The sequence below is a fragment of the Ursus americanus genome, chromosome 14, assembly GCF_024610735.1.
Source record: "Ursus americanus isolate L20-20 chromosome 14, mUrsAme1.1.p, whole genome shotgun sequence".
Lineage (NCBI taxonomy): Eukaryota > Metazoa > Chordata > Mammalia > Carnivora > Ursidae > Ursus > Ursus americanus.
This window is the reverse complement of record NC_142140.1, coordinates 11,462,620-11,534,708: the sequence shown is the minus strand read 5'-3', so window position 1 is coordinate 11,534,708 and position 72,089 is coordinate 11,462,620. Positions and strand designations below refer to the sequence as shown.

At 37.4% G+C, this 72,089-nt stretch overlaps 2 pseudogenes; one reads left to right on the top strand and one right to left on the bottom strand.

Moving 5' to 3' along the window:
- Nucleotides 1-33,415: 33,415 nt before the first annotated feature.
- LOC123799141 (cytochrome b-c1 complex subunit 7-like) lies at nt 33,416-33,936 on the bottom strand (annotated as a pseudogene).
- Nucleotides 33,937-36,903: 2,967 nt separating this feature from the next.
- LOC123799236 (small ribosomal subunit protein eS26 pseudogene) lies at nt 36,904-37,314 on the top strand (annotated as a pseudogene).
- The last annotated feature ends 34,775 nt before the right edge of the window (nt 37,315-72,089 follow it).

Sequence of the window (72,089 nt, the reverse complement as noted above, 5' to 3'; positions counted from 1 at the left end):
CAGTATACAGTGGGAATCCAGTTGGAGAAGGAGGTTGAGCAATATTAGGGATTGGAGGTTTTTTAGGTGTTTAAAGGAAGGTCAACTAGTGGAAAGAAATAGATGAGAGCACGTATTGCCTGGTGCACTGGGTGTTATACACAACTAATGAATCATCGAACTTTACATCAAAAACCAGGGATGTACTGTATGGTGACAAACATAATAAAAAATATTATTATGAAAAAAATAAAATAAAAATTTTTTCCCCAGAGTTAAAAAAAAAAAAAGAAAAAGAAATAGATGAGAGCTACTCATAGCCACATGCAATTCCCCAATGCGGAAGGATTTCAGGATTTTACATACGACTGATCACATAGTTCTTTAAAAAAGAATGCCCTCGGGCCAAATGAATTCAGAGGGTGCTATGGGGTGTACATGGTGATGGGTGTCTGTTATAATGAAAGGTTAACAGGAAGTAAAACTCTTCATTTGTATGATTTATGATAGATGAAAAGTCCATACCATCATTCAGATATCTGAATCCAATTAAGAACACCTGGATGTTTGGAAACATCTGGTGACAGCATATTTTACTATTTTCCTGGATATGTAATTTACATACATAAACACCTGTGTTACCTTAGATCTGTTTCCTGTGTAAGAGGACATTCTTGGAAGTATCCAAGTTCCTAGTTCATTTCAGAGATCCCATCAGATCCCAGTGGTTCACACTCTTTGGTGTGCATTGGTATTATCAGGAGGAGTTTGACACCACCCATTACTGAGCATCAATACCACAACTTCTGATTTAGTAGGTTTGGGGTTAGGGCTAAGGATTTGCATTTTTAACAAGTTCTCAGGTAATTTACTGGTCTGAGGACCACACTTAAAATACCACTCCCCTTGAAAACCCTTTACATTTTCAGTTGGGGAGAATATAAGGTCTAGGCAGAAGCAAGTAGATAAAATCAGAGGGTTTCCATCACATGGTCTTATTAGCTTTAATTCTAAAATTCAGGGAGGTTATTCAGCACAGAAATGATTCACATTCTAGAGCAAATTCTCCATTCAAATATAATAAAACTTATTTTACCAATTACATTTGCTCTAAAAGTGCTACATTTTAAAAATGGAGAGGAACTGAAGTGAAATTTATTTTGAAAATTTCATGGAACATTACAGAGGTGTTACAACCCGAAGTCTGGGAATCACTGTGACAGTGACTCAGCTTCCTGTTAAAGGAAATGAAATGCAAAAACATTTGTCACACATGTCCAAATTTGGGTGATTTTTTTTAATCCCAAAGCCAGCATTTTTATTTAGAAGCATTTGGATTACTTTTGTTCTGAGGCATTGGACAGACAGCCCAGACAACATAGTTTTGGTTTATTCGTTAACTTGACACATAAGATGTCTAAGTTAAGATGTATGAAGATGGACTGAAATAAATTATGTGTCCACAAGCAATATTGATTTCTTTTCCTCTGCAAAGCTCTATTCCAACATCATTTTAGACAACAGAGCAAATGAGGGAGGCTAGGAAAATACAGTGGCTTTGGAACTATAAATATACATCACTCTGCTTTTGCTATAGATTACAGAGTATTCGTTTTTCTTTTTTCTTCTCCTTTTTTTTTTTAACAGCTTCCACCATTTATTGAGCACTGACTGTGCTATGCCAAAAACTTGACATATGTTATCTTATTTAATCTTCACAAAGAAGAGCCATTACCTATGGGGGGGTGACGGTATTACCATATGTCATAGACTCTAAGGCCACAATTTTTATAGTCTGAACATCTCTGAAATAAGGATATTTTTGGCCATCCCAGTTGGCCATTTTTTCACATTTTTAAAAACCTCTGTAATGAGGATGAGTCTTAAAATTGACATAGTCTAGATTCTGTGAAGCATGGTATTATGCTTTTGCAGATGAAAAGAAAAAGGAGTTTCAGTGAGGTTGCCTACTAAGTGGCCAAACTGTAATTAAAATCCATTTCTGTCCAACTCTAAAACTTTTAGATTTACCACACGATCTCCATAAATTCAGATTTATCTGACTGACATTTTCTTCTGAGTTTACGATTTCTCTCAATTGTTAGTTTTCCTGAGTGCTTGGCTGTGATCCGATGTGCCCAATGGAAGGCTCAGACTACCCCTAGCTCATGCACATATAGCCCAGATTAAGAAGGTCTTTGTAACATGATTAATGATAGGTCGTCTTTTGAATAATGGGGCTTAGTTGCACAGGCCAGTGGAATCTGAAACACAGCCTGCCCTTACCCTCCATTCCACATGCACCTGCCTTTGGAAAGGCACAACTTTTTCCAGTTTGTAGGAAGGTACACTATGGGCTTTGCAGCAGCCTTGGTAGGGTTCAGTGTCCCGAATGGGTTTCAACTACCATCATTTTCTTTATCTTTTTTCCTTAAAATGTGTGTGTGTGTGTGTGTAGTTGACAGACAATGCTGCGTTAGCTTCAGGTGTACAACATAGTGATTCAATATCTCTATACAGTATACTATGCTCACCACAGTGTAGCTGCTCATTTTGTTTTTCTTAAGTAAGCTCTGTTTTCACTAGTATTTGACTGTTTGAGCATGAGCAAATCTGGGGCTTAGTTTTCATTTGTACAATGTTGACCCTGAATTAGATTGATTTTCAAGTGTTACTCTATTCTTAGCATTCCATATTTCTTCTTTCTTCCTTTTAAAAATGTTTGATTGGAGTTAACTCCCACGTACTGTATTGCTCTGACCACACTTTGTAAAGAAAAGTTAAACATTATTGTTACCCTTAGAGAATTTGCATCCTAGCCTGATATTATAACTATGTCCTTTCTGAATATATTTTCTGTAAATTCTCAAGTCAAACATGTGTGCTCTATATGAGTGCAGATAAGTGGTGTGCTTGCAAATGTTCGGCAAGTGGCTTTCTGAAATAAAGAGGTTATAAAAACGAACAATTACAGCATATTTTGATATCCATGTCATAAATACCCCTACTATATAGCCAGTTTCAAGCTACCAATGGGATACCACTGCCCACAAAGAGATCCATAGTAAAACATCTTAAAAAAGAAACACAGGTCCAAAATGGAGAAACGTTAAGCCCAACCAGAACTCAATACCTAACCTAATGGCAGTTTCAGCCTCTCCCAGGAATGGAATTTTAAGTCAATCAGTCTGGAATATCCTGATCAGGGCTAGTGAGGTTCTCTGAATGGTAAGACCCTGTGTGCCCTGACCCCTAAGGGGTAGGGATCTTGTCTGAAACAATCCTTTCTTTTATTTTGCTAATAACTTACTTGCTCATTCAGTTTCTGCCTATGAAAAGCCTTCCGTTTTGCAGTTTCTCAGAAGCCCATCTATTCATTAGATGGGATGTTGCCCAATTCATGAGTCGCTGAATAAAGCCAATTAAATTTTTAAATTTATTCAGCTGGGTTTTTGTTCTTGAATGTATTTGGTGGCAGTGTCAGGATCTGAAGAACACTTCTGATGGCTTTGGAGACGATGAGAAACATAGCACAGTACCCATGAATCCCTGAGTTGTCTGTCTTGCCATTTCTGAGGGCTGTGGTAAGTTCCTCTTGGTTCTGAGCGTCACTCTGTTTACCTTGAGCTCCCTATCTAGCTGATTTTGCACAGTTCCCTATTTGATTGGAAACCCCAGCCCTTGGTTCTATCCCCAGATTCCATGTTGGAAACTGCTGGTGGCAGCTGTAGTTCCTAATTTGTTTGGAATCAGTTCACAGTCCCCATTCTTTGTGGTCTGCTGGTTCAATCCCTTCCCTAACTGCGTATTCCACATAGGGAATTGTTGGTAGTTACCCACTAGAATTCAACTTCATCCAACTTAAAAACTGGATTGGGTCTGGTCGTATTGGATCTGATATTGGCCAGATTGGGCCTGGTGGGAGGTCTCAGGTGAAAATTAAATGCGGGCTGATTGCTAGTGGAAGTTTCAGGAGTTCAAAAAACCACAAACATTGGTGGGCACAGGTTGAGCATTTAAATGCTGTTAGAGCACTCACCACCTCAAGAAGATTCCCATGATAGGCCCTCTTAGGTATTAATTTGACTCCCAAAAACCAAAAGGCCTAACTAAAAGAAGTGGACTCCTTTATATCCAGAGATGAGCGTGCTACCTTCCAGGACACCTGCTTATTTTATGTTTAAGAGCTATAGTCCTGGAAGCTGCAGATATCTAGCAAAATGGCAAAATTTTACTAAAAATAGCCTAGAATTACAGTGGCCATTGTAGGGAACATTCCAATTAGACAAGATTGCTCATTTAAGAAATGTACTTGAGAGCAAGGGATCCCAAGTTGAACAAACAGAATGGGATGCTTACTTTAATTGGTATGCAGAAGTTTCCAAAAGTCATCATGATTCCGAAATAACTTCATTAAAAGACTCATTTACAAAAGGCTAATGAAAAATTAAAGACACAGAGGTATCTAAACAAAAGATGATGGGACTGATAGGACTCCTGCATGCCACCTTCCTTTTTCATTGGAGGACTCATGTTTAACTAATTCTCCATTTGAACAGCCTTTCCACTCTGAAGAGACTAATAGTTACTTTTTAAAATAAAACTAGTCAAGGTTGCAAACAAACCTCCTCAGATTATCTTTCACCTTTTGTTCAAAGACTGAACTAAGGGCCATAGTTAAAGAATTTCCTAACCCAAGGAAACCCCGATTTTTTTTTTTTTTTTAAGAATTTAGAGTCATTACTGGCAGTTATGACCCTTGTCTGCCAGTTCTTTATCAGCTTGTACACATGTTGGCAGGACCTGACGAAACCCAATAAGAGGTGGAAGAAGCAAGATGGCAAAACCCCAAGAATGATATTTGAGATCTTTAGTCTTCAGCACCTTGGGAGCCAGCAAAAGCTCACAAAATAGCAGCTGGATTTATTAAAGGTATTCCTACAGTCTCCCCCACATGCACTGATTGGTCTATTTTACAAACTTAAGCAAACAAGAACAAAAAAATAATCTGCAGCAGACTTTAAAGCCCAGTTGGAAGCCTTTTTTCTATGGTGTTTGAGGTTCCATACAATAAATAAGGTCACCCAGCCTGCCCTCTTTGTACATGGATTATCTCCTGAGACTGGTGGATTGATAAAAAGGTAGAAAATAGGATGGAACACTGCTGGCTTGACTCAATCCATGACCATAGCTGAGCATTTTGAAAGAACTTTGGAGCAAGATCTTGCTGGAGCAAGATTGCAAAAACAAAACAAAACAAAACAAACAAACAAACAAAAAACAAAAGAAAAGAAAAAAAAAAAAGAAAAAAAATCCACCAAGCTATTAACTTTATAGCTATAGCAGCTTCAAGACCAGAGACCTAAAACAACCTGGGCTGACCGCAATCACCCTCCTAGGGGTCTCCATTAAAATGCTAAAGATCAATGTCTCAGCTGTAATCAACTGGGACACTGGAAAAGAGATTATCCTTAAAGGTCCCATGCAAATTCTTCTTCAAGGCTCTCCTGTGTACCTCCAAAGGAGTGTGTGCTATAGACCCCTCCCACAGGTGACGGAACTCCGAAGGATTCTCTGGTAAACTATTATCAATAATTCCCCTAAACAGCCCTGAGGAAACTGAAATTAAAATTAATAGGAGACCCTGCCAGATTTTAGTTGATTCTGGAGCTACACTTTATACTTTAAACCCCACCATCATCAGACAACAAATTCCTGAGTAAAAAGGTTTCCACAGTGGGGGTATCGAATAACGTTCAGAGAGAATTTCTCTCATCCAGTACAGATGACTATGGGACCTTTTACTGGAAAACATTCTTTTTTGCTGTATGATATAGCCCCCATCAATCTATTAGGTAGAGATCTCCTTTCTAAATTCAAAAGGCTAATAATACATTTTGCTTCCAATGGAGAGTTCCCCTTCAAGTTTCCTGACCTACCTGAACCTGATCTTTTATGTTCCTTAGAGACTTATCCTTGACATAGAAGAGGAAGGATTCCAGCAAAAGTCCCCTAATTTAATCAAGGTGCTTCAGAATCTGTGGGCTACCTCTAATACTGACATTGGAAGAATAAAAAATACAGAACCTATAAAGATTCAGATAGATATAACTAATCCTCTCCCTAAATTACCTCAATATCCGTTAAGCCTGAGGCTATATAAGGCCTCACAGCTTCCAGAAGAACTAATAGCCCAGGGGCTAATCATTCCTTGTGCTAGTCTCCAAAACACACAAATCTGGCCAGTCCAGAAACGTAATAGGAGGGCATGATGATTTGTCCAGGATTTGAGAGCTGTTAATAAGATAGTTATTCCCTGTTTTCCAGTCATTCCAAACTAGAAAACCCTATTGTCACAGTTCCTCCTGGCTCAAAATGTTTCACTGTTACAGACCCTTGTTAACCATTTTTCAGCATCCTTGTAGACCCGAATAGCCATATTTTTTTGTTCTTCCTTGGAACAATAGACAAAACACCTGGACAGTCATGCCTCCAGAGTTCACTGAGTCCCCTTCTTATTTCTCTCAAGTATTTCACTGAGATTTAAGCACCCTCCAGTTCCCTGGGAAAGCAACCCTTTTATAATATGTAGATGACCTCTTGCTGTGCTCAGCTAAGAAAGAAGCTTTCATAAAGATTCCATTTATTTGCTACAAGGGTTAGCTGAAAAGGGACACAAAATCTCTAGGGATATTTCCTAGGTCACGATCTAAGCACTGAAGGAATTCAGCTGTCTCCAAGAAGAAATAAGCTAATCTAGGAATTTCCTAGACCCATAACTAAGCCACAGCTTTGTAGATTTCTAGGCTTGACTGGTTATTGTAGACTATGGCTTCCTAATTTTTCTCTATTACTTTCCCACTGTATGAACTAAACTTTTGGTTTGAACACTTTACTTGGGAAGACAAACATGAGTAGGCTTCTGTAAGACTAGAACAAGCACTGGAAGAACTGCCTGCCTGCCATAAGGCCACCTAACTATTCAAAACCTTTCACTTCGTGTGTGAAAGGATGATCAAGCCCTGGGAATGCTCATGTAAGAAAGAGCATGGTAATAAACATTGGCCTGTTGCCTGTTAGAGCATACAACCTGATTGACTTGCTCATGCCTATCCCAGCTGTCTTAGAGGCTAGAACACAGCTGCACAAGTTACTGGAAGCTTCAGCAGATTCAACCCAAGGAAATGACACTTATTTGCAAACTTCTCATGCCGTCCGAAGCCCTCCTAACTCTGAATTGACTCAACATTTCTCTGCAAGTAGGCAACCTTCCTATGAGATCCTTCTGCTTGCACCACCTAATCTACATCTGACATGTTGCAACGCCCTTAATCCTGCTACATTACTACTTCTACCTGATAAAGGCGAGCCCCATGACTGACAGGTAATAATGTTTTGTTTTGTCATCCTGCATCATGATTTATGAAATCCCCCTTTAATCCTGATATAATCTTTGTTTACGAGTCATACTATAAAAATGAAAAAAAGGAATTTTCAAATAGGCTATGCTATTGCTACCCAATATGTCCTACTCAAAAGGGGAAACCTCCCACAAGTTAAATCCACCCAAGTAGATCTCCATGTCCTTACCCTAGGATGCCAGTTATCTGAAGGGCAAATTGTTAATATTTATACTGGTAACTAGTATGCCTTTGGGGTTGTCTCTGATTTTGATATGTTATGGAAACAAAAGGGTTTCTTACATGTTCTTGGACCACAAACAAAACTGGGCAACATGTGAATGATCTTCTTACTGCTGTTCTCTTACTTTGTGCAATTGTTATCAAAATTGAGGCTCAAACTAAAAGGACTGAACCTGAGTGTTAGGGAAATGACCCAGTTGGCTTTCATGCAAAGGCAGCAGCAACAGAATCTATAAAGATTGTGGCTTATGTGGATGAAGTCCATTCTGCTTCTGCAAAAAATGTCCCCTCATTGCCAGATCGTTGCCACCCCGATGATGTCCTTGTAACATGGCAACAGTCTGCTCCTGAATCAAAGAGATTAAGATGGATAAACAATGGTTGTAAGTTAAACAAATAGTTGTCACTATGGGAAACCCAAGACGGGTGTTTGGTTCTTCCCAGCTCCCATACCCTGTTTTTCAGTTTTTTGCATTCTTTTATTCACCACAGTACATTTAAGATGACCCAAATTATGAATAGATGTTGGTAGGGAGATGTCTATAAAATTGTGAAAATCGTCTACCAGCTATGTCTGACCTGCCAGTTCCATAATCCTAGAAAAACTATTTTTGTCCCCAGAGACCTCAGATCTCTTCCATCTGGATGCTTTGAACACCTGCTCGACTTTATTTATAAACTGCTACCTAGTATGTGTTATCATGCTTTTGTTATCTTATGTGTGTCTTCTGGATGGATTGAAGCCTTCCTATGCTGCAAAGCTGATGCCCTCACAGTGGCAAAGAAACTGATAGAGAATGTGTTTCTCACTTGGGGCATACTTTCCACAGTCTCCAGTGATGAAGGCACACACTTCACAGGGAAAATCAGATGAGCCTTAATGAAAACCTTGCAAACTTCTTGGAATTATCATTGTCTTTATCACCCTCAGTCATCAAGCAGGGTTGAGGGAACTAATGGTATCCTCAAATTTAAAATTTCTAAACTTTTCAAAACCATTGGACTCTTTTGACCTAAGGTGTTGTGTCTGGTCTTGCTGACTACTTGAAGTATCCCATTTGGAAATGTGAATTCACTCCACATGAGATAGTCATTGGCAGACCAACATCTATTGGTATACAGCCATCTGCTGATCCCTTGTTGTCTCATGCTAGTATGACGAGCTACTGTAAGTCTTGCGTGTCTGATGCTCAAGCATATCATCAACAGATTAGAGAAGCTTTCCTGGATCCTGTTGGTCACAGTCTAGAGTCCAGTGAGTGGCTATTCCGAAAGCATCATTGGAGGAAGACAGCCCTTGAGCCCTGCTGGAAGGGACATTACCAAATGGTCCTGACCACTGACATTGCTGCAAAATTAGAAGGCATTGAAGCTGGGATGCACATGTCACTGCTAAAGAAGGATCCACCTGTTATCTGCTCCTGTACAGATGCTACAGGCCTCTGAATCAAATTGATGAGGAAGAGAATTAGCTGATATCAAGGTGAACTGCTTCTACCCAAGATTCCAGATCAAGATTTCATGCTTTAAACATGAAACACTTTTTCCTTTTCTTTACTCTGGCATTGGAAAGGTAATGTCCTCAGTTGTATCTCCCAGGCCACTGCCAAGGGTGGCGTAAGCTTTTAGATGGCTGAATTTGTCATAAGGGAAACCCCCAGCCCCACTCTGACCAACTTCTCTTCTGTTCCCCATGTCCCTACAAACTGCAGTCAACACTTCTTAGAAGTATATACCCAATTAGACACATTTACTTGCAGGAATTTTAGTATATTTGCACCCCCACGTTTCCACAGTTACCCAGATCAGACTTAGCTTCTACTTGCTGAGGTATCACCAGCAGCACCCATCTTTTTAAGGCATTTAGGGTGGCTTTTTATTTCAAGCGAAGAGATTCTCTTCCCATTTGCACTAAAAACCTGACTGACCCCTGAATTAGGAGTAAATACAAATGAGAATATGATCAGAAGCCTCTCCTTAATCTTTCGAGACATTGAAGATTCCATTGCTAAGGCAGGAACTGCCCAGCAGAGATCCTTAGATTCTCTGGCCAAAGTTGTTCTTGGTAACAGGATTATCTTTTAGCTGAGCCTTGCAAAATCTGTGCTGTAGTCAACACCACCTCCTGTATCTGGATTAACACTGCTGGGGTAGCCGAAACTCAGTTACATTAGATCACTTGGCTTAAAAGCGTAACTTCTTCAGTGAGGTCTTCTTTGATTAGTTTGGGTGTTGGGAATGCTCCAAATATTAGGAATTATCCTGGTTATAGTTATCATGATAATCTTTCTAGTGCATTGCATTCTCTCAAAAGCTTTTTTTTTTTTTTTAAGGTATTTTATTTATTTTAGAAAGAGCGAGAGAAATAGGGGAGGGAGAAGGAGCAGGGGAGGGGAACAGAAGGAGAGGGAGAAGCAGACTCCCCACCGAGCAAGGAGCTGACATGGGGCTTGATCCCAGGACCCTGAGATCATGACCTGAGCTGAAGGCAGACTGAGCCACCCAGGCGCCCCTCTCAAAAGCTTTAAACACATATTCACAGCTGCTAACTTCCAAACAAATGATTTTCCTAAGACCGAAATGTCAGAAAGGTAAGAACAGAATGACTGACTAAAAAATTGTGAGTCTAAATTCATGGCCCATGAATACCACTGAGATTCAGCAAAAAACAAGATCAATAAAAGCTGGGAAAACTACTGAGTGATAACTAAGAATGGTGCTAATGCCTTAGATTTTGATCACATCTTTTAGTTAGGCTGAGTTTTGATCAAAAGAAGAAAATTGTTAAAAAGTAACAACAGGACCAAAATGGAGTAATTTATGTTAAGCCCCAACAAGACTTAATACCTAACCTAATTGCAGTTTCAGCCTCTCCCAGGAGTAGAATTTTAAACTAGTCAGTCTGGAATTTTCTGATCAGTAATTGTGAGGTAATGTGAATGATAAGATCCCCTGCCCTGCCCTCTAAAGGAAGGTGTCCTTGCCTGAAGCTATCCTTTCTTTTCTTTTGCTAATAACTTCCTTGTCCCACTGTGTTTTTAACAGACATCATTGTATAGGATAGGCATCCTTAGAAAGAAGTAACTCCAAGAGCTTAAGAGAAAAATAAAGTAAAATATTTAGAAAATGAGTGTTGAGTATTTGTTACTTTTATTTTTAATATAATTTATTTAATTGTAATTTTATATAATTTAATGTTTGATAATGGAGTGTTTCAAAACTGGCTTGCAAAATTCCTAAAAATTTAGTTATTGGTTCTCATGAGCTTGTTTGAGTTGGGTCCAGCACACCACTGGTCCTACTAGTGCATGCCAAGACAAGATGGAATGTGCAAGAAGTTTATTAGAAGACATGCCTACGAAAGGAAATGGGGAGGGAGCCAGGTAAGGCTGGGAGAATCATCAGATCATGATGCAGATTTGATTGATACTGAGTGAAAGAGAGAGAGCCTAGAGGTTGTCCAGAAGTGTCCTAGTCAGCGCAGAATCTAAAGTTAGTTCAACGTGGCCATCAGGGAGTCTGAGGTAAAGTCAGCCATCAGAGTTGTTCCTGCTTCCCAAAACAGGCTAGCTTGATATTCCTGCCCAGCCATTCCTTGAGCAGCCTGTGGAAAGTGTGGATTCAGAGGAATCTGGATCCTTATCAGTTCAGCTTCCTGTTATTGGAGGTGTGCCAAGCACAGTCCTATGGCGGCCATACCCTTGATACCACTGTGTCTTATGTCTTCCTCACCTGGTTTCTTTTTAATACCCCTGTGTAATCATATTATTCCTCTCCTCAAATTATTGAGTGACTCCCAATTACTTTGACAATAACCTTTAAACTCTCCAACACAACAGACACAAACCCTGCACTTTGGCCTAAGCTTTCCTTACCATCTTCAACTCTCCACACTTTCCATGTTCTAACTTCACCAGATTTCCCATTTTCCATTATACCATTCCTACCTTGTCCACCCATACACCCGTCCATCCAAAGACTATTTTGTCAGCGTTGCATATGTAAAAACCTTGCTAATCACCGTATTAAATTAGCAGCTTAGAGTTTCATGGGAGATAGATACAAGTAAGCAGATAAATTTGAGAAATGTAGAAACATTGATAGCCAACAACCAACGTGATTAGGATGGATGCCTATCATTTAAGTAAATTTTGGTTAGAGTGGATTAATAAAAATTATATATATATACATATATACACACATATGCATATATATGTATATATAAAATGCATATGAGTTTATTAATTGGGATTCCATATCATTTCTAGTTGTCTCACTCTAACTCATATTTTCAGCATTCATGTTAAATTATATTATTATGAATTTGGCATTTTTCTTTTCGTATTCTTGTGTGTGTGTGTGTGTGTGTGTGTGTGTGTGTGTGTGTGATTTGTTTCTTTGTGTTTTTTGTTTTGTTTTTTTCAGTTTATCCTTTGAGTCAGTTAGGTAGAGGCTGGCTAAGAGAGAAGTGTTAGAAGAGACAATATTGAAAAGTGGCCAGGAGCAGACACTGGAGACAGTCTGTATTTGAAGCGTGACTCTTAACTTATTAGCTGTGTGATCTTGGGAAAGTTATGTAATTGTTCTATGTGCAGTTTCTCTTCCATAAAATAAGAATATGATATTAGGTGTAGTTACCTCACAGGTTTGTAAGGATTAAATGAGTTAAGGCATGTAGAGTTGTTTAAATAAGTAATTGGCACATAATAAACCCTTTATAAATTTAGTCATCATCATCATCATAATCACAAAACAGAAACAACTACAGATTGCTAAGGAAATACTGAGGCTGGACAATTTTCTAGTGTGAGGGAGAGCTTATGGAAAAAGAGACATGAGAACTAAGATCCTGAAATATCACAGCAAAAATGAATGTGGATTGCATCTGCGGCTGCCCCAGTGCCTAACACAGAGCATGGCACAAAACAAAAGGGGGGTGAGTGCCAATCCATTGTGAATTGACCAAAGTTGGAAACCCAGCGAAGGCTACTGGATAAGACAGGCCCAGAAGAAAATACAAGTCCTAAACAGCAAGACAAAAAAAATAAAATAATGAAGGAGCAAGAGACAAACACCATGATTATTCTGTAGTACCAAAGCATGGCATTTTACTCAGTTTTTTCAATAATTTTTTTTTCTTTCGCTAGCTGCATTGTTAGACATTAATTGGTGCCATACACCAATTAGAAGCCAAATTGCACAATGCCACCTCCTAAGAAAACTAATTTTTCACATGGATAATTGCCATCAGGCTGGATTTGTTCTTTTTAGCACAATTAGTTGGCCTGTATTAGCAATTCAAATAATATTTCATTATTTCTTTGCCTATGCAAGCATATGAAAAGAGAGAAGAGGTTTAATGCTTGATTGAAAAAATACGCTTTTAATGGATTTGGACTATACTTTTATTATTTAATGGTACCTGTTTGATCAAAAACTTTATTTTTCATCTCAAAATAAATCCAGTAACTAACAGTAAAAGTTATTTATTTAATTTATTTTTCCCACTGCCTTTTTTGTGGACACACCAAATGGGAAAAGTTGTCTGTTCTAAATTTAGGCAACATAAGTGTAAAGGATGATTTCCTTGAACTTCAAAATAAAATCTTTCACACATGTTAGATCTTAATTAATTTCCTTTTTATAGTCAATCTTCCATAGCTTTATCTCTTGTTCTCAGTTAAAGGGGCTTAGGGTGGAATTAAATGGAAAGAAAAAGTTGATAGAATATAAGTAGCTGACTAATGATTCTAACTAATCTTACTAATAGAACAATACCAAGAAAAAATAGATTGCAAAAATTATAGCGGACCATTGTCACAACTTACTTTAAAGGTTTAAAATTTTATTCCGGATACAACAATTGTATTCATCTTTACATCACTAAAACCATAGAGCCTCACTCCCATCTGTTGTGGTCCGGATGTATATTAAAAGTAAAGTTATGCCCTTGCCTTTGAAAAATCTTGCATCTAAAGATGGTTTAGATAGATGCTGTTTAAGAGTGAGTTCTCTAGTCTGATGTTCTGAGTTTTTACCACAGCTGTATCATTTCTTTTAGCTGACTGACCCTATTAAACACTGTGTAAATAAAAGCTTGTATTATAAATTAATATCATTATGATTCTTATTGTTTTAGATCAAATACATAAATGTCTTAAGGAAAAATGTGCATTTAAAACATATTGAAGTAATCATGGTAAAATAACATCTACTCAGAATGAGAGCTTTAATTTTTACAGTATTTAATGGTTTAGAGCGTGATTTCTATTTTGAACCTTGCTGCAACTTTGGAGGATATGTGGGGCACTCATTGTCAAGACTGCCATATCAGGGGCGCCTGGGCGGCTCAGTCGTTAAGCTTCTGCCTTCAGCTCAGGGTGTGATCCCAGTGTTCTGGGATCGAGCCCCACATCAGGCTGCTCCGCTAGGAGCCTGCTTCTTCCTCTCCCACACCCCCTGCTTGTGTTCCCTCTCTCGCTGGCTGTCTCTGTCAAATGAATACATAAAATCTTTAAAAAAAAAAAAAAAAGACTGCCATGTCATAATTGAGGAAACTGGCATCAGAGAGTTTATACATTAATGGAACTCTTTTGGTTTCAAGTGACGAAAATGAAACTCCAGGATCCATAAGGAAATTTATCGGTTATGTAGCCAAGAATGGTTTTGAGGCAGCTCTAATATCAGGGAAGAGCTTTAGGCATGAGTGCCTTAAGGACTGGAATTGAGAGCTCAATTCATTTCAAACTCTCTCCTGCCTCTGTGCCTCTTCCTACTGCAGAAGGAACTTTTCCACATGGAGAGAAATTCTTCCAGCACAATGTATAAATCTCCAAGAAGGGTGATGACTGACCCTGCTTGGGTCACATGAGCACTGAAGCCAAGTCGATATGGTCCTGTGATTGGCCAGGCCTGGGTCTGTGCTTCCTGTGTGGTCAGGATTGGAGATCTGGAGCCATTAGAAGTGAGATGTAAAATGGCTGGAAAGAGGGAAAACTGCTGAGTGCCCAGTCGGGCTGACCAGTTTATGAATTGTGGTGAAGGCATAACTGAGATCCTTATCTGACTCACACCTACTGCCATGTCCTCTTCATCCTTGCCCATCCTCTCAGGGTCTTTTAAACCCATCATTTCTTTTTTCTCTTTCCTACTTCCATGTCTCTTACTTAGATTTCAATTATTTTCCCCATAGTTTAGTCTCTAGTTAAATAGGCAAGGCTTTTTTCACAGTAATCCTTTGTAAGCACTGCTGCCAGATTGTTCTTTCTAAATTGCAATTTCCTCCTTGAAAATCCTTCAGTGACTATGAAACTAAGCACAGTCTTGTCACCCTTGCATTCAGGGACCTCCAGAATATGACTGTATTAACTTTCTATACTTATTTTGTTCGGCAACCCCATCCTCCTCTGACCAAAATGTAATTTAAGCTTTTCTGTCTTCATTTTTCCCCTGGTTGCTCTTCTTTACCCCTCAAATATAATTTCTCTTATCAATGCTCACTTAAATATCCCCTTAATGCAAAGGATGAGCACAGTTTAATCCAAAATATCTTCTTGCTAGTGTAATCAAATTCTCCTAAAAGGAAAATTCTTGGACTGAAGATATTGCACAGTCTTTAAGCAATCATTTCCAAAGTTATAAATTTGGTATTTATTCCATTTTATAATTCTTACTGATCTTCCCAGTTAGCTTTATTAATTTCTTTGTACTACCTTTGATGGAAAGTTTCAATTCAGTATTTCTAAAAAACCCATATTCCTTTCCATTATCAATTTTTCATCTGTATAAGTTATTACAGTTTATTTTTAGAATACTTTGTACTTAAGAACATATTATTTATGGTTAATATAAGTGTCTGTATAGATGGTCACTGCTATTTTACTCAGAATATATTTATGGTATTTATGTCTTCAGTGGATATTTAATTAGTGCCTTTAAGGTGTCAGACTGTCAGAAGACTGTGCTAGGGCCATGACATGAACGAGATGGACAAGATCTCTACCCTCCTGGGGAGAAGAAGACAAGAGATACACAAATGTGTTATTTCCTCTAATCTTTTACACTGACCTTCTGTGTTAATATCCTTCTGTATTAATACAGTTAATAAATTCTATCAAGCTAGTTTAAGTTGGATACTGTCATTTGTAACCAAAAGAATCCTGACATGCCTTTCCTCAATTATGGCATGTCAAGGATGATAAAGACTGCCCTATATATCTCCAGCTTGGGCAAAGACTGGATAAGAAATTACAACACAATGAATGACTATGTCATTTATTTAAAAAATATAGTACCGGGACACCTGGGTGGCTCAGTTGGTTAAGCGTCAGACTCTTGGTTTCAGCTTAGGTCATGATCTCATGGGTTGTGAAATTGAGCTTTGCATCATGCTCTGCTCTCAGTGGGGGAGTCTGCTTGAAGATTCTCTCTCTATGCCCCTCCCATCACTCACTTGAGTGTGTGCACACACTCGCTTATGTATGCCCTTATAAGTAATAGTGCACTCATAAATAAATAAGTCTTTAAAAAAATAAAAAATAAATAAAACTATAGTATCATTACCAGTCATAACAATAACATTTATTGACTCTATTATTTACCTATTATTTAGCTGTAAGATGAATAAACACATTTAAGTCATCCTTTTTGAAAATATATAGAGAGTCACATGAGTGGCTGCCTGGTAAGTGAAGAGATTCATCTTTCTATCTTCCAAGACTTGGTGTCTGTTTTCTTTTCAACTTTAGGATATCACAGTTAGGAGTGGCCTGGCAGATTATCATCCTCACTGTTCCATAGTCATTGTATGTTAGTTTTCATACCCAAATCAGCTCCCACCCCCAACACCAGTCAGGGTTTTTGAATCTGCTTTCAATTGCCACTAGCATTAGCTCTCTCTAGGGTAGTATGAGGCTTCCATCTGGAGCAGGTCAGCCGTATCCTTGCTTCCCTTCCTCATCACCACTTCTGTGGCATTAGACGACCTTTAGGCTGTCCAGTTTATTCAAAGGCTAGATTAGGTACTTACTCATCTCAGAGACATCTAGAGCTTCTTTGTCCTAATCAACCCTCTACTCTAAACAGTCAACACATTGCCATTCTTTATTAGTGTTTTCCAAATCATTTTCCATGGGATTTTTTTTTTTAAGATTTTATTTATTCATTTGACAGAGAGAGAGAGAGAGTGAGCACAAGCAGGGGGAGTGGCAGCCAGAGGGAGAAGCAGACTCCCTGCTGAGCAAGGAGCCAGATGCAGAACTGGATCCCAGGACCCTGGTATCATGACTGGTGCTGAAGGCAAACACTTAACCAACTGAGCCACCCAGGCGTCCCTCCATGGGATTTTATCTTAGATTTGAATGGGAGTTAATAGGCCAAGTATGTGTAGATGGTGCTCCAACTTCTGCCTGGAAATTCATGATACACATTTGCATTAAGGATTCTTAGATGCTTTATAATAAACAAAGGCACACCTCTTTAAAGTTACTTAACTCAATTACCCACAGTTTATTGATCATGGAAACCTGCCCCTTTTTCTCCATTCAGTATGCATATTAGCATCCTTGGAATCCAATTTGGGGAATGTTAATCATACAGAAACTCTGATTATTTCATGGATGTTTTGTTTCTCAGTTCAGTTCCCAAGCTTAGTAAGGATGAAGGATACATTGTATTTCTCTTCTGATCTCTAACAGTGGTTAGTTCACTGATTAAATGCAGCATGCAATCAGTTGATTATAATTGATAATTAAAAGCATGAAGAAGCATTTTATTGATTGAACAGAGGTACGTTAAGAATGACCCTAACTTTGGAATTTAAATCAAACTTTAATATTAATTTGTCATATTACTCTAGGTAAATGACCTAATATCTCTCATAATTACTTAGTCATCTGTAGAATGGGAAACCTATTTATATCACTCTAGTGCTCTATAAAAAGGTACTTAGCAGAAGGCTTGGATGCTTGATAAATGTTAATTTATCTTTTTGTCTAAAACTCTTTTTTGTCTAAAACTTAGTGAAAATAATTTTTAAGTGCAGTGAGACACATTCTTACTTTGTAAATTGCATGACTAAATTCAGCAGGGAATTTTCTCTTGTTTTAAATGACAAGCTGGCCTAAATCAGTGGCTGAACACAAAAATAACTCAGGAATTTGTTAAATATACCAATCTTTGGACATCACCCAGATGTTCTGAATTCAAAGCTGCAGAAATTTGGATCACTATTTCTAACAAATTGCCTAAATTATATTATGTAACGGTTCATATCTTGCTTTTGGGATTCCCTGATCTATGTGTTGGAATGGATATTTCTCCATTTTACCTCATTGATTTCCCATGTGTGAACACAGTCATAGTTCATTTCTTTAACAATCTGGTCATTAAAATATACAAGGCTGTGGTTTGGATTGAGTATGGTACAAGAACACATGCATTTATCTTGTCTGGTTACTGCTGATAACCCAATAAAATGAGAGTAAAGGCGTTAAATAAATATAGACCTACCAGGATGAGAAAGGAGAAGAGACAATAGCAGAGGAGAGATGTCAACATATATTGGAAAACGGAGCAGAGATGAACGAGTGGACTCTGATGAGAATGAAACTCAGGAGAGAAAGCCAGGAGACTAAATGCTTGCAGAGGGGGTCCTGATGTAGAGTGGACAGTTCAGTTTTCAGAAATTCAGAAACGCTCACCAGTTGGAAATACCAATCTGTATAAAGGAAATCAGTATAAGGAAAAATTAAATACCAAGACCCCCCACCCTACTTCTTGATGTTAACTGATTGCCTTTCTCTTCTCTCCCAGAGAAGCTCAGGACACCAGTTACAGCAGGTAACATGACTGAGGCACCAGTCAGATAAAGGGGTAATTAAGCATATATCCAGGGCTCTGAGTAGTTCTAGCAGTCTTTACCTAAATGTGTGGCTGGACTCATATTCCCTAGAGATACCTCTATCCCCTCCAATAGAAGCACTCACATTACCGGATCACTCTACAGTGTAATACACTAGTCCATAGTTTGGCCCATATGCAGTGGGCATCCAAGTAGCTAATGCCTTCCTTTTAAAATTAGGTAGATAACAGCAGACTCCCAAATATGCATGGTAAGCTTTCTGTATGAAAGAGTGAGGTTAAAGTGCACAAAATAAAAATAAAAAAAAAGAAGGAAAAAAATGCACAAAGAAATAAGCATGAAAAGAAAAAGAAGAATACAGGCAACAAAATTAATTGCATTTAAAACTGGTAATTCTTGGAGAAGAAAGAAAAAGACCTCTTGAGAACAAAAGAAGAACACTTGGTAATGATAATTTTAGTAACTGAAATTTAAGATAATAAGATCATTAGAAGATAATGTCAAAAAACGTACAATAGGACTGCAACAGAGAGAAGGTGAGACCATCAGAGTGTTAAACTGGGAACTCCAACATTCACCGAATAGTGTTACAGAAAAGCAGAATAGAGAAAACATCATGGGGAAACGTCGAAGAAATAACAGGAGAAAATCTCTCAGACCTGAGACCAACAAGGATAAAGAGAAGATCCCACATCACAGAGGAAAGAAGGACAAAGCAGCAGATTATATACAACAGGTTGGGTATCAGAATTGCATTCAACAAACACTGAAAGATAAAAAATACAGAGAAATACTCACACTATACTGAGGAGAATATTAAACTATGACTTAAGAAACTATGTTTCTTAAGGACACTTTTAAGACAAGGAAAATCTTCGACATTTTTGTTTCTTGCACCTTTCCCAGGAAGCTGTTGGGTATGTGCTCTACCAAAATAGGAAAACAAACAAAAAAGAAGAAAACTTGGAATTTAGGAGACAGAGCATTCTCATGGGGAAGTTCTGCTTGATAGTGATGGGAAGTCCCAGGATAGAAGCTTTGTAGTAGGTCTAGAGAAAAAAAAGAGAACCATTTGGAATAGGAAGACAGAATTCTCCAAGGGGAGTTCCCCAAGGGGAGAAATGGAAATGATATATTTGACCTCATGGAAAACCATACAGCGAGGTTTTTGCATTTTGTAGGAAGAACTAGCAGAGCCTCATTACAAAATATGAATGGTGTTCATATAGACAATAACTAAATTCTGATGATTTATTTGATAATTATTATGTAAATAAATTAGAAGAATGGGTCTATGCAAGTAAATGTTCATGGAGATGGTGGAGAGTAACCTAAGGAAGGTAAAGCCTTATATACCACATCATTGATAAATTCAGAAATAGCAATATGGACATACTGTGATGATCTATGGCAATAAATAGCAGAAGGGTTAAACATGGTTAACTAGCATGAAAAGAGTGATAAAGGGGGTTTGAATGGAAATACTTGTTTCCAATATATCTTCTGTTATTATTTCTTACTATTAAAAACACTGTATATTACTATGATTGGAAATAAACATTATTTTTAAATGTACAAGTATGTTAATTGGTAGCATCACATACTCTTCCCCTCCCCGCCTTCCTGGAAAATAGGAGAGAGAGAGAATATCATGAAATTTTACTTGCTGAGAGGTTTTCCAAAACATGCTAGTGTGTTGATCTGCATGACAGTTCACAGCTTTAGAGAATCAGAGAATTAGGTTTCCATGCTGTATTTATTTTTAACTATCCTAAGATCTTGTTATAAATGAAAAATACTTCAATAGGGACTCTTAAGGCAATTGTTCTTTGGAGATGGTATCTACAAAATGTGATTATCTCTAATGGCATTATCCTAGGAGGTAATAAACCAGAGCAGGGATACTGCCAAGAGAGTCCTTTAAGGTAATTTAGAGAGGAAGATGTGTATGGTTATCTCCAAACTAATGGAGGAAAGGGTTTAAAAATTGGTCATTCAAGGCACGTAATGATTCTCTCATGTGTTCTGAAAAGCAAGATTGAAAACTAGGTGAGGAAATGAGAATCAGTGGATGCAGAACAGTAAATTGTTTTAAAACACAGGTTATGTTATTATTCAGGTATGGTGAGGTTGACAGATCAGGAGACAGCTGCCATTTCAAGGACAGTTTGTTATTCATAGTTCCCAAGAAGAGGGGGACACACAGGAAAATGCCAGGGTCAATCAGAAGGTAGAGGGAACAAGGGGAACTCATGAGCCAGACCCTGTATTGTCATTTTCATGGGTAAGGAAGGCACGGCAGGGTAAGCACATTTAGGGTTGGCTATGACTTAAAGTATTTCTCTAGTTGTCTGGTACCTGGTCCTGGATGATGAGGACAGAAGAATATTGCCTCCTGGAGTGTAAGAGCCAGACAGAGGAGGTGGTTTGGTTTGGAGTGGACTCTGGATTGTTTTGTTTACATATGAAAAGCATGTTCACAGAGTGAGTTGTTATTTCTAAGAATTGGCTAGTCCTAAGGGGACAGTCTTTTCTCCGTCAGTAAAGACCAGATGCCAGAACATCAAGAATATAGAAAATAAGAAACATAAGTGATACACAAGTGAACCAGAAGGATGACAAAGATGCAGGTAAAGGACAAAAAGGCAAGAGGAATGAATATGAGTTTTAGGAGGCTGTCAGAAGTAATTAGGTCATCAGCCTTTGAAGGCCCAGGTCTAAGCAGAACAGGATTGCTGATGGAGATAACACAGACCTAGCCAAGAACTCCTGAATAAAAGCTTACTGGCTCAGACATGAATCAGCCCCAAAGGGACATAAAAGGTGAACTTATTTAAATAAAGAGAAGGTGAGATTGGGCAACCCAAACTAATTAAACAAAATTTGGTTGCATATGATATGCCAGACTCTCTGCTGGACTCTGGAAGGCATACAAACGTGAGTCAGGTGGAGCCCGTGCCCCCATGGAAAATGAGGTGTCTTCAAAGAGATTTGACACAGGTCAAAGATGAACATAAAACAGCAGTTACATCATTCAAGGGCCTTGGTGATGTTGCAAACAATGGGAAGAAATAGTAAATAGTAGCTGTCTTCTGTTCTGGTCTCTGTGGCAGACATAGGGATGAATCACGATGCTCTTGATCTTCCAGTCAGGTCTGAGACTCCACTGAGTCTGTGAAGCCATGGCCGGTGGATCAAACTTAACCATGTGCTATTCTTCAGTAGATGCTCTAAGGAGTGACAGTGAGGACCAGGAACACCTTCCCGGAAGAGTTACACTTAAGGATGAATGGGTTTTCGGAAGTATCCTGAGTGGGATTTGTGGGTACAGTGGTTTCAACAATCCAGGCAGTAGGAATAAATGGATGGTGGCTGGAAAGTTTGGAAAACTACGTGAATAGTAATTATGTGGTCTGGGTGGAATTTAGGCTATATGTAAAGAAGGGATGACAGATAAAGTCAGAAGGGGATGGTTGTACTACTCTGAATGCCAGATGTGAAGGCAATAAAATTAAAGCAGCTAAAATTCCCTGTGTGCTTACAATGTTCCCAGCAATATAATGTTCTAAGTGAACATTAAGATATATATGTATATCTTATATGTATATGCATATCTTATATATATATGCATATATAAACACACATATACACATATATAAATACATCAGACATTATAATAAGCAAGATATACTGTACATTACATATTTATGATATTTGTTAATATATTTATTCTATATTATGTATTAAATATGTCTTGTTTATCATATAATACATTTATATATAACATGTACATTACATATATACATCTTATATGTTATATATATAAAATAAAAATTTTTATAATTTCCTATAATATATAGACAAACTGAAAACAGAGAAATAAAATAACCTGCTTAAGTCTCACAGGCAATGAATGGCGAGTTCTAGATTTAAAAGCAAACAGTCTGACTCTAGAGGCCACACTCTTCACCATTATACTGTACTGCATTCTACTATTTTATAGTTCTGTTTAATTTGTAGATACTGAGGGGCTATCGATTTCTGAGGTAGATATTTATGCAATTAGACACGAGGTTTAGGAAGACCTGCCTGGAAGTAGTGTATAAATAGTTAGCCAGTGATAGTGGTGGAAGAAAATCACCAGACTATTTGTGTTTGATTTTGCCAGCCTGTAACATTGAAGTGTTTTGTTTTGTTTTTAATAAAGATTGACTTATTTTATGTTTTTGAGAGAGAGAAAGTGAGAGCGCAAGCATGCACTTGTGTGCTCGCAAGTGAGGGAGGGGCAGAGGGAGAGAATCTTCAAGCCGACTCCCCGCTGAGCACAGGGCCTGATGCAGGCGGGGCTCAATCTCAGGACCTATGAGATCTGGATCTGAGACAAACCAAGAATCGATGCTTAACCAACTGAGCCACCCGGGCGCCCCTATAGAAGTACTTTTATGAATTGTCTTATTAATAATTAAGAACCTCTGATTACATTTCCTCCAGGGGTACTATTGCATGCATAAAAATGGGAGCAAGAACTGGTAGCACATAAAAAAGGAATTGAAAAGCATCTGTCATATCTATATGCAGTGTGAAATGAATTCCTGAATCTCTCAACTTTCAATCATATAAGCAAAATTTGTGGCTGCAGAGGTGACCTATTAACATGCTTCATTCAGGCAGATGAGGCCATCCATAGGGGGAAGAAAAGGTGGTTCAGCCAATCTTTGAATGACAGTGTGTCTGTCTGTACTTGTGAATTTAAATAAAGTAGGACAATTGCCTTATCCCAATGGAAGAAACCATTGCTCAGATTGTCTGCTTAGAATTATACACACAGGAGCTCCTTTTCTTTGAGTACTCTTTAGAATTTTTCCTTGACACCGGATGAATGAGTGTTGGAAGTTGTCTTCCCCAGCAGTTTGGGAGAGCCCTAGTTCATCTCTCTGAAACTGTAGTTTTAACAAGTCTCTAGTCCTGTCACTGCTATAGGCAGACAATAAATCAGGCAACATTTCTGATTGGTGAAAAATAAATCACCATTTTTGTTAGAATATCACAGAAGCTACAACAATGGGAAGTTCAAAGGGTACTGCTTGACGCTGCTGTTCTTGCCCAAGGACCTTAAAATGGGATGTGTGGATCAAGATTTTAGTTCTTGGTGACGTTCTTGCTCCCTGTCAAGATAGATAGTGGAGCGTAGGCATCAAATGGTGCTCACTAAGCATCTCCATAGAAATCATCCATGATACCTCCATTCCTGTATGTATTTAGGGATCTGAAGAGCTAAGTTAGCGGGAATTAAGGCATGGAGATGGGACAGAGATTTTATAAGGACAGAGCATATTATAAGCATTATAAGTGATATAACAGGGGTTATAAGTGTTAGACACAAACTTGTGAAAAGTGAATGCCAGCTGACATGGCCAAGCTTTCTAGCTAATCATCTCTCAGTACCTTATACTCATTCCCTCAATGCCATAAAGGAGTCACCCTCTGGGAAAGATGACATACTCTGTCTTTTCCCCTAGGGAAAACTGACCACTCCTTCCTTTTCACTATCTCTATACTGAAGGAATTTCTAGGATAGAATTTTGTAAGGATGTACTGAATTTGCGCATCTCTCTCTGACCTAGAATCCCATGACAGTACCGTTTGTGGCTTGTTCATTGTTGTACCTGTATAGCTTAATACCAAGTGGGCTGTCTGTGCACTCAGTGAAAATGAAAACAGTCATTAATTCAGCATATGCTTTTTGAGAACCTCTAACATTCCCTTTGCCTGCTTTTATGGCTTTACCTTCTGCACTTCACTTAGTTAACCTTGAACAAAAAAATACCACTTTAAAGTGCTTTGACTGGTTTTTAAATTGCATTTTTGAAAACTCTAAATGTAGCTAAGTAGTAACTACGTGCTCATTGAACAAAACCTAAATCATACAATATATACAGTTAAGACAGAAAGTCTTTTTTGCCCTTCCTCTGCATCCATCCTCCAATTCCTGCCTCCCTGGTGTCCTCTGTGACTGGTTTGGGGAAGGTATCTTTCCAACAGTGGCTTTTTTTGGACATCTCAAGTTACCATCACGGTCCAGGAAGTTCCAGATCTGCCTACTCTTTATGCAAATGTAGAGCACGGAGCAGTGAGGGGCTGCCAACTGTTGGTTACTGGTCTGCAACAAGTTATGTATGGAAATAAAGAATTCAGAAAATTTTAGAGCAATTTGACAGTCATTTTTATGTCTCTTGAATTTAATAAATGAAAAACCTAGACTTGTGTTTATTTTGTACATCTTTTTAATTTCATTTTTGCTTGTTATTTATGTTTCTTGTATTTTTTCAAAGGCTCAGTCCATAATAGATTTGGAAAAAACTCCGCTGATCTTTTATCACTGTTAGTCTGAGAAGTACTGTCCCAGATCATTTGTAGCAGAAATCACTGCCTTAAAAGCAATACATAGTAGACATTGTTCTTTGTATTTTCACTCCTATTGGAGGCGAATAGTAGTTTGATGTGATTTATACATTCAGAAGTCAGAGATTTGGAAGTTACGGTTTTCTCAGAAGCAGTTTCTATAGCTCATGCACAGAGAACCATAAAACAAAATAGGAGTCTGATGCTTGGGACCAAGTTATGGTCGCTCTGGGCCTGATAACTTTGAGTACCTTAGGCAGCAAGTTTTATATTATTACCTGTAACATTGCATTAATGTGATTTGGGGATTATTGATTTCAGTGAATATCTTCACCTCTTTTTTTTTCTTAGTAGCTTTGCTGTGGACCATTAAGAACTCTTAGGCTGTTTCTAGACACACTAATTTACCTTGTGTGTAAACTTAGATGTCACTGAGGCAGGAAAATGCACAGTTTCACTTCTAAAGATGAGCAGGAATTTCTCTGGCTATTACTATGTGATAGAACAAGAAAGGGAGTGGTGTAGATCAGGCACAGGTAATATCTTTTTTTTTTTTAATGTTTTTTTATTATATTATGTTAGTCACCATACAGTACATCCCCGGTTTCCGATGTAAAGTTCGATGATTCATTAGTTGCGTATAACACCCAGTGCACCATGCAATACGTGCCCTCCTTACTACCCATCACCAGCCTATCCCATTCCCCCACCCCCCTCCCCTCTGAAGCCCTCAATTTGTTTCTCATAGTCCATTCATTCACAGGGAATATCTTATCCAGAGGCAAGAGAATAACTGATGGCTCTCCCTTCCCTTTTCCCATCAAAGAACATCTACATAGGCATAAAGAGGAAGGCATAACAGAGCAAATCATTGCTCTGACCTGGATATCTAGGTCCCTGTGATAATAATGTAAGCTTTCTCATTATTAACAGTAGAAATAGAAACTAGTATTTAATGAACACTTATCTGGTCATACACCATGTTAAATTTTCTTTCACTGAAGCTCTACAACATCCCATGAGATAGGTATTCTCCCATTTTACAGAAAAGCAGAATGAGGTGTAGAGATCAATAGTAGAGCTGATATTTAAAAGGAGGTCTGTTGGACTCCAAAGACTTCTGTTAAACATTATTATAATCCTAGTGCTCTACTGCTTTGTGTACATTTTTTCAGCTATCCCATATTTAAGTAAGAGAGCTATGAGTAACTTTAGAGTGACATGTTATAGCATAGGAATATTTGAGAATCCTACAGACCTCATGGTCTAATTCAGGGGTTGGCAATCTTTTTCTGTAAAGGGCCGCATAGTAAATATTTTAGACTTTGCCGGCCATATGGGCTCTGTTGTAACTCCTCAACTCTGCTGCTATAGCTTGAAAGCACCACTAGACAACATAAAAATGAATGGATGCAGTCATATTCCAATAAAACTTTATTTGCAACAACGAATCGTGGAACACTACATCAAAAACTAATGATGTACTGTATGGTGACTAACATAACATAATAAAAATAAAAATAAAATAAAATAAAAGTTTGGTTTTCTAAAAAAAAAAAAAACCAACCAACTTATTTGCTAAAACAGTGGCAGTACAGATTTGGTCCATTGGCCATAGTTTGCCAACCCTGGAATATATAATTTTATAAAGGATGTTCCTAAGACCAAGAATAGGCATAGACTTGTCATGGGCCATGGCAGCAGTAATGATAGCAACTGATGCCTTTCATATTTCAAACGCCACAGCTTCTCATTGGTCACCTGACTCCCCTCTCTGATGATTCTTAAGCATTTTGTCTAATGCCAAAAAGTATATATTATTTTTTGACATCTGTATATGTAAAGAGATATACCATGTTGGTACATAAGGTTGCAATGCCTTTTTTAATCTCCCACTCAGAAAGTGTTATTTGAGTACAAGTGAGTGAGGACCATGTGAACACAGAAATAACTTTGAATTTATTCTAATTTACTAATGATAGTAAAGCACTCACCCATTTCAGAAATTTGTCATGAAAATTACTTGGAGCACATTTTCCAGCTGATTGTGACTTGTGGACACACTAGTGAATCATTATGTGAAAAGCTGCTATGGTCTTCTTCAGTGTCAGGTGTAAGCACAGTTTTGATTCTGCCCATTTATATCTAGTTCTTTTTCCAACTTCATGTCAACTAACATTTTCACATTTGTCACAGAAACTGGTTTTTCAATAACTACAAGTTCCCCTTTATGAAGCCTACAAACAATTATAGCAGTCCCTTCTGATTAAAGTAAAAATATGCATTTTTTTTGTATTAAGTATGTCCTTTCATGGAGTATCCGTTGCTAGTTTTCAAAGAGCGTAGACTTCCTCTGGGCAAGCATTAACAAAGGTGCCAATATCCTTTTTTCTTAATTTTCAAATAGAAAATTGATAGAGTAGAGACCTTTTAACTAGAGACCTTTTCAAGGCTGAATCTGTAAAAAGAAATAGGAGTTTTTTTGTTCCTTGTTTTTCTTAGCGAGTGAATAAAATTAGAAGGAAGTTTGTTGCAATATAAGTACTCACTAAATCCTGTGGGATTCAGGAGGAGAGTACTCCTTGAGTATTTATATGTTTTTATCCAGAAAAAAAAGTGACTTCAAACACATAAAAATCCAGCCACAATTTATGCTCCACGTTTTAGTTTTCACATTGTAGTAAAATTCTAACAGAGACTATATAATTTTAAAAAAAGGTTTTGCATAAAGTTTAACACAGAACATTTGTAGGCGAGGAGCAAAGAAAGCACAGTGTGTGTCATTCCTATGGTGGTGTTGGTGAAACATGTCCCAATAACCTTCCACCTCCTGGATGGGATTCAGCAATTTTTTAAAGGGCCACATCTTCATTAGCTAGCTGGGTCTTAATTGATTGTGAAACTTAGATGAAGGCAGGTAATTCCAAACACAGGGTTTTTTCTCCCATTTTTCCAAGAAATGAGAACTGAGAATTTGTCTGCCAGGAATTGGGGAGTAACATTCTAAACCTTTCCAGAGAAAATGGGCTCAGGAAAAAAAAAATTACATAAGCCACTTAGCATTTGCTTTCAATTTAAATGGGTTTATTTAAATTGTGGTTGTAGCTTCTTGAAGACTTGTGATATGCAGCTGATTTATGGCCCCTATGTTTTCCTCTTTGCTCTGAGAAACAAACTGAGGGCCACAGAGGGGAGGGGGGTGGGGGAATGGGATAGGCCGGTGATGGGTAGTAAGGAGGGCACGTATTGCATGGTGCACTGGGTGTTATACACAACTAATGAATCGTCAAGCCTTACATCGGAAACCGGGGATGTACTGTGTGGTGACTAACATAATAAAATAAAAAATCATTATAAAAAAAAAAAGATATGAATAAAGACAAAATGACCATGAAAAAAAAAAAGAATCTTGGGAATTATAGGTTCACAAGAACTACGAAGTTCTCTTTTTTCTTTTGTGTTTTTCTCCACATCCCAATGGGGCAGACTCATTTGGAGTTAAACACTTCAGTTGTTTTTACTTCTGTGTTTACCTAGTTTCTGGATGTCAAAATATTTTACCAACATTTTTTAATGCCTCTGAGTGACTCCATGGTATACTTTTTATACTAAAGAGATGATTTAGGGAGCTCTTAATATTCAAAGAATGTGCCTGGGGTATTAGAAGCTATAATTGCTGGCTAAGTCATATTCTGAGCACTTACTTAGGCAGTGCTGAAAAAAGCTAGAGATAGTTGAGAGATAGTGGCCCATCTGTTTCAATGGAATGGGTTTTCAAGCTTAGCAAACTCCCATGGGAGGAGGACAGGATGGTAGTATGAACTGTAGACGTACTCTCTGGAGTCAGATGACCAGGGTTGGAATCTCATCTCTACCTTTTCTCCAATATGTGGGCCTTAATAAGTCACTTTAGCTCTCCAAGATTCCATTTCCTTTTAGGTAAATTAGGAATGCCAGGAATATATGCACATCAGCTAGTGTTCTTCTGAAGATAAACAGGTGAGGCATGTAATGCCCGTAGAATTCAACAAATACTCATGTAGTTCTAAGGTTCAGGAATCCTCAAACATATTGTCTTTTTCATCAAGAGACTACCTTATAGCTCAGAAATACAGCCTCTTAAAATTAAGCTGCTTCTCTTCTATTTCATAAGCACAAAGTTACATAAATTTTGAATTAGACCATACTCTTAGATATTTAGAATTAAAATAACCTTACTCTTTTGATTGGTGTCTGTTGCTCCTCTAAAGGTATTTTCTTTGCATTTGCTTGAATGTCTTTCTTTATCTGGTTCTCAAAGTGCTGAGCACTCCTGCCACCCTTGTACCTTTTGCTAATCTAGTCTTTCTTTGAAGTTTTGAAAGTTAATGCTAGGGAATAGATTCCTCTGTGGATCTGGAACTAAACAAAAGCAAACAAGTAAACTAAAAAAGACATACTGGCATGCAGCCAGTAAACATGCCTTAATTTCGACTTTAACAAAGCTGAGAAGTGTTCCACTGTGCCCAGAAAAAGGAAAATGAAATGGGATTTAATGAACACAGCATTGTCTCCTCCACCCATCATAAAAAAAAAAAAAAAAAAAAAAAAGCGCCCTGTACCATATCCTAACTTGTCATTCTGATCTGAGTCAGGTTTTAGCTCACAGCAACTGATCAATTAAAAGATTAAGTTTTTAACAATCTGTAGTTTCTAGGTTTTGTGTAGACATTCGTTACTATCTTTTTAAATTTCTATATGATCTTCTTTTTTGTCTATCACTGCACAAACATTGTGTATTCATGGTAGGCAGGGTGCTCTGACATTCATTTCATAAGCCACAAATTGTCAGTGGTTATGAAATATGAGATTGAAATTATTGGCTTCAATACATGATTTTGACAAGGTGATATTTTGACTTTAATGACACCAAAAATCCTGATAAAATCATATAAGACAAAAAAAGTAGACTTTGCTTTCATCCCAAGTCCAGTTTATTTCTCTCTTTATCTCTTCACAGGCACCTAAAAATTCTTACACTATGTTTAAAAAAAATCTATTCATTTCCTATTGCCTCTATATGTCTCTGTTTATGAAGATTTTCTTCCCCTGACCAAACTCTAGTTATTTCTAAACTCCCATTTTTCCCCTATACAAAGTCTCCCTTTTAGTTCCACCTCTGTTTGAGTGATGCTAACTATTCTCTTAGGAATGTCCCCTCCAAAGATGCCTCTCTGATGATATCCTGCTGAAGATGGACCTCTTTCTATGCAGTTCTTCTCCAGAATTCTCAAGCCCATGTTGCTTCTTTACTTGTGAGATTCTAGAACTCTAGCCTGTTAATCCTTGAAGAAAAGTCTTGTTCATAATTTTCTCCTCATCACTGAGCACAGGGCTGCACATAGAATGTTTTTGATAGCTATTAGGAGGACAAATTAATGCATTTATATAATTGACCTTCATTTTTGTTTCTCTTATTTTGGTATTGTATCATTCAGGACACAGGAAATTGTTCTGTGATACCAACTAATCTCAATGGCTTATAAAATCAAAGGATGCTGTATGTTCTTTGTGGGTCAGCTGTGGCTCTGCTTTATGTTGTGTTCTCTCTAGTGCCTAGGGTGATAGAGCAGCTTCGATCAGGAACATTTTGATTGTTGTGTCAGCAGGAAAAGAACCCTGGCACTCACATCCTGGCTCTAGAGCTTCTACTTAGAAAAGATAGATGTCACTTCTGCCTTCTTCCGATTAAACAAAATGAAACATTTTGGCTTCAGCAGAGTAGGAACATATAATTCACCCCTAGGGAGGAACATGCTAAAGAGAGAATTTGGGGCAAATAGTAATACAGTCTACTGCTGAGAGAGAACCATATATCATCTAGCTCCTTTATTTAGTCACTTTGGTTGCCTTTATCCTATATACCAAACTATAGTATAAAATGATGTGTAAGAATAAGAAAGTTCCTTTCATAAGTTAACAGCAGGCTGTCTACAATGGATGAATAACAAGGATTTAAAGAATTACGCATTATGACATCATTTCTAATAGCCTGGACAATAGTATTTATGTCAGCCCTCCAATGAAATATAGACACATGGGCATTCTTGCTTGTCTTTTGGTATAAATAACCTTTCTTTTGATTTCATATTTTCCCAAATCTGAAGAACAGGGTGTTGAATGAACTCCCTTCATTGGTGATGACTTTCCAGTCTGGTGCATTTCTCCACAGTCTATTCCCTCCTTCGATTCTTGCTGTAGCTCAGATCATTTCAGAGATCTGAACATCTAAGCAGAAATTTCCATAGTACTGGACAATAAAGTAATTATATCCTATCATCATTTGTCCTTCCCTTTTCGATCTGTGTTAGCATCATTAGCTTTAATTTAATAACACCATCTCTTATTAGTGAACATTCAGAATTCACCTTGTTGTTTAAGTTTTTTTTAATTTTCACTTTTGTAAAACCTCCAGAATGTTTTGTTAGAATCTGCCATCTTTCAGATGCCCACTTTGCTTCCTCTATTTCCTCTCTTACTCTCTCTCTTTCCCTCATTTTCTTTTTTTCTTCTCTTCTTTCCATCCTCTCTGTCTTTACCTTTCTACCTCCCTTTCTCTGTCTCTCTTCTGTCCTCTCTTTCTGGCATGCTCTTCTTCCCTCCTTTCTTTCTTTCTTTCTTTCTTTCTTTCTTTCTTTCTTTCTTTCTTTCTTTCTCTTTCTTTCTTTCTTTCTTTCTTTCTTTCTTTCTTTCTTTCTTTCTTTCTTTCTTTCTTTCTTTCCTCTTCTCTTTTTTAATGGCACACAGATAGTGGTCGGGCTTGATAGAATCCATTTCATTTACTGAATGTGTAGTGGACACCTGGTACTTTCCTAAGGTTGTGGGGCATTTGTAACATTAGATCATACTAAATATGGCATGCTTATGCACATAAAATATTGGTTCTGCCTATAGTACAAAAAAATTGTAAATTAGTGACCGAAAGACATTTGGAGCTTTATGTGGAGAATTCAGACATCCTTATTTCTCTGACTCATCCCCAGAAAAGATAAAAAAGAAATGGCTCTACCTCTCCATGTGTACTTATTCTGAATGCACCTGAAATAACTTATCTTTAATAGGTCCAAGTAGCTCACACATTTGCTTTCATTACTAATATTACAGCTCTAGCACCACCTTGGGCCCTTTAAATAGTAAAAAGTATCAGACTCTGTATAGTTCCACTCAAGGCTCTTATAAAGCAAAGTAATAGCATCTGTCCTCCAATGGGTTTCAGGCTGCTTATTGGTACTTCAGTTCTCCTTTCTCTTCAAACTTGTAAATGTGCGTGTGTCAGGATTTATGTGCAATTGCTCCCCATCTCTAGATGCATGTCCTTCTTCTCTCTTTCCTGCCAGCTCAATACAGTTTATGCCTGTAGGATGAATTCATATCTTCATCCATTCACTCATTCCACAGATAGTTATGGAACATCCCTATCTGTCAGGTACCCTGTTTGGTGCTAAGGTCTTGCAGTTAAAGATTCAGTTCATGTGCTCAAGGAAGTGAATCCGGTGGAGGCAGGCTAGGAAACAATCATGTTTAATACAGAGAGATAGATGCTGTGATCCAAGGAAGCCCTGTGGTCCTCTGAAAGTGTAGGAGAAGGTCACCAACTCCGCCTTGGGGAAATGGTCATCCAACAGATAGGGACCCTCCATTGGTCTATTATGTAGACTACTATTATTTCTCTGGCTTGAGGCAGCATTTCTTAAGGTGTGGTAGTGAATCTTTAGATTACGTCTAGGAGAAAGACTCCGTTTGTTGCTAGTGTGTGAATTTGCAAAGAGGATGTTTTTTTAAGCAAATATTTCCTTGACATCTAACATACATCAAGAAAAGTATGATCTTAACTGTACAGCCTGATGCGTGATATACAATAAGCATGCCAGTATGCAGAACCTGGATTAGGAAGTAGCACCTTGCCAGCCCCTAGAAGTTCCATTTATGCTCCTGCTAGGCAGTACTGCCCCTAGGATGGGCACTATCCTGACTTCTGCCACAGATTGGTTTTGCCTGGCTTTGAGCTTTATGTAAGTGCAGTGCTGTCACACAACTAGTAATCTCTTCTTTCTGTCTTTTCTGAGCTAGTTTCACGTTTGTGAGATTCATCCATGTTGTAGGGTCAGTTGTAGTTTATGTTCTTTTTTTAAAAAAATAATTACAATACACATTTATTTAAAGTAATGCATTTACAGCTCAAATAGTTCTAAATTATACATTTCAGGTTTACCCAAATTATTTTTTTAAAGATTTTATTTATTTATTTATTTTAGAGAGAGAGAGGGAGTGCACAGGGGGAGGGGCTGAGCAACAGGGAGAAAGAGTCAAGCAGCCTCTGCCCTGAGTGCGGAGCCCGTTGCCGGGCTCCATCCCATGACCCTGAGATCACGACCTGAGCTGAAACCAAGAGTCAGATACTTAACTCACTTCGCCACCCAGGTACCCCAGGTTTTTCCAACTTCTTAAAAATATTTGAGGGCAGCTGCAACCACAGATTTCAATTCCATGATTATTTCTTTGCCCATTCTTCTCTCTCTTTTCTTTCCCAAATAATTTATTTCAGATATGGTTCAAGATAGAGTGTATCCTTGTATTTTGTCCCCTGCTCTTTAGGTGAGATCTGCTGCCTCATGGCCAGGTTCAGTGCTCTCTTGATGCAAAGCATCCTATCATTGTGAAGGTTCTCGGGAAGCCTTTCACGTTATCATTCTCACATAATGTATCATTACATATTAACACCAGTGTATTGACCCTTGCAGCATTGTAATACCGTTTTCATTTTTTTTTTTTTAAGATTCCATTTCTTTATTGAGGGAGAAGGCACAAGCGGGGGGGGGCGGGGGCAAAGGAGAAGCAGACTCCCCGCTGAGCAGGGAGCCCAACGAGGGGCTCAATCCCAGGACCCTGGGATCATGACCCCAGCTGAAGGCAGATGCTTAACTGACTGAGCCACTCAGGCGCCCCAGGAGTACCATTTTCAGATACCCTCCTGCCACCATCTGATGCTGCAACAGCAGGCCTGCTCGCCATTGTGATCAGTTTATACATTCTTTGTGATTTGTAGGGTTTGATCTCATGTTCCGTTGTATGGCCATACCACAATTTATTTCTTTATTCTATGTCAAGGAATATCGGGGTTCGTGAGCTTTTAATACCATTCTCATCTCCCGCTTAGCTCAGAGTCTTGGCAAGTAGTAATAACCACCAGTGCTGTCCCGTAGAATAAGATGCCCATCTTGCCTAGGCCATACCCCCCTCTGGAAAATAATGAACTTCCCTTAGACTACGTTGATTCCCACACAGGAATCAGGAGCCATCAGAAGGAGGACTGGTTCTTATATGACGGAGAGGCAAACACTGGAAGGGAAGAAAGAGATTCTGTCAAGGAAGCTGAAGTGATACATAAGACCAGAAGGTCAATTCCTTCACATTTGGGAAGATAAAAACTGGAATCCACTGCATTTACAAATAGACTATGTTAGAGCAATTCAACCTTGTGGTAACCATATTTTCTATTTGTTTTTAAAGGTCCATAGAAACAGTGGATATAAATGTTATATGGGATCTTGATTTTTGCAATATGCTGCAACCAGTGAAATTCTCAGTGAAAGGACTCTAGGGTTTGTTTATACTATTCTCTTTCTATGTCCTTTTGTTTATTTATTTGCCTATTTAATAAAGTATTAAGGCATATCTTGAAAAATATTATTTGGCAGGACTCCATGTAGACAACCAATCCTTTTATTTATTTAGTAGCTATCCTCACCCAAAGTCACAGATTTTTTTTCCATTTCCTTAATAAAACGTGGTACTTGAACAGTGAGAGGGTGACAGTCTTTCGATTCTATTTATAAAGGACTCATAACTTCCCAATAAACTTATAGCCAAGGAAATATTAATCAGTTGCCAATAAACAGCTCTGTGCTGGAGTTCACATATGTTTCTTCTCAATAATTGCATATGCTTTGTATGAAAACTGCAGAACTGCATCCACTAGAGACAACATTTTTGTTATTAAGAGTTTCATTATGTGTTTTGTTTGTTTGTTTTGTCTTTTTGTTTTGTTTTGTTGTTTCATCATGGTTGAACTACCAGTTAAGACATAAAATGTTAGTTGGTAGTTGGGAAGGAAAAAGCCTGGTTACTCCTTTTGGTGAATGTCCTGATTGAGTTTTTATTTGTTTGTTTGTTTAAGACTTTATTTATTTATTTGACATAGAGATAGCACAAGTGGGCAGAGGGGCAGGCAGAGGGAGAGGGAGAAGCAGGATCCCCACTGAGCAGGGAGCCCAATGCGGGTCTCCATCCCAGGACCTTGGAATCTTGACCCAACCCCGAAGCAGACACAACTGACTGAGCCACCCAGGCGCCCCTGTCCTGATTGTTCATGAGGTAGTGTGAGAAGTATCTAATGTCTGTCTCTGAATTCCATACTTGGCAAAATGACTTAAGAGTAAATAAGAGTACCTCTAAACTCCTCTTAACCAAATTCAAAACCTATCATATCCCATACTGGCTGTGTGACCACAGTTAACCTCTCTAACCCTGTAAGATGACAATACTGATAATATTAATTTCACCTTACAGGATTGCTGAAGGGAAAAAAAGACACATGCAAAGCATTGAATACAATGCTTGGTATATAGAGAGCATGCACTGAATGCAGCAGATATTATCATCATTAATTTTTTTTTTTATCTGCACCTCATGCCTGCTTTTACAGATGAGGAAACTAAAGTTTAGACAGGTGAAATGACTTGTTCAGAGTTTCACAATCTAACCAGTAACAGGTTCATATTAATTTCTCAGGCACTTTTTGTTTCCTGAAGTGGGCATTATACACTTTAGCATGAACTGTTTAGTTTCTAGCCGTAGCTATGTTTGTCTCCCACTAAAAGTAAGATTTTTGAGGAAAGGAGCTGTGGCTATTTTTGCACTGTTATATTCTCACAACCAATAGCTCTGCTTACATAAGACATCTCCAGTAAGAATTTACTGAAACATTAAATCAATGAAGTTTACAAACATAATTTTCCAATCAGAGAAAACCATGATTCATCTCTGTAATAATTATATAAAATGATGACTATATTAATTTTTAAAGTATTTCATATGCAACTTGTAGGCACTTTCCATATATCACAAATTATTCTTCAGTCATGAATGGGGTATATGTTATACCACACACATATTTGCAATCAGTGGGTCCCATTGTGAATTATAGCACTAACATTAATGAACTCAGCTGCCCTAAATGTTAACAGTTTGCTCTTGAACTGGATCCGTGGAAATTTTTTGCTGACAGACTATGTGAACTAATATATTGCTTAATTCTCAATCTGGGAAAGCAGAGAGAATTGTCACTGGTATATGAAAATTTGCGATGTAACATCATATATGCAAATGAAATAAATGTTGGCAAAAATAATTATTGTTGCTTATGGGAGGATTAATAGTTACAGTCTGCCCTGTTTTCTGTTGAGGTTTAATTTAATTCTGTGGCATGTATTAACTGAGGAAATTAATTTGGGTTTAATTATTGTGTGTGGCTGTTAATGTGCACACTTTTGATGAATATTTAGTTACACTGAACTACCAACCCAGCCGCTATGCTTTGCTCATCTGCTGATAGGGAGCATCTGATGGAAGGGATGGTTCATACTGGATTGATTCCAAGTACAGTGTCATCATAGCAGATAGCTGTGATTCAGGGGGGAAGGCATTGGGCTTGGAGTCGGAAGAGCACAAGATTTGGGTTCTGGCTGTGCTGTTAACAAGCCATGTGCATCCCTATTTCTCAACTGGAGAATGGTAGGAGAAAAGCAATATACCCTAGGGCTTTGGTTTGAGAACTAAATGAATGAATGCATGTGAAAACAGATTTGTGAACTCTACCGTACTGCTTTAATGAATGGAATGTCTACGGTAAACTTTCCATGTATCTATTTAATGACAAAGTCCTTTAGAAAGTTACATAGGCTTGCTATCTCAGGTCTCGCATCCACGATGACCAAGAAAAGAAGGAATAATGGTCGTGCCAAAAAAGGCCGTGGCCACGTGCAGCCTATTCGCTGCACCAACTGTGCCCGTTGTGCGCCCAAGGACAAGGCCATTAAGAAGTTCGTTATTCGGAACATAGTAGAGGCCGCCGCAGTCAGGGTATTTCCGAAGCGAGTGTCTTCAAAGCCTATGTGCTTCCCAAGCTGTATGTGAAACTACATTATTGCGTGAGTTGTGCCACTCATAGCAAGGTAGTCAGGAATCGCTCTCGTGAAGCACAGAAAGACCGAACACCCCCACCTGATTTAGACCCGTGGGTGCTGCCCCACGACCTCCACCAAAGCCCATGTAAGGAGCTAAGTTCTTACTGAAGGGACTGAACAAAAGCTGTTCTCCAGAAAAAATAAATAAATAAATGGCAGTTATACTTCAAAAAAAAAAAAAAGAAGAAAGAAAGAAAGAAAGAATGAAAGAAAGTCACATAGGCTTAAACAAGTACCTAAAAGGCACTCAAGAAAGCATCTGTTGATGAATAGAATGTTGGTTGATTAAGTATAGATGAACACCTCTTCACTATAAATATGACCATGAACAAAAATTCCATGCAACAAGAAAGATGGTTAAATCCTCTCGAGGTTTGCTCATTTCAAAGAAGTAATTAACATCACAAAACCTTCCTGTATGGCTACAAGTTATAAGATTAAAATATAAGCATTCTGGAGCCAGACTGACTTAATGCAACAATAGCAGTTTTTCCAGCTGGTGGTTAGGTTTCTGAGCCTCAATCTCCTCATCTAAAAATTGGGGTGCTATCACTTCCAAGGGCCATTATGAGTCTTGAATGTGGAAATGTATGTAAAGTGATGTGCGCAAACACTGGCACATGGGAGTTTCTCAATAAATGTTAGCTTTGCCTGTGGTAGAAGTGATGACATTTTAATAGGATCCTTTGCACTGGCATGTAGCTCTTGAAATAGAACAAATGAAAGTAGCTAATATTTCTATAAAAAGAGTGAGGATTATTGACTCTGGAGCTGGCTTAGTTCATGTTTACACATTCACTGCCTTTTCTCTTCCTGTTCCCTTCTTTCACCCAGACCCATGGGTTTCCTTTAAGCAGGTAAAATAATAACTTGAGCGTCTCATTTCACACTGGGGTCCTGTTGGCTCTGTGGGGGTGGTTAGTTACAGCTCTATTTCTCCTTTGTTTGCTCAACTCATCCCTGCAATGTCAGGAAAATAAATGTCTGGGGAGGGGAGACAAACAAGAGGTACAATGAGGGAAGCTGACCTCAAGTTAATGGAATCCGGGTTCTTTGAAGGAGAACACGTTGCTAGAGAAGCCTGCTGTATTCATTCAGCAGAGAGGTTGTCTAGCCTTTCTTCACGTGTGTTTGATTCTCATTTTCTCATGCCGGAGTGAAGGTCCAGCTCACACAAAGCAGGTCAAGTTGGACAGAGGCTAAGCCTTCCATGCCTTTTACATTTGTCTGGCATGGAGGAGATTTATCTTTACAGAAAAAAATTGGGAGAGAATAATACGTCTAAGGAATCATCAAAAATATTTATCGATTGTGTACTCTGTGCTGATTACAATTTAAAGTGTTGGAGGCAGAACAGCAAACATAAAATTAACACCAAACTTTTACTGAATGCTCTTGTATACACTAGCCACTGTGCTCTGGCTTAAAGAGTTAATGTTCGCAAATATTGTGGAGTAGATTTCATTAGCTCTCATTTGTAGTTGAGAAAGCTAAAAGCAGCTTATATAACTTGCTCAAGGACATATAGTTCACTCATGGTCAAGCTGGGATTTCAGACTACAAGTCTGCTTGTACTATAAGCATCATGTTACAGCCTTGACAATGGGAGTTGGAAAATAGCAGAGATGCAAACCCCACATAAAACCTTGGTGACTAAAAAGACTGACAGAAGCACATTTCACAGAATTCATACTATATATATATATATATATATATATTATTTATATATACATATACATATGTGCATAAACACACATATACACACATCACACACACATGCACACACACACACACAAATATGGATATTCCAGGGTTCAATCTCTTGTCTTTTAAAGATTTTGTAATACTCAATTGACACTTCAGCATCTTGCAAAACATATTTGCAAAACAAATAACTCTGAGTGTCACTTTAGTTATTGGTAAAGTGGAATATTTTATCCACTCACAAGATGGATAACAGAAGATGATAATATGTATCAAGTGCCCATGCAGTGTTCAACACATGGTTGTCAATTAAAGTTATTTCTCTTCCCTGTGGTTATTATTTTTCAATACAGAGGTGTTGTTTTCCTCTGCTGTATTTGATGCAATCCCTTTATGAACAAGAAACATGTCCTATAATTATTTATTATCATCCCAGCATTTCTAACCTCTTTCTTCATGCCCCTCCTCCTCCAGTGCCTATTCCAGACATTGGGCTACTCTGTAAGGATTGGTTGATTTTTCCATGATGCTAAATACTTCTTGACTGCATTTTTACTTTTACCAGGTTTGGTGGAAATAATCTTTTTTTTTTTTTTTTTCAAATTTCTAAACAGCAGCCTTATATCCTTAAATGTGATATTGACCTTCATGAAAAACTGGCTTAATTATTTTAACCATTAAGGATAATTTCTAAAAATCAATCATGGTCCCTGAATTTTCTGATCTCCCATTAGCCACAGAAAATTCGGTGTTACCCTATTTTCTCCTCTCTCTGTTGTGGAGGCAAATTCCTCTCATACTTGAACCAGGAAGCACAACCAAGGTTTCAGTGTCATTTCCATGACCAGCCAAAATTTTTTTAACCACTCTATTGAGGTATCATTGAAATGTAAAAAAAAAAAAAAAAAAAAAAAAGTATTTAAGGTATATAGCTACATGAGTTTGGGGCCAACTATACACCTGTGAAACCATCCCTGCCATCAATACCATAAGCATATTCATCACCTCTCAAAGTTTCCTCCTTTACTATCGTGTGTGTGTGTGTGTGTGTGTGTGTGTGAGAGAGAGAGAGAGAGAGAGAGTATGTGTGTGCATGTGTAGGAACGTCTACCACAAGATTGACTCATTTTGCAAATTTTAAGTATACAACACAGTATTATTATCTATAGACACTAGGTTGTGTAGTAGATCTCCAGAAACTCTTTATCTCGTGTAACTGAAAGTTCGTATGCTTTGACCATCACCTCTCCATTTTCCCTTCCCTCCAGCCCCTGGCAACCACCATTCTATGCTTTTATGAATTTGATAATTTTCACTTTCTTCCCAGGGTATCTTTCTGATCCTCCATGGACCTTCTTTCGGGTGTTCTCCGACCAAATGCTAAATTTTACTACCTGCAGCTGGTAGGATGGATTCATAATGATAAAGCAAATGTCTCTTCTCTTTCCTGAGCATTTAAAGAATAATTCTCTCTCTCCTTTCCTTTTCTTTTTTCCAGTTAAAGTGCAGACTGAGCTTGTCAAGAGGAGTAGGCAGCAGCTTCAAAAGCTGAGTCCCCCTGGGCCTTCAGGAACGTGAGCTTTGCAGACTAGGAAGTTACATTGTCTTATGAATGCTGATAAGGCCTTTGAATTTCAGAAAACTGGAAACCAAATTTCCCTTAGTTTTCCTTCTTTTTAAAAAACTCTAAAAACTTTCTATTCCTTTTAGTTTTTAACACTCTGCACTACACCAATTGCTATAGGTTTTTTTCTGTAGCTTGCTTACCTAGATAGCACAATGAGATAGACATTTTGAGAAGAACTGAGCCTGGATTCTCAGAGATCTATTTTGTCTCATTTAGGAAAGACATGCACCCTTTAACCCTGAGTGTTCCTAAACCTCTAAACAAAGTACAGTCAATTCCCAAACATTTCCTTGGTGCCTACCTCTTCATGCATTCTTGGAGTCTTCTGACAACAAAAAAAGAAACAAACAAGCATAGAAACACACAAAAAACTCAGATATGGAATTTGGGTGCTTGGAAACTTAATTGAAAGACTTGGAAATAAAATACAGTATATTAAAAAAATCTTAAAAGAAAAGAGTATTCACTTATATCCTTTATTAAATCTAATACTCTTACTCATCTAGTTAATGTGACAAGTAGACTATCACAGTCCTTTTCTCCAATTTTATTTTTAAAAATTATTTTAAAAAATTCCAGATGATTCCTCGTGCATTTTAAACTTTAAAGCAACTGGTAAGAAAACATACAACTGGTCAGTTGTACTAAGGGAACTGTTATCACATAAATAATATAAATGATTCTTCCTTCTTTTCTTCCTTCCTTACATAAGTAATTCTTAAGCATTTCATAAAAGGATACGTAATAAATGTGCGGATTTGAACAAGGCCTGGAATACCTTCATATAGGCTTATCTGTGAGATTTTGGGGCTCTGTGACTTTGCCATGAGCTTCTCTTTAAGGGATTGTAAAGGAATTGGTAATGGATTCTCATTTGCCACAGTTTCCTCCCTGAGGGAAAATCAGGTCTGGGAGAAACACATCCCTTCTTTGACTTTAGCCTTTTGGTGATGGCAGGCACTGTTGCAGATAGCAATCATTGGTCTGTCCTCTGCCACCAAATTTCCAAGAGAACTCATTTATTTTAGGTAATTGAAAGCTTCAAACTTCAATTAAGAATAGCAAAAATGAGTAGTAATTGGCCATGGATTTGCACTGGATATTGTGTGAAGAATAAGGGAATTTAAAAAAATCAGCATGAGAGAGAGAATGAAGAAAGAGAACAGGACTGAGAAGTATTTTGCATTTGGGGGAAAATGAAAATATTTACATATGAGGGCATCTTAGCAGAAGCAGGTAAGGAAAATTAAAAATTGGCTTGATATCTCTCTCTGAAGAAACATAGGAATGAACTCTAATGATCATGGAACAGATGTTTATGACTTAGTTGTACTTGGTGGCTTAAAAGAAGTATGGCTTTCTGTTGACCTTGGAACAAAGAGATAAAGAAATCTGATGACACTAGGCTTTTTAAGGGTCCAACAACAGACTGTGTAGGAGCCAAACTTGGTTATTCTGCCTATTGCTCTCTTATCCTAAAATTTAATTCCATGGAATTAAATAAACTGAGAGAAAATACTCACCCAAATGGGTTTGTCATGACAAATTTTAGCACATCCAGCAACATAGATTTTGGAAAAAAGAATAAAAACAGTTGATTTATTTAGCTTGGAGGAGAAGAGAACTAAGAAAGGATTAATAATCAAGTAACTGAATCAATCCCCTTTTGTAAGGGGAATAAATAAATATATGTATTTATCTATGAAAGACATAAAATGGAAATGCATAACAGGTACAAAATTAATTAATTAATTAATGAAAGAAGCAAAATGAAAATGTAAAATAAGTGCAAATAAAATCCATTAACACTGAGGAAATTAGAGCTGAATTTAAAGAAAGAAGGATGAAGGCTATTCCAGCATCTTTCACTATTTCTGGACCCTTCTAGCAATAGGATATATTAGTATTGAATCTTCTTCTCTATAAGGAGGACAATTCAGTAGTGCCTTATTTTTTATGTGAGAAGAAGAAGAAAAAAAAAACTCTGAAAGATGTCAAGGCTTTATTTGAACCCTGAGGAGACCGAGAGTGTTGTCTGCCAAAGTGAAACGGCTGGTTTTAAGCTTTCGTGAAGCTCAGAGACAAACCATTCATAACCCTGGAAATATTTAATTTAGGGAGGTTTATGTTAAGATAATAAAATAATTAGCTTTCCCTCATTAGAGGCATGCAGAGCAGTAGGATTGCGTGTTCTGGAAAATTACATTTCTGCTCTTTCACTGACTTAATACATGTGGATTGATGCAGATCAGATAGCTAACTGGCAGGCATTTCACACGTTTACCTTGTTTTAACTAATTGCCAGTTCAGAGTCGCTGGAGGTTCCATTTTAAATTAATAACTGTGAGGTATTAACTGCAAACATGTGTCTATTGAGAAATTAGGAAAGAAGAGCCAACTCCACATTGTTTCTTATCAGTGCTCTCAGTTCTTGTTGGGCTGGTACGTTAAAGAAGCAGTGGACACCAACCTGTGGCCCTTCCATCAGATGGGGTCCACTGCCTTTTTTTGTAAATAAAGTTTTATTGGCACAGCTACACCTATTTGCTAGTGTTGTCTGTGGCTGCTTCCTCATTACAAAAGCAGTTGAGTAGTTGCAACAGACACCATACGCTTGCAAAACCTAAACTAGTTACTATCTGATCCTTGAAGGAAAGAGTTTGCAAACTCCTGCATTAAAGCATATCTACCTCACTACATTATTCTGTAGTAGTTGTTAGGTGAAACACTCTTTCAGCTAAAGGTCTGTTTTCATATTCTCATTGATTACCAGTGGAAAATGCACACGTTTAGAAAATAAAATGCAACTTCAGTGTTTTATTTCAGTCCTTCATTTTAATCTGTATGCCTCCCAGAACATTTCTTTGGACACAGTCTGCATGAGTTGATGAAATTCAGGATTAATTTTGGTGACTGATGAAACATGGCTTAGTTTGGCATTGCTTTGCTTTATGATTCATGCTTTCTTTACCACTGGACTTTATTTAGACTATTTTCTTGGCTCATATTAGCTAAGAGAATTAATAGGACACTACATTTTCCATCCTCTCTTATACCAAAAATATTGTTAATGTGGCATGAAAAAAGAAAAATACATTTTAATTCACTCCCAAAACTAGAATCTTTGTATTGCCAGTTTCTTCTCTTGGTAAAGAAAAGCAATGGCCTCACTGGTACCTAAGTTTACTGGATAGTATTCAAATTTTGAAATTGAACACTGTGGCTGACAGTGGAGCCCTCCTTGGCAAAAAAACACAAAACAAACAAAACAAAACAAAACAAAACAAAAACCCCAAAACAAACCAAAAAAGCCCATAGAATTCTATTGTAATAAATTAGTGAAGTGTCTTATTTAGTCTTTCATGATGATTTTCCTGCTTATTTCCAAAGGAACTTTATTTTTGTATGACTGGACCTAATCTTTTTAAGGTAAACATCTCATTATTTTGGTTCTTTGGTTTATATCACTCTATTCTCTTTGCCACCCCCCCCATCCAAATTACCTAATTCCAGAAAAGTTTGATAACACCTGAGTCTTAGGCACAGCTTTCGCTTTTCACTTTTTATTTCTGACTCATTACACAGCAGACCCTTCTACTGAACACCTAAAATTAATTAGGGTCGTATATACACAAGAAGGCCTTTTTCACTTTCTAACCGATCACCAGAGTTTTAGATTTTCAGAGAAAACATGAAGAACACTTGCTCTTTGAATTAACTCTGTATCTGATTTTGACTACAAGGAGGAACTGATTGAAAAATTAGAGGTGATTTGTCTCCTGAGAGAAAGTAGAGGTGCCATCCAAGAGTTCTTTAGAGTTGTTATTAATTTATTTCATTCTTTATAAAAACTAGCAAACGTTACTGGGCACAGGACTTTGCTTGGTGTTGAAAGTAAAAGGAGGACTGGGTCTGTTTTCAGTGAGCTCGCAGAGATGTGCATTCCAGGCTGAGAGACTGACCAGTGTGAGAGCACAGATGCATTACGAGAATGTATGTAGGGTAGATAGAAGAGAGGAGGTTTGGCACAGTGGGCAAGGGCATGATCTTGAAGGAATTTATAGACCAATGAAAGCAATCTGTTGTATGAAAAAAAAAAAAAACCAAAACTGTGGCATTTTGAGGGCTAATGATCATATTGAGAGTGAATAATCAGGAAGGCAGCATTCACATAAAGTGTTCATCTAGAGACAGCAAAACAACATTTATAGTCAACACATTTTGTATGCCTTAAATGTTTATGGTGCTTGAGTAAACTGTACAATTTATAGGAGGTTGTCTTTATCACTATGAGAAAGATACAAGCACAGTGAGAAGAAATATGGACACCTTTTATATATTTATTTGTAGCCTTTATTTTACCAGAGTCTAATTCCCTCCCTGAGAGTCTAAGTTGCTCCTTTCCTGGATTAATTCGATCGAATTTCCCTTCTCCGTGAGGATATTTAGAAGGGTCTGGAGACATTTTGGGGGTCACAGTGAGGGATGGAGGGGATGTGCTACCGTCGTCTCCTGAATAGCAGTCAGGGGTGATGCTGCACATGATACAATGTACAGAACAGCAAGGAATTATTCCACCCAAATGTCAGTAGTGTCAGGATTGAAAAACCCTGATTGTGAATTGTATTTTCTGATTCCAGCCTGCTCACTGCCCTGTGTATATGACTCAGGAAATTTGAACAGGGCTGACGGCTTATGGAAGATACCCAGGGCAGCCTACAGGATTAGATGGGATTGGAATCCTCTAAATGTACAAGGCTGATGGAGAGTCTGTGCTTTAACACTTCAGTCCTCAGTGGCCAAAAGAAGGTGAACCTGTCCACCTCCTGTGTCTAACTTTTTATTCTGCTGTGGTTAGGGATAGCAGTTGCGGGGCCCTTTGTTGCAGAGAATCACATTCGTGCTTCGACTGAGCTCTCTTTCATTAAAAAATACAGTTCCCAGAGGAAGATTCCACTTAACCCTGTATTTGCTTATGATGTACTTCTCTCACCAGAAAATCCGCAGGGTCTCTCCTATGGTACGTGGTGAGTTTCCCAAGTGAGCCCTGTACCCTCCTGTTTGTGGTCTTGTGAAAAGATTTCCCTGGATTTCCTTGCCACAATGAGAAGTTGCTTTGTGTTTTTATCTTTCTCTGAAAAGAAATGGTGCTCACAATGTGTAGAAGTTGAAGAATTGTATTTTTAATGCCCAGGAAGGAAAGGATTGCTGGTATTCTGGTCCGCACATGTATTCCATGTAATTCATTGCATTTCTGGCTCAACTTAAGTTAGAATGGGGAAAGGCTGAGCAACTGTGAACAATGTAGCAATGAAGACACTGGGGTAATCTTTCATACAGACCTCTTAGGGAAAGTGCTGAGAAGGGTATGAATTAATCTTGCTAAATCAGATAAATGGCAATGGCAGACCTGTATCCTGCTGTTGTCCGCTACTCCACAATAATAATAGTAATAAATAATAAATAAATAATAAAAATAAAATAAAATTTAAGAAGCAAAAAATTTTAAAGGCCCATAATACTTGAGCTATAACAATTACATTCAGCATTTCATCCCCTAAATGAATGCAAATATATCTTTAAAAGCATTTTTCTTACATCTATGTATATTTTAGTTTCTTATAAATGCATTAAAATAATTTTTCCCACAAAAGAGGCCAGTTTTTAATTTTAGAACTCTGTGGGTGGAACAAATGGTAACCTCCAAAGGGAACAGCAGGAGCCTTTAGAGAGGAGGACATCCCAGGGCATACTCTCTTACCTCTTAGGAACTCTCCGGAAGACAGCCTTGTCCCGCCCTCATCATCTGTTTAATTTGCTGTTGTTGTTTTTTTTCTCTCCTTGGGGAGAATGATAATAAGTGAATGCTTCATAATTTCTCTGCCTCACAGGACATTTTAGAAACAATGACATCATACTTTTTTTCTTTGCATATAGTCCAGACTCTCTTAGAGACTACTAGTATCTAGACATATACAGAAGAAAGGGTCCTCAGAATTCAACTAGTCCAACTCTTTTCCCTTTGTAGATGAAGGAACTGAGGTTCAGTGGGGCAAGGAAACTTCCTCAGGATAGCAGAATCACGAGTGTTTGGTACTGCAACGTTTTCCCAGTGGAGCCCTTGCTTCTTAAATCTTGGTGACAGGCTTGCCTATGGCAAAGCCAAGCGAACAAACAAACATACAATGCTTGGAACATACCAATCCTAAGAAAATTATTGTTTATCTGAAATCCAGATAAACTAAGCGTCCTGTACTTTATCTATCAAAACAGCCTGAGACTGCAGGAGCCTGCGCTCTTAGTTAATTGGAACATTTGAATAAATACATGCCACTGGCTATGCCCCCAACCCAAAATTTCTCTTTACAGGTGTGTGAAATTTTGTTGTTGTTGTTTATTTGTTTGTTTTGTCTTATTTTGTTTTGGTTCCAGAGTTTGAGTACCAGAAATAGAGCAAAAGTTGGAAAATTAATTAAGGGTGCACAGGGATATGTTTTCAATTAGTAGCATTGGGTTCATCTGATGAATCCAATGAATGAATCACCATTGCATGAATGCACCATTCTCCAATCCTATAGAGGGTTGGAAGAAGCAAGCAGTGTGGTGTATCCTGATATGCATTCTTAAGACATTCTGAATTCTACCAGGAATTGTGTAATTGCTATTTATTTAGCTTCATTGAAAAATGTCTAATTCTTTATAAAGAACATCAATAATCACTTTAAAAAGTAGAAGTTTAAAAAGAAAAATTAGTTAAATGATGGCCATTCATAGTTCATTCATTTATGTATTCATTTATTCTATAATCATTATTCCTTTTAACTCCATGCATTATCAAGATAAATATGATACTTGGCCTCTACTCTAGGAATACTTGCATCCTCAAAGTTGCTGAGATTAGTCTAATATGAATCTGGCTTTTGTAAATCTCCACTGCTTCTAGGTTGATCAAATGTTTTTCCAGAAATAAATGGTTTACTTCCACTGTAGGCAAGTTGGTACCAATGTTCTGTAAATGGAAATATGGTTTATGTTCTAATACCTTAGATAATCCATGTAAGTCTAATATTATCCAGCCCTTATATATAGGAAACAAATCTGTTTGCTCCATTTTACTTTTATCAGTGGCATTATGTAGTTAAGAGAGCAAACTCTGGAGCTAGGCTTGTAAAGTGGGAATAATAAAACCACTTCCTTCATAGCCTTCCTGTGAAGTTTAAATGAGCTATTAGTTAAAGTTAGAATTATGCCAGCCTCCTAACTAGCCTGATATAATAATTTGCTATTGTTATTCTTTTGACTCCTTGTTCTGCTGCACATCATGCCACCTAGAACTTCGGGATTTTTTCCTTTGTTCTATTTCAAGGTTTTCTGAAGTTACAACATTCCCTTTGACTTTGAATGCTGATTTTGGAAATTTCCACTAGTCTCAATGAGTCTCCACAGTCATGAACCAACCAGCTTTTATACCAGTCCCTAGCTCATGGGACATGAGCCCAGGTCAAAACTTTAAGATCGTTGCTTACAGAAGAAAGGAGTTCAGAATATGAACTCTTGTGTCTACTGTTCACCACTCTGTTCCTACCTCCTCAACTGTACATAATTGGGCTTAATACATATTCACCAAATGAAGTAAGAAATAAACACTTTTAAGCACCTAAGATTGAAAGAGTATTTTTCCTAGGTTAGGAGAAGCTATTACAGTTAATTGGATAGGTATCATTAAAGAAAAATCTTAGAGTAGATGATCAAACTCCATAAGATCCATAATGTGGTAGGTACACATGAGAAGACTTCATTTCACTTCCCATTTCATAAAATTGTATGGCATCATTCAAGTTATGGGTTTTCCCCAAGTCATTAAGATTCTTATTTCCCTTTACTAGAAGAAACAGTAACATTGAAAATAAAGTTTTCTTTTGTTGGCGTTATTGCTTATTTTCCAAAGGAAGAATGGATCCAGACTTGATTTTTTCCTCTCCCATTTTTCATCGGAGGCCACCCTCCAGTCTTCTTCATTGGACAATGTCTTGGAATTCCTCTTTTCTATTAGGCCATTCTATTTCTCATTTATTTTTTATTTATTCTCTCAATGGCTTTTCAAGATTGATTTTTAAATCAGAATTACAGAGCTTAAATTCTCTTGGTCAGGGCTTTACAAAAATTTTGATATTGTTGTTGTTGGAATGGACAAAAAGAGGTCTATGACAATGCACTCTGAGAGCATCCAAATAAGTTTCTTAAATCTTAGTATCAGTGGTGGTTTCAAGTTAAATTTAAAATTAGCCCCTGCTCTTTACTGATCATATCTCCTCTATTAGCTCTGGAGTAAATGGGATGCTCGTGAGTCCTAAACAAATATCAGTCAGATACTTGAATTTGTTGCCTAGCCATAAAACTGAAGATAGAGTGTTTTTATGATCTAATCCTAGCTCTATGTATTTTCTTCATTGTAGTTGATTGTCCTGGTATAAACTTTGTGATGCAACTGTTATTATGCAATGGAAATATCAGTGAAGGAGATAAGAATTCAGTGAATACCTGAGAGCAATTCATCTTCCTCCCCATTTAGGGAGACCTGGAATTCTTCAGGTTTATAACATTGCCCTCCTTAAGTCCTTTGGTGGCGTTGAAACTCAGAACCTCTCTCTCTAACTCAGGGTAGATATGATGGCTGTTTGTTGGTTATTCCTAGGAATGCTTATGAAGACTCCCCATAAAAAGTAGCTTTTCCCTTTTGTTTAACACAATAGCATTTAAGTTCCCGTCATCCTTTGAAGTTACATGTGATCACGTGACTTGCTCTCGACCTTTGGTCAAAAGTGAAGACTCTTTAAGAGTGGACATATTTCTTTACATTCCCTTCTCCCTCACCCAGACTGTTTGACAGTGTTGCAGAATGTGGCTGTTCAGTCAACCTGGGCCCTACAGTGAAAGCAATGATGACATAGAGCAGAACTCTCAGCTGGCAAGCTTGAAAAATTAGCAAGAAGGAACATTTGTTGTTTTAGGCTATTAAGATTTGGGGATCATTTGTTACTATAACATAATCTACCCTATTCTCACTAGAAAGACTTCTGAAACATCCATCCATCTTTTTTCTTTTTAGTACCCCCTGGTCTTTATTTGTGGGTCCATGTAACCTCCAGGAAATGGGCTTCTCCTATACTTCAGGGCTGGAGCATATTATTGAGACTGAAACAAATGATACATTACCAGAGACAATAGTCAGTTCAGGGTTGGGCATGTCATATAAGATTCCTTAATCAAAATGCATCTAAGATTTGTAAAGATTGTTGGGATGAAACTACTCCCTTTACTATTCAATGTGAAAGAGGAACCATGTATTTCTGGGTATTTCTGTTTTCCTTTTTGAATATTGAAGAAACAAGCTTTGGAATGAAATGGACATTATAGAAGTTGAAGAAGAAAGGCAAAGAAAACAGGTCCTTAGAGTCATCTTAGAGCTAGTAAGTGAAGGCTTATTATATGTTAATCCTTATAATAATTATGTATGCCAATAAATTACCTTTGTTATTTATCCTACTCGGAGCCCATTTTTCTGATATCTGGGACTAAAAAGAGCTCCCCTGACATAGTGTTTGTCTGTCATGTGATGGATTTGAAAGATGTATAACCATCACCAGTGACTTGCAAAAGCCAAGTTATGTTCTGTCATTGCTGCTAGGAAGAACTGATAGGTTGGTGGGGGTGACATGTGGGTGGAGAACAAGTGATCATCACATTAGAGGAAATATGATGTGTCAGAAAGATGTATGTTAGAATCTTGTGTCTACTAAAAATCAAGCATGTGTTCTTGGAAAGGTATTTTGGCCTCTCAGAGCCTCAGCTTCCCATCTGTAAAATAGTGATAATTTGCTCTAATCAATAAATGAGATAACACATAAAGTTTTAAGTATGCAGGGTAAATTCTTTTCACTCGTGAACTTTGGGATTCTTCCAGTCTTAATGGATACTGTATAGTACTTCCTGTCAGCATCAAAAGACTCTTGGCTCTTTTCTGAAGCTGTCCTGTTCTACCCTTCCTGTTCCCACAGAATTGAGAGACTTTATCATTTGTACCTCAGAGTATGGTTCAGGAAGAGTGTGGAACACTCTTTGTACTTAGAATAAGTTGCCCCATCTGAATGAAAGTCTTCTTTCATTTACTGGGGATATGGGGTGTGTGTGTGTGTGTGTGTGTGTGTGTGTGTGTGTGTGTGTAGATAATTACCAATTCCAGAAAGACATCTGAAGTATAGTTTAAATACAATATTTTAAAGAAAGAGTTCTGTTTATGTGTCCCATCTAGTACATGAAAATCAAGATACTGTCTCTACTTTTTTTGATACTGTGTTGTATTGACCAATTTGTCTAAGCTTGTTCTGCAGGTCTAAATATAAGTTAGACTAAACCTATGGCAGTTGTGATTATGAGTATTTTACGACCATTTCTCTTGAATTCTTTTATCCCCCTATACATTAGGTGGTGATCAAGGAATTCTAAGTTAGCAGAACTTGGGTTCTTTTAAATATATACGTAGAAAAGAGTGGAACTCATTTCATTCAAAAGCAAAGTTGGGGGGAAAAAAGCTGTCTATTTTTCTCATTTTGACCTTCATTGTAAAGTCTTTAAGGAGGGAACAAAAAAAAGGAAGGGAGAGCATAATTGTGCCATAATAGAGTAAGCAATTCTATGCTCATTTTAATTAACTTTGCAGTCCCAAAGGAGCCATTCAACTCCTCAGAGTCATCAGAAAATCCTATAATATTTTATTTCTGTTTCAAAGTAACATGGAGCTTGGTTTGCTTATCCCATGGGATCTGAGACATTTTACACAAGGGATATAAAGTACTGTTAAAAATTAATCATTTTGAAATATAAAACATTATTGGAAGCAGTGCTATTGTTCTGAAGATTTATTAACTGGTTGGCACATAGTCATTACATGCAGAGCCACACTGGGTTTTTATATTTCATACTAAACACTTCTCATCGTTTTCTTGAAGTTATTATTAGAGCATGACTAGAGCTCAATGCACGTTAAATTAAAATAATGTTATGAAGCATATTTGCCTGATATCCTTGGTTTCCCAAAATGTATACAGTATGGAAATTCATGAATGAACACACTGGTGCGGAGATTCAAGAGTCTAATAGTAAAGAAACAAGGTTAATATCTTGGCCTGTGAGGTCAAAGAGACCTATGTTTGGATCATGGGTATACACCATGGAATCATAAATCCTTGGGCAAGCCACTAACCTCTCTAAGCTGTAGGTTGGAATGTGTTCCCTACTCCTCTTCTGTGGATAGATCTCAGTCTATGAGGAAGCTCTAGAGCCAGGGTCAGCAAACTTTTTCTGTCAATGGCCAGAACCAATTAACTTGGGTTGCCATTACAAAATGCCATATGCTGGATGACTCAAAGAAACATTTATGCCTCACAAGCTCCAAGTCTGAGTTCAGGGCATCAGCAGGACTGGGTTCTGGGTAAGGGCCTTCTTTGTGGCTGAGATGGTTGCCCTTCTCACTCTATCCCCACACAGTGGAGAGAGAGGGAGAGAGAGAGAGAGCTCTGGTTCTTTTCCTTTACTTATAAAGATACTGATCCCATCATAGGAGCTCCACCTTCATGATGTCTTCTACTCCCAAAGGCCCCACCTATGAGTATCATCACATTGGGTGTTAGGGCTTCAACATACGAATTTTTGGGTACATGTTCAATCCACAACAGCCAGAGTGTAAATATTTTTTGGCTTTGTGCATCATACAATCTCTGTGGCAACTCCTCAATTCTGCCTTTGTACTGCAAAAGCAGCCACAGATAATACATAAACAGAGAAGCATAGCTATATTCCAGAAAGGCTTTATGTAGGGATACCAGAATAAAAATTTTATATAATTTTTATGTTATAAAGTACTATATTTTTGTTTTGTTACTACTATTTAAAACTGAAAAATAGTCTTAACTTGCAGATCACTAAAAAACAGTTGGCAGCCAGAGTCAGCCCACAGGCCAGAGTTTGCTGATCCCTGCTCTAGGAAAGTTTAGCCTCTCATGGTGAAAGGAGATTTGGCCTCTGAGTCACCACATGGAGGAAGACTGCCTACAGACTAGGAACATCTGTCCGATTTTGCTCTGAGAAATAAATCTCTATTATACAAAGCTCTGAAATTACAGATTTCTTTTGTGAGAGCTGCTAGCATTACCCTAAATGAAATACCACCTCACAAGAATACGTGAGGATAGAATAGAAAAATGGATGAAAACACTTAGCACAATGCTAACCTATAGTAAGGAATGATCGATGCCATGTTCTCAGACATACAATGCACGCTGAGTCCATGCAAAGGCATTAAACTCTCCAACTCTGAGAAGCCACGCCAAACTTAAGAAGTTGATGTTAAAGGAGTAGCAGATACCTATTAGAGAGTCACTCAGTCTTGACTTAGAAATGTCCTAGAGTCTAGACAATCTGGTTTGACATAAACTTTCATAAAGGATAACCTCATGATCCTATAATACTAGGTACAGTGTAACCAACAGGCCAAGTTCTCCTTATAACACATGGCTCCCCCGACCCATCTTTGTAGCCAAGATATGATTAAGGAGAGTTCTACACTTGGAAGACATCTATGTGTAAAGCAGAAAGCCAAATGAAAGAAGTTGCATTTTTTTAATATAAGCCACAACTTGTTATAAAATTACATTTAAAAAGAATTTATATGTGAAAAATATGTTGGGGCGCCTGGGTGGCAAAGCGGTTAAGCGTCTGCCTTCGGCTCAGGGCGTGATCCCGGGGTTATGGGATTGAGCCCCACATCAGGCTCCTCGGCTATGAGCCTGCTTCTTCCTCTCCCACTCCCCCTGCTTGTGTTCCCTCTCTCGCTGGCTGTCTCTATCTCTGTCGAATAAATAAACAAAATCTTTAAAAAAAAAATATGTTGAACATTTTATAATTATTTGCTTCATACATATTCTCACAATTATCATATTCTAACCATTATCATTAAAGTTTATTTATTTATTTTAAAGATTTTATTTATTTATTTATTTATTTATTTATTTATTTATTTATTTATTTATTTATGTGAGAGAGAGAGAAAGCCCGAGCAGGGCGAGGGGCAGAGGGAACGGGGCAAGCAGACTCCCTGCTGAGCAGAGAGCCCAACTCAGGGCTGGATCCCAGGACCCTGAGATCATGACCTGAGCTGAAATCAAGAGTCAGGCACGTAACTGACTGAGCCACCCAGGAGCCCCATATTAACTGTTATTTAAAATCACAGGCTATTTGATATCTTACTGATGCTTTTCCTTAAAGGTAGAGTTTGAAATCTTCAATTTTTCCAAACCAATTCAGCCTGGTGCCTCAGCAAATTCCACTCTTTTTCTGAGAACTTTATTGTTTTACATACTGAGATACGGAAATTAGCTATCTTCAAAATATTTTTATACAACAACCACCTGAAAAATGGTTGGGTACCTTTACATATTACTTCTATGTAGGCCTCTCTGCTTAGCTTACCAGTATGACGATTTTAAAAAACTCAATTTGTATGGATAAGTAATATAAGAAAGAGCACTAAAACTGGAGTCAGGTGACCTGGTCTTTTGGTCCCCTTAGTTACTCACTGTGTGATTTAAGGAAAGTCATGAACATCTCTGGGCCTTTATTTCCATATCTATAATTAGGAGACAATAATACCTATGCCAGGGGTTTGTGGAAATGCTTTGTAAACTGCAAGTCATAATGATGTGAAAAGGTACTTTGCAATAAAGACCTCACTAGTTTCTCAGTTTATAAGGTTTTCCTTGTCTTGTAACAATGGATGTTTTGTTTTCCAGAACTGAATGAACTAACTCCTTCTAGCTCTATCCCTGTTTCTCTCTCTCTCTCTCTCTCTCTCTCTCACACACACACACACACACACACGCACCCAGAGATATCGTGATGCTTTGGGAGAAACGTTTTGTCCGTGGCTGCAAAAGCAACTTCTGACCATATTTCCTCTTTCTCTGTGGGTGGAGTGAGAAAAAAATCTGGATAGGGATGTTGAAAAATGAGAACAGCTGACTGAACATTGGCATGTATTCACTGAAGTTTTATCCCTTCTGTGCAAATCTGGAGAATTTGGTTTGCTAACAGGCAAAATTTAGAGCAAAATAAAATAGTTTCTCCAGCCGTTTCAGGAGTTATCAGCTTGAAACAATATAACTGTGTTGAGAGATGCAATAAGGAGTAGATGGGCCATCAATTCAGAGCTCTTTTGAGAATTAGATGTTGACAAAATGACTCTTCTCCCATATTTTCCCTACATCCTCACTTTCCCCACGATTCCTCCAGGCACTAACTTTAATGTGTCTCCTATTCAGACTTACATGGAGGAAATGGCAATTTTGAAATTTTGAAATTAATAAATCATTTAAACACTACCTTCTCATTGGGAGTAAATGATTTCCCTTGGTTAAATTTAATGTGAAGAAATCTTACCAGATTAACACAGTGGAACCTGGGTCATAGCCTATTTTAGCTCTAAAACAAGCCCCTCAAATACCTGCAAGGTGGCCTTGATACTAGAATGCATGAAGGGACGTGAGCCCTCATTTGCTAATTTCAAAATAGGAGTCCTTTATTTGTGAGGTCTGAGATCGCAGCTCTCATATCTGGGCCAGCTTATTGATTGAAGGGCCTGCTCAGATCACTTTGGAAGCTGGATGTGCCCATGGTGCCTTGGCTGTGGTGGCTTGTTACTGATTCAGAAAGTCAGTCCTGTTTAAGATATCCCTTGGCTCTAACAGCCTCTCACAGCTAAGGGAAGGGAGGTAGAGATACTGTGCTTGTCCTAGTCTGATGTCAGCAGTCTCAAATAACTTAGGACTTTCCCCAAGTGTCATTTTGGAAATTTGTGGGTGCTTTTTTTCCCCTGGTTTTCACAACAACCAGGGTGAAGAAGCATTAATGTAAGGAGCCCAGGGATGTCAGATGTCTTAAAATGGATAAAGTAACCAGGAACAAAAAAAGAATTGTCCTCTATCTTAAATGACTTTTTAATATCACTGAACTACTTTTTCTCTGAGCTCAGAACCTAAGTCTATGCACACACACATAGACACACACACACACACACACACAAAGAAAGAATTTTTTGCCTGGTTTCGAAATATACTGAATTTTTTGAGAATGAACTACTCTGTCAGCTGATGTAAGATTGTATGTATTCTGTTTTGCTTGGAAACCTTACCAAGAGTTGTTCATTGTTACAGAAAACCATGTGACCTATGGCAATTTGTTTGTGAATTTTGAGTCACTAATATAATACTCTGGAATCAGTCTACATTTGCTATTGTCACATTTATGGTGATCCTACATGTAGAACATACTTCTGACTACTTCCATGTGTCATTACTGTAGCTGCATCCATCTATTTTCATATTGAAATGTATAATGTTTTATTATAAATTGTTGTTATTTTTCTCCTTTCAGGAGAGCTATGGCATTGTTTTGAAATTATGTATATAGTTTAGGTATATTATCTATGAATCTAATTTAAGATAGTGAAAGAACATTACAAGAAATTTATTACCAAAGGGGAGCATTGAATCCAAAAGATTGAGAACCGTTAGGATTCATAGTCATGACTACCATGCTGACATTTTGGGGAAAAACCAACGGGACCCAAAAAAGTAACCAACGTAAACAAGACTTGAATTCAGTGATACATCTTACAAACCTCCAAACCAACCAATATCATTTTCTTTATCATTGCATTGGTAAATGCATACTGATTTTATGGTATAGTAGCAGCCCAGACACCTCAGAGAAACTATATATTTCTTCTCTCAGACAAGCAAGACATTATTTAATAATAGACTCTTTCTCAGCTTCTTAGAGGTGGAAAGGGCCGCAGAAGATATTTCAAATAATTTCTGACAGGAGAAGAATCTCTTATGCAATATCACCTACAAGTCCAAAAGCTGTTGCTTCAACGCCTCCAGGGACAGAAAGCTTACTATCATATAAGATGATTTGTTCTCAGTGTTGCATGCTCCTTTTTGGAAAGGTTCAGCTGAAGTCTCTCTACTTAAAATTTTACCCTCTAGTCCAAGTTTGGTTCTCATTAGTAATACAGAACAGTTGTTTTTACTCCTCTACATAACAGCCTTTTGTATGTTTGAAAAGAGTGCTCACCTAGTGACGGAATGAAGCCAGTGAAGGCAAGAGCACTATGGTGATGGTGGGGAGTGGAGGCTTCATAGAGCCACTGCATTGAGGCCACCAGCCAAAGGCAAGGGGTCAGTGTTCTTTACCTCCAGCATCAGTTGCTTCAGCAACATTTCCCTTAGAGTGGCCATGGTTAAGTCTACCTCCTCAAGGGTTTAGAGGAGACAGTATAGTCAGAGGAAGGAGCATATCAAGAGACGTTGAAATTTATGAAGCTCTAGCCTCTTGTGTGTCAATTCACTGTACTTTCTGCAAAAGCCAGAAGGCATAGGCTTGACACTCTGTCTTGAATATCTTTGGGAGCTCAGAAACTTCACCATAAAAGGAAACTAAAAGTGTTTCTCTCTTTGTTCATCTTTCCTAACAGCCAAGGACCCAAGCCTTGCCTAAACAGTTTTTTTCCCCTGAATTATCTAACTCCTACCCTTCTTAATAGCACTGGATGAACTGGACTTCCCTACCTGAAGTGCTTTACATTCACATTCATATTCTTGCCTGGCAGGCTGTCTTCTCATCAGGTGTTAATCCAAACATTACCTCCTCAGCAAGACCTTCCTTGACAACCTTGATATAAAGCAGGTTCCCCCAAACCTAGTCTTTCTGTATTAGATTAGCTATTTGCATCATTTATAACACTTAACTAGGTATAAATGATGTTTATTTAATGATCTGTCTTATCCATTAATTTTTTCTTACTAAATTTTAAGTTCCATAAAAGTTTGAAGCACATTTTTCATGTTCACTGCTATACAATCAGGGCTGTAAACAGTACCTGGCATATGGTACATAGTCACTAAATATTTGCTGGATAAATGGTTAAATAAAGAGAAAGAAAAGAGCTCTTTGTTTGGCACTTTGGGGTAGCTCATTGGATTTTAAATTGGGGTCGATATTTTTTGCTGACTATGATGATTCTTTAGTCTTTTCTCCAGGTTGTGAGACTTAATTCCTTGCATGAGATGCTTCCAGTCTCCCATTTTTGGAAATGCTATACTTTAAAAAATTTTTTTCTTAAAATATGACTTGTAGCCTGAACACAATATGCCTTCAGCTTAGAATATGGTTATATAGATGCTGTGCTTCATGCTTAATGGTCCACAAGGTTTAGTGTGAATGTGGAACTTCCTAGTTTTATCCCTAGGAATACTTACACTCTGGAAACAATTGGTTAAGTCTAACCTTGTGCTTTGTTATGCTTTTTATACGGATTAATTCTCAATTATTTTAGTCTGTTTGGATCCCTGGGTTCTGTCCCCTTGTGTATTTAAATTGTTAGCTTAGAAGTTCATTTAAATAAAATAATATCATTTATAGTAGGAGTACTATATGTCTTTGGCATAGAGTTTTTTGTTGCATCTGTGCTGTAGTGTCTTAGTGAACATTTCACCAAAAAAGGCACTATATTTTGATTTATTAGGAGAGAACGACAGACAGGATCTTAAAAGTTTACGTTGATATTAACATTTCTGCTTTTGAGGTTCATGTAACAATGACGATTGTCAGACTATTCATATGCTCTGCAGCAGGACTTCTGATTTGCTATTGCCTACATGGATCTCGTATCTGTAATTTCCCATGCTTCCCACTGTCCCTGCCAACTGGTGACATTGTGGTTTGTGTGTCCACCAGGCCATGGCATAAACCACAACATATCCGACTAGTGATTAAGTGGTCAGCAGAGCAGTAGTCCCAAATCTTGCTCCAGGACCACCCAAACCAGAAAAAGCTAGTCTGATAAATCATTTTCAAGTGCCCTGCATGCTGCCCTTAAAAGGGAAGCATTAATGATGTTGCATCAGAAAAGTTCAGGAACAATAAGACAGGTCACATTTAACCACATGTTAAGGTGAGAACTCCCCTCACCCCTCTATTCACACACTAACTAGACATATCCGGGCAGAAGCTGGAAGTATGAAGTGGAAGTCTACCAAAGTTCTTTAGTTTTATTTTAATGCAACTAAAAATAACACTACTTTGTTATAAAATTAATAATTCTGGACAAATGCCAGGACAAGAAGTCCTGGGCAAATGGGAATGTATCATTGCTCTACTTAGATACAGTGCAACAGAGGAACAAAACCTCTCCCAGACCTAGGTTACCAGCTGCATCAAAGATAGAAGCTGAAGCATCATCCTTAGGACTCAATCATATGCTAATTCTCTCCTTTATTGTTTGTTTGCTCTTCTAAAAATACTTTATTGGATCTAGAGATTGAAAGTCAGTCATCATATTGGTATAGATTTACAGCAATCTTTTGAGGATCCATAGGAAATCAGCAAATACACATCATGCACATTACCATTTTCTGCTCCTACAGGTATGACAGAACCCTTTAACTGATGTGTCATAGACTTTAGGGTATCCAAGACCTTGTTTGATGTTTCTTTCCTTTCATTTTTTTTTTCTTTTCTTTTTTTTTTTTTTTAAAGATTTTATTTATTTATTTGACAGAGAGAGAGACAGACAGCTAGCGAGGGACACAAGCGGGGGAGTGAGAGAGGAAGAAGCATTCTCCCAGCGGAGCAGGGAGCCCGATGAGGTGCTTGATCCCAGAACTGTGGGATCATGCTCTGAGCTGAAGGCAGATGCTTAATGACCGAGCCACCCAGGCACCCCTCTTTTTTTTTTCTTTTTAAGTAGGCTCCAGACCCAGCATGGAGCCCAACTCAAGGCTTGAACTCAGGACCCTGAAATCAATACCTGAGGTGAGATCAAGAGTCAGATGTTTAACCAACTAAGCCACCCAGGCACCCCAGATATTTCTTTCTTTTATACACATTACACAACTTAGTAACATATTTCTGAAAAATTTGTGTATAGATATATTTTGTTAAATCAAATCATGCTTTAATTGCACAAACATTTCACTATTTAAATGAATCCCACTGTGAATTTATTTATAAATAGTCACCAATTAATTTTAATTCTTATGTAACTTTTTCTTAAAATGAATCCTCTCTCCAAAGACATAATTATAAGCAGTGTGCTTCATTACTAATCAGCCAGATAGAGGGGAGCCAAGAACTTTAAAAAATGATCAGAACTTCAAGTTGCATTTCTGTTAGCCCTGCTGTATGTGGCTTTGTCTTTGTAAAAATCAAGCACTGGTAATATGTCCCTCACCTGTGTGAAAGCCTATATATTCTTTCTACAGTATTTTTTTCCACATTTAGGGCCTCCAAATCATTAAAATACCTTTTGTTGAGGCTAGTAGATGTTAGTATTTATATTTATTATATTATTGATTATTCATTTTATGGACCAAATCACTGAATGAGTTAACAGAAACTAGAGGGCCCATATGAACATTTTAGATTAAAAACAGGTGCCTGTACTAACACACTCTCTTATTTGTTAAGTGTGGATTTAGAAACTGACTTATGCTCCCATTTAAGCTTGAATGTAATCCTGAGTTGACACTAAGAGTTGTCAGCTATGAGCTGTGTCACAAACTTCATTTATTATAGAACAAATTGCCTAAAATTTGAAAATACTCAGGACTAAGAGTTCCTTCAGCATCATTACTTTATGACAAGAATCTGCATAAATCCTACAGATGGATTGGTCCAATTCCACACATGGAAAACCTTTTAGTGTCTGTCTTCTCTCACTATGATCAACCATATTTTATGAGTTTGACATTGCTTCTAACTTCAATGACCTGGAAAAAAATGCCTTCCTTTGTAGTCAGTCAAATTTTTCTTTCCATCACCACCCCCCCTTCTCTAGTTTAGCACATTTGGAGAGATCTTATTTGAGGAATTAGCCAGGTGTTTCCTAAAATCATGTCCCTATCCTGGAAAAAAATAGTTTTTATTATTCACTTGCTGGGTACTGTGATAAATGTTTTTATTTGATTTATCTCAACTAATATCCATAACCATATAAAACAATTTCCATTACTGTTCTCATTTTAGAGAAGTAGAAATTGAATATGAAGAAATATACAATGTCATACAGCTAATCTATAGCAAAGGTGAGATGAAAACCCAAGAAGTGTGACCATCTTTATCAAATTAAAGACTATTATAATCCCTAAAAACATGGAGTTTTAAGTGTAATGTGTAAGCACTGATATTGATGATCTTTGTCTTTCAGCTAGGTCGCTGTCAGTTATGATGTGATGATGGTGGCTATTGTTGACAGTGACCTTAGACCCCCATTTCAGGAGGAAGCAGAACAATCTATTTAGGCTTAAAGCATCTTCAGAATATGACTGAAATTTCTACCATTTAAGAAAGTGCAGTCAACAAACATTTATTTAGAACTTACTAACCATCCAACACTGTGTTGAGCACCAAATGTAGAGAATATGATCAATGTCTGGAAGATCCCACAGTCTAACTAAAGAATATAGAAACTATATAGACAATTTTGTAAATCGTTATCACTATTTTTTTTAGATTTATTTATTTATGTATTTATTTAAGAGAGAGAGCAGGGGGAGGGGCAGAAGGAGTGGGAGAAGCAGACTCCCTGCTGCATATCTGACTGGATCCCAGGACCCTGAGGTCATGACCTGAGCCAAAATCAAGAGTCCAACGCTTAATCCACTGAGCCACCCAGGCACCCCTTGTTGTAACTACTTTGGAAAGAAATTTGATAATATTTCATGATCACCTGTTAGTTTCCAGGTCCTTGAGATGCTTCAGCATGTTTAATTTTTGCAAACACAGTGAAATGCAAAGAACCCCATTTTAAGAGTAAGAACATTAAGATTAGTGGAGTTTAAACATCTTGCCCAAAGCCATTCAGCTGAAGGGTGAAGTAGCAGTAGTGGTGCAGAGTCAAGATTTGAATCAAAGCCCATTTGCTGATAAACACATGGATTTTTTTCTACCTAATCAGTCGAAGTCTAGCTGATAAGATAAAGATGCAAGATTTATCAGTAATTAACATCTCGTACCAGATGAGTTTATCAAATCCTTTCTGAAGCATTGATCCCATCAAAAATTTGACAATGAGAAACAAAATTAAGAAGTCTGGAATTGAATCTTCTTGAGGAGGCCGGTTTGGGTAGTACTGTAAGGGGGCAGTGGACATCTAGATATCTGTGTAAGATCATCTAGAAAAAAGGGAGAGCCAAATAGATACCAAAAATAGAAGAAAAAGTTTATTAACAGGGTTCCTTCTTTTGTTTCCCCATCTTTCTTTTTTCTTTCTTTCTTTTTTCTTTCTTTCTTTTCCTTTCTTTCTTTTTCTTTCTTTCTTTCTTTCTTTCTTTCTTTCTTTCTTTCTTTCTTTCTTTCTTTCTCTCTCTCTCTTTCTTTCTTTCTTTCTTTCTTTCTTTCTTTCTTTCTTTCCTTTCTTTCTTTCTTTCTTTCTTTTCTTTCTCTCTCTTAAATAAATAAATCTTAAAAAAAAAAGTAGTTATAACAATTTACAAAATTGTCTGTATAGTTTCTACTTTCCTTAGTTAGGCTGTGGGACTCAAGGAAAGGAAAAGGAAGGGAAGGAAAAGGGGAAGTAGAAGGGGAAGGAGAGCAAAGAAAATAGAGTCCAGCCACCAAGCACAGGTCCTAACTTTTTAACCTACTTATTTTCCCTGGTTTCTTTATGCCTTTGATGTGAGTTAGCTTTTGCTACATCACAAACTAACCCAAAACTCTGTGGCTTAGAACATTAATTATTTCTCACAATTCTTTGGGTTATCTCAGGAGTTCTTTTGGTTTGTTATGGCTAGGCTGAGGATGGGTGCTCTGGGATGAACATATTCTCATGTTTGGGCCTCAGCTGGTACAGCTAAGCCTCTCTTTAGTGGGTATTTTATCTTCAAAGAAGCTAACTCAGGCTATTCACATGTCAGCAATGTTCCTAGTCAGCAAAAGCAGCAACTTCTAGGTATCTTGCGTTCAGAGCTCACACAGAGTCACTTCTGTTTCATTCTGTTAGTCATAAGGCCAAACCATAGTGAATGTATGGTGGGGAAATAATACCCACTGCTTGATGGGAAGAACTGCAAAGAATCTGTAGCTGTTGGTAGTATACTGCACTTTTGGATGGAGAAGTGAAGGTTCCTAGTCTATTATCCGTGATTGCCAGTGGCAGATGTCTTCTTGAATACCTAGCTAATCTGTATCAGTTACCACTTCTGATAATTCTGTCACTAAAGAACCTCAGAAAGTACTGATTCCTGAGCAGAGCCTTGAAAACCTTCCTACAAAAGTGAACATGTTTGTTACATTAAATTTCTAGAACCAGCCACATTATAGTTGAAAGTTCAAAGATGGTTTCACATTTTACCTCCCCCCCCAAAATTTTTTTTTAAGTATTTGACATTGAGGAAATGTTTCTATGTCTATAACATTGCTATAGAATTATAACAATTGAATTTTTGAATTATAGAACTGAAGCATGGATTCTGCACTAAATTGACATGAAGTTTACAAAAGGGAACATTAAACAGTTCAGTTAACATTATCTCTTGGAAATTTTGAGAAATTCACAGAGCTTCAAAGTAAGAACTGAATATAAGCACAAGTCTACTTTCCCAGATAGTTGGAAATCCAGTAACAAACATGATAAAACACCAAAATCCCAAAAAATACTAGATACGATTACAAACTTGGTCATAATTTCTTCATATTCTCCAATTTTTATGGCATGAGCCACTGATCATCCTAATTACCACAAGTTTGCCAAGATAGCTCCCTAAGAGTATCTTATAATTTCGGGGGGTGATTACCTCAAAGAATGCTTACGTGTATGTCCAAACATATCTTCCCTATATTTTGATTCATGTTTACCCCATGTTCCATGTTTCCAAGTCTTTTATTTTATCTTTTATTGAGATTTATTTACTTATTTTAGAGGTGGGGGAGGGCTGAGGGAAAGGGAGAGAGCGAATCCCAAGCCGACTCACTGCTTAGTGTGGAGCCCAAGGCAGGGCTCGATCCCAACCTGAGATCATAACCTGAGCCGAAACCAAGAGATGGATACTCAACGGACTGAGCCACCTAGGTGCCTGATACTGCCAAGTCTTTTAGAGAGAACACATCACTTGCACTGGCCTCTATGAGAATACCAACATTTCTATAAGGAATGCCATTTACAGAGTGTCCCTGAGCTCAAGTTCATGGGTAGCAGAAAAGTGATGGGCTCTACTTAGAGGTGGAGAGATTGTTCAAACCCAGAGTTCCTTTAACTCCCCCATCTCTCTAACTCCCCTGTTTTATGGCTTCACAGTTCAAGGACCTTACACTCAATAAATACATAATTTGAGCACTTGCAGGGGCAAGCAGGCATTGTCCGGGGTGCTGGAGATAGAAGTGAAGACAATGTTATATTTCAAATATATGCACTTTATTTTTATTTTTAAAGATTTTATTTATTTGACAGAGAGAGACACAGCGAGAGGAGGAACACAAGCAGGGCGAGTGGGAGAGGGAGAAGCAGGCTTCCCGCCAAGCAGGGAGCCTGATGCGGGGCTCGATCCCAGGACCCTGGGATCATGACCTTAGCCGAAGGCAGACACTTAATGACTGAGCCACCCAGCCACCCCAAATATATGCACTTTAAAAAGAGAAGAACAAATGCATTTTTTTTTCCAGTGCCCTGCCTTCGTGGACATGAAGCTTACCCAACTATTTACTTCTGTTCTTCTTCCTGCCCTAAGCCTGACTAAAACTTCCCTCTATTTCCCTAGTTGTAAGAAAAAAGTCTCTTACGGATAGTAATAGATACAAAAGTCTCCTAAAGAGTCCAAGAGGGGATAATGGATGTGGTTTGCTGTAGCAGTCTCTGGCTGTGCCTGCCAAAAAATGCCCTGTTACATTTACAGGACAACTCAACAGATTTAGACAGGATATATTTAAATAATGTCAAAGACATTGGCTGTAACTTGAAAAACCCAGCTTTTTTGTTTTGTTTAAAAGACCACAAGTATGCAGTTTAAAATGTTATTTCTCCCAACACTTTATTTGGGTGAATGCAGGGAGAATCAAGTAGCCACAGGTTTGGTCACTTGATTGAGTAAAAACAAGGAACACCAAACAAACAGGAAGATTGCATTTTTCACTTTCCATTTGGGCATCTTAGCATTTTATTGTAAAAATCAGGGAGTGAGCTGAACATCACTTCAACATGACCTACCTACTTTATGTGTCAGAACAAGTTATGTTCATTGAGCTATGCATTATTTATAGCGGAAAACTTAAGAGTTTGGGTGAATTTATATGAAGTCTCCCAACATAGTGGGACCCATAAATATTTTAAGGTAAGAAACATGAAAAGGTAGAACATTTGACTTGGGATTAGAGAAGACACAGGGTTTTGTCCAAGATAATATTTTTTGAAATAGGAAATTGAAGGTAAATTCTTTTGCTACGTATTTGCACACACAACTGACTCCTCAGTAGAAAAGGGAAGACTTTTCATTTTGATTTTTATTCTTTTTAGTTACCATTTATTGTGTACTTACTATGTGGCAGAGTTTCATATCTGAAAGTCCCTTATATACATTTCATTCTATCCTCACTGTAAATGAAGACATGGATATTAATATTCCTGTTTAACACATGAGGGCACTGAGGCATAGAGAGGTTAAGTAACCTGACAAAGATTGCACAGTCCCCAAGTGATAGATCTTTAAATCACTTAGATTTCTAAGCCATTGTTTTTAACAACCTAACACTTAATGCTGCACCCTGGGATGTATATTTCCAAATCTGAGGTTAGCATCTTTTGCATGATAAAGGCTGACTGGATTTTGAACTCTGCATCCCTGACCTCCAGTTCCCTCATTTGTAAAATGGGAACAATAATGCCTGCTTTGAAACTAAAAATACAATAGTATAAATGGAAGAACAAATGTGTTTTTCCAGTACCATTCACAGGATCTGAAAAAAATAACATACAGTTCAAAATATTTATTGACTTGAATATGATATAAAGGGACTACTTCACACCATTTTTAAGCCAAGTTGCAAGGGGATGTTGGAATTAAATTACAGACATTGTGACCTCAACTTGAACATTTATATCTATGCCAAATTTGAAGTGAATATAGGGAAACCAGAGATCAGGAATATTAAGAGGAGCCAAGGATAATCCACCCCACCAAATCTGAGGCAATGTTTGAAAAGGACGTCTTCATTTAAAAAAAAAAAAGAGGGGCGCCTGGGTGGCACAGTGGTTAAGCGTCTGCCTTAGGCTCAGGGCGTAATCCCGGCGTTATGGGATTGAGCCCCACATCAGGCTCCTCCGCTATGAGCCTGCTTCTTCCTCTCCCACTCCCCCTGCTTGTGTTCCCTCTCTCTCTGGCTGTCTCTATCTCTGTCGAATAAATAAATAAAATCTTTAAAAAAAATAAATAATAAATAAAGAAGTTATTTAATGATATGTATATATAAGTAATGTTTTTAGTTCTGCTTTAAATAAGGATTGTGTGTTTGTGTGTATATTCTAGGGATGAAATATTAATATATCTTTCGAATGCTTTTCTGTTAATGCCTATCTACTTATGTTCCTTCCATAGCAAAATACTAGAATATCAACCCAGTTTCATATTTTAATTCAAGTGGAATTTCCTTAGTTTGAAAGTTGCTATTACCTGATTTTGATCAAACTACTAAACAAGTCTGATCCTTATAACAGATATTTGAATCACTGTAACTCAGCTTATTAATAGGGTTAGCTTTCTCTCATAACAGCTATTCGTTTTATAAGTTAGAGCACGGTATACTTGCCTTGGCTCATAATTGTGTCCTATGAGGAATGAAACAAGGTACTAGTGACATTTTGCCTGGAGAAAAGTCTTGGGGACACAAGAGTTTTGTATAGGTACTTGAAGCACTGTCATGTTACAAAAGAATCCAGTTTTGTGTGGCCCCAAGGAGTAAAACTAGGATAGTGGATGGAAGCTACAGGATGACAGATTTTATTTTAGTATAAGGAAGAGTTTTCTAACAGTTTCAGCTGTCTGTAGATGCCTCAGGAAGCAGGAAATTACCATCCATTTGGAATAGAAGGGATTCTAACAGTAAAGGGCAAGTTGGACCTTCAGTGATGCAGGACTTATGAGGAATGTGTGCCAAAGCCAGAAGCTTATGAAAAGCTCCACTTTGTCCACTGTAAAAACTCTTTCTGTTGGGTCTTGCACACCCACTAGTAAAGCTTGCAGCCCTTTTAGGTGTTTCCATTCATATGGAAAATATGGTAACTTAACCCTCAGAGATAGCTGGTGTTTGATCTTGACTAATGCATCTTTTGTCCTAGGATGAAAACCCTTCACTAGCTAAACTTTTTCAGCTTCCATAATGGCCTTTCCTGATCTATCTGATCTTTACACAGTATTGTTCCTTAGAACTTGTCTTTCTGCCTCTTTTCTCACTCTATCTTTTACCCTCCATGAGTTCACATACCCCGTGGCTTTAAATAATACCTACACCTTAAAGATGCACATTACATCTTCTGAATTTGAAACCTATATATCCAGTTGTCTACTTAACATCAATATATGGATATCTTAGAAGCATTTCAAACATTCTACATCTTGAGTCTACTTTCTAGTTGTCTTCCAGTAATATTCTTTCTCTTCTAGTTTCTTCATCTCAAGAAATGGTGCTATTCAAATATTCATGCAAGATGCATGGAATTTCCTTTTGCTAGATCCTTCTCATTTATCCTCCTCACAAAGGTTCCACTTCTGGCATATATCTCAACTACACCTGCTTCTTTCCATCTCTACTTCTTTTTTTTTTTTTAATTTTTTTTATTATATTATATTAGTCACCATACAGTACATCCCTGGTTTCTGATGTAAAGTTCGATGATTCATTAGTTGTGTATAACACCCAGTGCACCATGCAATACGTGCCCTCCTCACTACCCATCACCAGCCTATCCCATTCCCCCACCCCTCCCCTCTGAAGCCCTCAGTTTGTTTCTCAGAGTCCATAATCTCTCATGCTTCATTCCCCCTTCTGATTACCCCCCCTTTCTTTATCCCTTTCTTCCCCTACCGATCTTCCTAGTTCTTATGTTCCATAGATGAGAGAAATCTTATAAGTCAAGCAGAGAAAGACAATTATACATCTCTACTTCTAACACCTTCACTAGGCCATCATTATCCCTGTCCTGGACCACAATGATAACCCCTTAACAGGTCCCCCTGATTCCACTTTATATCCCCATCCCTCATTCATTTTTCACAGTACAGTAAGAGGAATATTTTCTGTTCTTTTGTATCTCATTAAAGAAGGGAAGGGAAAGAAAGGGAAGGTAAAGGAAGGGAGAAAGAAAGAAAGAAAGAAAGAAAGAAAGAAAGAAAGAAAGAAAGAAAGAAAGAAAAGAAAAGAAAATCTTTTATTTTGAAATAATTATATACCCACAAAAAATTGCAAAATAATTCCAGAAAGGTCCCATTCAAGATAATATTTTAGAAGTGCATACCTTAGTATGTCACTATTTTGCTTAAGGTCCTTTAAAGTTTTTCTAATTTTCTTAGAAAAGTAAACATTGCTATTGTAGTCTGTAAATCCCAGCATGATCCCTGCTCTTCTGTTTCTTCTGTGTGTTTCTTCAACTTCCTTTTGATCTGCTCTCCCTGGCACTCATGGTGCTTTATTTATTCTGACTTTCTGTTGCTTGCCTATCAGAAATTCCTTCCAGCCTGATGTCCTCTGTCAGTGCTGTGCCCTCCTACTCACCCTTCAACATGATCAACATGTCATTCCCTAATCCCACAATCTAAATCGGGTCCTGTTATAGTCTCTCAATTATGTCTCATTTTTCCTACATAATACTTATCATCATTATTTGCATAATGACTTGTTTAGTATCTGCCTCCTTAGCTGCATTGTAAACTGCCTCTTCATTGTTTTAATATGACTACCGTGCAAATAGTAGGTTCTTTACAATTTTCGAATCAATGAAATCTAGCGTATTCAAAAGGAAGAGTTGTGGTTGCTATTTAGAACAACTTCTTGAGCACTGCAAGCTCTGTGAGAACACTGAGCTAGAGTTGGATCCAAATATTAGTTCCATCTATTACTGGATGTGGATCTTTGATCAAGTTACTTAAACATAAGGAGCCTCAGTTCACTCACCCATAATAACATTAACTTTTTTTGGTTGTTGCAAAGATTAAATGAGTAAAGGCAGAAAAGTGTTTAGTATACTACCGTGGGCTAGCCTATCAAATCTTAGAAGCAGTGATTCTTAAAGTTTGCATGTTAGGAAAACTGGCACATGTATAGCCACACACATACAAAAACTCAACAGCATAGTGTCTAAATATTCCCCAGAATACAGTGTATGCTTTCCTTTACTCTCCAAGTGATATTGCCCAGATTTGTGATCCTACATTGTTTGTTAGATTCTTTGTACTGTATTTTTTTACTTTTTTTAAAGGTTGGTTTTAATATGTAAAATATAGCTTCAAGCTTCTTTTCCTCTTGCCTTCCTCTGACTATGAAGCACACGATAAACAAACATAAATTCTCCTGGGCTGAGATTATTTTCTATATTTCCAACGTAAACAAGCCTGTTTCATTTCAAGAAGAATCTTGGAAATCATGACTTGTGTAGGGTTGTCTTAACCCTTGAGTACGGAGAAGGCAATAAAACATCCAAAGATTTGGAGAATATGGCTGTGTTGCTGTATAGAAGCTAGTTTTTATAACTGCCAATGAATTAATGAATTAGAGACATTTTAAAAAATGATTGGGGTGATGGCAACAATATATTACTATCTGACATTAATTTATATTACTATCATATTATTAACTAGTAATTATCAATTAATTATTATAGTAAATAGTAATCATCTAATAATATCAACTATATTAAACTAATTAACATAATAAGTATGGTCAATAATGATTGTATCAATAATTATAACAAAAATTATTTGTAATAATTTATATTGGTATCAGATAAAATAAAGGGCAAAAAAATTGTTGCTAGAGGCAAAGAAAGACAATTAGTTTATAAAAGAATCCATCCATCAGAAAGGTATAACAACTATCAGAACATATGCACCTAATAAGAGAGGCCCAAAATACATGAAGAAGAAACTGACAGAATTGAAGGAATAAATATATAATTCAACAATAATAGTTAGAGACTTCACTACTTTCCTTTTAGTAATGGACAGAGAAAGAAGGAGAAGATCAGCAAGGAAATAGAAGGCTTAAACAACACTATAAAATTAGTAGAGAAGAAAGAACCTCTAGAACACACACCTCGAAACAATACATACATTTTCCAAGTGCATATGAAATATCCCCCAGAGTAGACCATATGTTAGATCAGGAAAGAAAAGCCTAAATAAATTTAAAAGAATCGAAATCACATAAAGTGTGTTCTTTAACCATAGTGAAATTTGAAATCAACAGAAGGAAATTTGGGAAATCTACAAATGTATGGAAATTAAACACACTTTTAAATAACATTACATAGAAAATCATTAGTAATCAACTAAAAACTATTAGAGCCAATAAACAAGTTTGTAAAGATACATGGTGTATATATTAAAATCAATTATATTTTATACACTAGCAATAAGAAATCCAAGAATGAAATTAAGAAAATAATTACATTTACATCAAATTGAAGAGAATAAAACACCAATAAATTTAACAAAGGAAGTATAAGACTTGCACAATAAAAAATACATCACTGAAATAAAGAAGACCTAACTAAATAGAACCCATGTTTATGGGTTGAAATATCTGAGTTTATTAAGATAGAAATGCTCCCCAGACATATCTACAGATACAATGTAATTTCTATCAAAATCCCAACTTCTTTCTGTAAAAATTATTGAGACTGATTCTGAAATAATATGAAAGTGCAAGGGGCCCAGAATAGCCTAAATTATTTGGGAAAAGAAAAACAAATTTGGATGACTCACTGTTCCGGATTTTTAAAATTTACTGCAAAGCTGCAGTAACCAAAACAGTGTGGCACTGCTGTAGAGTGGGCATATAGTTCAGTTGAATAGAATAATGAATATAGAGATAAACTCATATGTATGTCCAACTGATTTCAAGAACATTGCCAAGATAACTCATCTTTTCATCAAATGGTGCTGGGACAACTGGATATCCACCTGGGAAAGGATGAAGTTAGACCTCTCTCACACAACATTCACAAAAATTAACTGAAAATGACCTAAATAAAAGAGTTAAAACTACAAAACACTTAGAAGAAAACAGAGGTATAAATCTTCATGACCTTGGATTAGGTAATTTTTTTTTTTTGATATAACACCAAAAACATGATAAACATAAGAAAAATAAATCAAACTTTATCAGAAGTGAAAAAAAATTTTTTGGAAGTGAAAACTTTTGAGTTTCAAAGAACACTATAAATTAAATGACACCCCACAGAGTGGAAGAAAATATTTGTAAGTAGTATATATATGATAAAGGTCTAGTATCCAGAATATATAAAGAACTCTTACAACTTAGTAATTAAAAGACAATTAGCTCCCTAAGAAAAAAATGGATAAAGCTTTTGAATAGGTATTCCTTCAAAGAAGGTGCAAATGACCAATAATCACATGAAGAAATTCTTAAAATTACTAGTCATTAGTAAAATGTAAATAGCCTAAATCAAAACCACACTGAGATACCATTTTTAATCCACTAGGATGGCTATCATAAGAAAGACAGACAATGTGAGTAAGCATTGATGAAGTGGTGGGGAAAACAGATCCTTATACATTGCTGGTAGGAATGTAATATGAGGCAGATGATTTAGAAGAGTTTAATAGTTTCTCAATAAAGATAAACATAGAGTTTCCACATGACCCTATTTCTATACTTGAGAGATAAAAATATATGTCTGTACAAATACTTGTACACAAATGTTTATAGTAGCATTATTCACAATAGCCAAAACAACTCACATGTTTATCAACTGATAAATGAAGAAAGAAATGTGGTATATACAAACAATGGAACAGTATTCTCCCATAAAAATGAAGTACTGATTCATACTGCAACATGGGTAAACCTTGAAAATATTATGCTACATAAAGAAGCCATACACAAAAGGCCATATGTTATAGATTCCCTTTATATGAAATATCCAGAAAATATGAAAATCCATAGAGAAAGAAAGTAGGATCAAGAAGTGTCCATCACTTTGGTCTCTGGGATATCAGTGAGTAACACACATGTGCTCCTTACCATTATAGAGCCTATAGTCTGATATTATTGATCCCCCCTTAGATGCCAGGTAATATACTGGGTTTCCATGAAGGAGAAGAGGTTTAGAGGTTGGGAATGAGGAATAGAGACATTTGTCTTTCCTCTCCTTGGTGACGGTTGATGTGTTTGCTTGTAATAAAAACCTTGCAAAGGTGACACTATGCTACATTTCCCCCTGGTCTCCTTTATTTTTGTTGGATTTATCA